The following is a 72089-nucleotide window of genomic DNA, read 5'->3' on the forward strand; positions in this document are numbered from 1 at the left end:
CACGCACCACAAAAACAGCATAGTTCGGGAAATTTAATTAAATTTTCATGTACATTGTTAAAAAAAATAAAGTTATGAGGTAGCTAACAACCTCTGACTGCAACTTTGTTGAATTGTGTTAAACCTCAAATTTGGCGTGTGCAACCTTCGATGCAGATCTCCTGCCGCGCTGCACCGCGCTAACAGGAATCGCACTGTGTATGGCTGTATGCGGTCTCGAGATTCATGCATTGTCTTTGAAGTTTTTACAAAATATCTTCATACAAAGTCATTAAGGCGTGCAACCCTTGTTACGAGTTCAGATCCAGTAAAGTACCTCAATCTTTGGATCGGGACTGTCCAATTCAAATTCGTGATAATCTATTCAAAGTGGAGTATACACATCTCGAGAGATGAATTTAAATCGCAAAACAATTTCAAGCGACAGATTCGAATCGGACGGTCTCAATCCACAACCCAAAAACAGGTTACAACGCTAACTTGCTATATAGAATCAATCATTCATGGAACCGTGCGAAGAAAGTCGAATACATTTATGTGGGCTTTAATTTCTCAAATAATTGCAACCTTCCAGGTTGACATTTCTCAGCCGCCATCGCAATAGTAGATTAAATTCACTTTTTTTTTTTTAATGTTAGTACCATTGTTACTGCTTTTTATTGAATATTGGAGCTGATTTGAGAAAAGGGTTATGATTTTCTTAACACGCGCGCATGAGGTTGTACTAAAAAATAACATAACTGAATAACATAGGGGAGGAGATATTCCCCCCAAAATAAATAGAATGCTATCACACCAATGGATAGGAGTTTTATTTTTATTTATTTTTCAATCTGTTTTGGTATTTTTTTTTCTACCTACACATATACTCATGTAGCCAACAAATTAATAAAGATACTGGAGCAAAATAACAAGTGCAAGAATGGTTCTCTTTGCTTTAAAATTTGTCTGCCATGGAGGGCACTGAAGAAGAGAGAAAAGCGATTGGGGAGGGGAAAAAAGGCGAACAAGAAGACCTCAAAAATCTCTAGCGTGTTAATGCAGAAGAGATACCTCAACAACCAATAAATCCCTTGTAAGTTAATATAGAGGAGACACTTCAATAAGGAGATGGCCCAATACCAAATCTCCGTACAACTGCAGAGAGGAAGTAGGACTTTGCCATTAATACCGACATAAATGAAAGAGGCGAATGGCATAGGTGGTTTACAGAAAGGAGAAGTTCAAGCGACAATACTCAAAACCACCCTATGGTACATTCTCAGAAAAGGTCAGGCGTTAATAAATGACGTATGGGGAAAGGAACAAATCTACCTTTCAAGAGATTTGTTTCAGAAGAAGTCCAAAAGACATTTAGTATAACAATAAAAGAATGGAGATGTCTCAGGTGTTTATCCAAAGGGCATAAGAAAATCCAGTGCAGAGTACCGGTGAGATGTTTTAAATGCAAGGCATTGGGGCACCAATTGGGTAGGTGCAGAAGTTTTAAGGAATGAGGGGGGGGGGTATAAAGAGAGATTAAAGGCCGCCAATATTAGTGCAAAACCTCATAACAGACAAGCAATCATTTGCTCAGGCACTAAACAAAGAGAAACATCCTTTCTTGCTTTCCACCACAAATCAAAAACGAGAAGAAAATCCTAACAAAAAAATGGAGCTTGAGGAAGAACCCTTTCTTAAAGAAAGGCTAGAGGAGAGGCATGTCTTCCTACCAGCCAGAGGGACCCTACGCCCGCAAAATGAATTTTTTGACAGAACTGGCATAATAATCATGTTGTAAGGAGCACCGACTCCAGACCTATCCAGAGACATTGCACAAACCTTTGCTATAAGACATGACTGGCAGTGGCAGGATTATGAAGTCATGTCAGCTAGAGACACTCCGTTTCTGGTTATATGGTCAAACTTTAAGAGACAAATTGATTCTTAGGAGGTCTACAGGATCAAACCAAGGGTGGTCGTAAAAGTTATGGAGTAGAGAGTTGATCTAACCATGGCGTATAACCCCCTCCATGTGAGGCCTGGATCTGGCTGGTGCACCTACCGCTACAAGCATAGAATCATCAGAAAAACAGAAAGGTGACAACGGAGGTGGGCCATATCATGGGGATCATGCCATATGAGAGAGCGATAGGACATTTCAGACACATCACACTTCGTGTGTCCTGTGAAGATCCGGCAGAGGTAACAAAGCACTTGATGTACCATGAAGGATATCTCACCACCAAAGTAAGGGTGGTTCTACTGAGATGGTAGTTCTTTGAAAACACACCACTCCCACTGCAGCCAGAGCGTTGGGGAGGGCATGACAACTCCAGAAACATTCCTCCAAACCGTAATGTCCCGCATCCACAATACCAGGAGCGCAGGCAAGGGTCAGGTACAACTACTCTAGATGTCAGTATAAACAATTACAGCTCTGGATCGAACAATGCAAATGGTCCAAGAGGGAGGAATATAAGGAAAGAAACCCAAAACAAGTCAGCAAACTAGGTTACTGGTAAATATTATGGTAAAAAGGGTGCCTCAAAAGGAAATAAAAAAGAAAAACAAGAAGAAGCCAAACTCCATCGAGCAACAGGAATGACCACACACACAGAGAGCCAAACTGAGAAGGAAATCACTATAGGAAGTTACATGGTCAGAATTAGAGATACACTTATGCGGGTTATGGTGAAGATGTCAGAAGTACCAAAAGGCAGTCAGGGGATAGACCAATGGCTACAAATTGTGCAGCATATGGGGGGGGGAGGCGAAAAAAGACAGTGTGCAGGGAATTATCATTGAAAAAGTGCAGTGTTCAGAGAAGAAAGGGATGATGGAAGTGACAGCGAAAGTACAGGATTTCAATTCTCTTGTACGTACCAAGGATAGAGCATTTAAGGAGGGGTCAGACCAAATGGAGGCATATGTTGAGGCAGAAAGGTAAAGCAACTCCTCTTCAAATTTAAACCTAAGTGTGGGCCCAAAAGAAAAAAAAAAGATCAGGATGAGGCTTGAGAAGGAGAAGACAAGGCCCAAGAAGGAGAATGGAAGGTAAAGGTCCACTCAGTTGTCACTTCAGAAAATAACGACATCAGTGGACAGGACAATGAAACGGATCTGGTCCAGTGGCTGGGACCCTTTAGCCCTGTTCCAAAAGAAAAGGGGATCTGGACTGAAAGCAACAACAACAACAAGAAAGAAATGGCAGGAGAAGTAAAGGGCAAAAAATGGGGAGGGTAGGGAAGAAGGGGAAAGGAAAAGAAAAAGGGGCGAAGAAACTCAGAGGAGAAGGCGATCAATTATCGGTGAGGAGGAGTGCAAGGGTAGAGGAAAAGATCAGTACGGAGCAGGTGTACTACAAAGAAATGAAAAAGGGAACTCAGAAGCCAAGAGTGAGGGAGCGAGACAGGTTGAGGATTGATTTTGCGTCTAAGAATGATAACATAGATCATCAGCTGACAATCTCTATTGTTACTGGCACAGGACTGAAAGACACTCAAGAGATTAGAGAGGCTTGAAAGGAGGCAATGGACAAGGATGAGGTGGCAACAGGGGAGGATGATGGGGACAACAAAGGAAAATGAGATAAAAATAATGGAGGAGGGAGGAGCAACAGTGGAGAAGGAGGTGGTGGCAACAATGGAGAACCTGCAGTCTCTGCTAGGTCAACGGGGCAATGTTTGAATCAAGAAAGAGGAGACAGGGCTGGGGAATTGACTCAGTACTAGAGAAGTGTGTGACTTTATGTAGTTTTAATTATTTAATATGTGTTTTAGGACTTTTGGCTGTAGGAGAGGGGAATGCTTGTTGTTGTCTTTGTTTTTGGAAATGCATATGGTCATTTCAAGATGTGTTTGTTCATTTTTGGTGCTCGGGGGGAGCCCTTTGTGACTTGTTAGAGCTGACAAGGGTCAGGATTTTAAGATATTTGTGTGTAGAGGCATGTGGATGTAAGGGGATTAGAGATACAAGGTCCGGAGATGATGTGTATTATAAGTTTTATTAATGATTGCAAAAAATATCAAATTCATGACTTGGAATGTCAAAGGATTCAATTACAAAAAGAAAAGAGACATCATTAAGAAAATAATAATGAAAAAACCCCTCACATCATATGCTTACAAGAGACGAAATGGAAATATGAAAATAACCAGTTTGTCAGACAAACAGTTGGACTGAGATTAGATCAATTCTTATTTATCAATGCCCATGGAACAGCAGAGGGAGTGTTATTGGCATGGAATTTAGGTCTTCTCACCAAGTTGGACCAAATTGATAATTACTGTTTATCGGTAGATTTAGCATTCAACATGGATGACACTGTGTTTCGAATCACTATAATATATGGCCCATCAACACAGAGGGAAAAACCAGCCTTTTATAGAGAACTTCAGGCAGCTGTTCACACAAAAGTATGCACAAAGTTTTAGTACTGCAAGCTGTACCTTTTAACCTTGATTATACTTTCGACTCAGATTGCAAGTGTACAATCCTAATCGCATAGTATTATCAGGTATCGATCCACAGGGACGGTTGAAACTTAACTGGACTTTACTTAAATTAAATAAACTCTAGAAGTTGCAAATGTGATTTTGGTATTTTTAAAAAGATAAATAATAATATTCAAAACAATAAATATTTTTGGAGTTTTGTTTAATAAGAATAAAAAGGCGTTTCCATGATTTTAGACTCATCTAAGTTTTGCCTCTCAGTCCCTGACACGGGTCGTACAGCTTCCTGTACGGGTCGTATCAGGTAATATGGATCGTACAGCTTCCTGTCCGACCCGTACTGACTTCGAGTTAATGCACCAGTTACTGTTTCTTTGTGCTGTTCCTTTGTGTAGGGTTCAACTGACCAGACCTAATGTTTCTAAACCTCAACTGTCGTATATTGGTTTATTGACTTGGTATGAAATTGCAATATTTACCCTCTTAGGATTCTAGACTTCGACTTTCGTGTTGGTCCGAATTACCTAGTTGCTTGTTTGGTATACTAAAGGTAACCTCTTATCTGTCGATAAGAGGAAATGTTCACCTTTCGGCTACTATTTGGTTTTACCTTTCGGATCACTAAACCTACCTCATGTACTTAGCTTTGGTTGAGAGATTTTAAAGGGGAGAATGCGCTTTAGATGTGATCATGCATCTAGTGACAAACCAATAAAAATCAAACAACTTAATCTAAGCAATTAAAATCAAACACAATCAAACAAACACAAATTCTAACACAAGAATCAAATAACTATCATGAAAAACAAAACATTCGATTATATCTTAACCCTAGAAGCTAAAAGAAAAGAAAACAAATAAAACAAGTAAAGATAATGATAAAGGAGCTCATGGCAAAACTCGAGGAACGAAGAAGATCCGTCGCAAAACTCTCGTTTTTTGCCTTTCTACTTGTTCTCCAAGCCAAGCCCTCGCTCCCAAACATTAGGTTGATCCAGCATGCCCAGATACCCTCCCTGGTGTAGGGAATCACGTTTTTAAAGACCCAAGACTGACTTTCCTTCATTCAGACTTCTTTCCCAATTTCCAGATTTCCTGCCAGATTTGTCTGACAAGACCCGTGTCAAAACTTGTCCGACCTGTGTCAGAACTTGTCCGACCCATATCAAAACTTGTCTGACCCATGTAGAAAAGTCAGAAAATAGATGTCTGACAAGGGCCGTGTCAAGGCTTGTCCGACCCGTGTAGAAAAGTCAGAAAACATATTTGTCTGACAATGACCGTGTCAAGGCTTGTCCGACTCGTGTAGAAAAGTCAGAAAACATATTTGTCTTCCCATTTTCGCCCGTTTCCTGCAAGATAAGAATAAAAGCGTAGCAGTACCATATTCTATAGATATTTAATGGAATAAACATGGTTTTACTGTTTTGGGCACAGGTTTTGGTACAGAATTCGGTCGGAAATATAGATATAATAGCGTGATATCAGCAGCCCAACCTTAGCATAATCTACCATGAATTGTGTGTGGAGATCTTAATGTCACTCTACTACCTCAAGACAAACCAGACAACTTATAACTACATCCTCCAAAACCCACACACAACCTTACACCTACTTAATGATTCTCACATCATTCTCATTCCAAAGAAAAAAAGGGGCATCACAAGTGGCAGACTTCAGGCCCATCAGTCTTATCAATTATATGCAAAAGATCCTGTCAAAAATCATGGCAACAAGACTCCAACCAGTCATGGCTGAACTGCTAAGGGAGGAGCAAACATGATTCATAAAGGGAAGACACATTAATTAGGGATTCTTATACACTAAGGAGATAGTATCTATGGCAACCAGATAAAAACATCAAATTGCACTCTTCAAAGCATATGTTTTCAAGGCATTCGACACTTTGTCCTGGGATTTCTTAAAAAATGTGCTAATGACAAAGGGGTTCTCTGAGCAATGGATCCAGTTCATCCAGGACACAACACTGAATGGGACAACCAAGCTGGTGCTCAATTCTGTAGCTGGGAGAATCATAATCCTAAGGAGAAGAGTCAGGCAAGGAATCCACTAGCACCATACTTGTTTATCCTGGTAATGGATTTTCTACCAATATGGTTTCAAAAGTTGGTTCATGGAGGACTATTCAAGTAGCATTTCAGTGATTGTAGACAATGCTTGCTGTATGTTGATGATACATTATTTCTTATGGAGCCAGAAACTCAGCAGCTACAGTTCCTTAGGGGCATACTCAAGATATTTGGGGACCCATCATGATTGTAAATAAACCTACAAAAATTTGAACTCTTGATCACTGCAGTAACATGATGACTCTAAATGAGTACTACTAACTTTTAGTATATATAAATATATACTTAGTTACCCTAATTCTACTCTGTCGGATTACAAGTGCATAACCGTGTAGTAGTGTCAGGTGTCGATTCACAGTGATAGATCTTAAGTTATTTAACAACAATAGCACTAGTCTAGGTTTTTTGGGTTTGTTTGTAGTGTGTATACTTTTAAAATAAATAATAATGATGTAAGTACAGGATAATTTTACAGTTTACTCTGGCAAGGGTATAGGTGGAGATGCTAATTGCTGTAAACCAAAAATAGGGAGCCTTTAAGATTTTAGATGAAATCCTTCTAATTATCTCAATACATATTTATGGCACTCATGTCTACCCGTATACAGCCTTCTGTCACTGCTGCATACAGACCCATATACGGTATTGTCACTATCGCATGCGGTATAGACTACCTCACAGATAGAGCCGCATACTGGTACTATTATTCCTATTGGCTTTGGGAGCCCTCGACTTATCTGTTTAACTGGATTTGCAAAACATACATAATTGTATTTTATAGTTTTCCTTCTTGAGAATCTGCGAAGGTTCATAACAACTGAAGGATCAGTAATTACATATCAATGGTGCATTAATGAACTGCAATACAACATCAATGATGTAGTCATGAAGCACAAGACATTGGATAGCAAAAGCATCAACTCAAGATTAAGGATAATTAATCTGTAAAATTGGTAAAATAAGCTTAAGATTGACCTAAGTGAGGGCTATTGTTGCAATGGTCCAGAACCGTTGCAACGAAATAAATACATCCTCTGAAAACCTCGTGACGCATAAAATAGGTTTTAGCATCACCGAACGCTAACCTTTCCAAAGGATTTTCGTTGTGGGAACCTTTGCAACGGTCATGGACCGTTGTCAACAGTATCCACCGTTACACTTCAAACCGCTCAGATTAACCTACCGTTGTAATGTGTTGGGGTTTCGGGGTGCTAATCCAAAACTCCTTTTAGGCTTAAGGTGCGGAATGACCGTAGAACAAAAATTTCTACAGCCAACTTAAGCTCAGGATTAAACGGGGTATGTCAGGAAACTTTCCAAGGCGGTCCACCTTCAGTATTCCTTTGGCATCAAAACCCAATTTAATCCTTTTACAGATCTACTCCATGGTTGATTTCTAAAACTTTAATCTACTTACCAATTAAATAGATTAATATAACATATTTATACCTTGTTTCCAAATCACAGTTGGAATGCAGACCGAGCGAGTAGAGCCTCACCAGGGAAGAAATCGACTCGGAGTATCACACGTGTGATACCTCTATCGGTTATCCACCAGGACTAACCACAGAGCGGTTTGTTTCTTCTGCCAGAAATACCGTAAACCGCGGAATTATGCAAAAACACTATTCACGGGGAAAAGACGAAAACCCGTAAACACGAATTTTCGGTTGCTCGGTTTCATCAATATGCAAAACTGACATACCGCTAAATTCGGTAAAACACTATTCATTGATCCCGTAAATATACTCCACAACAACCCGCAAGATTATACGTCAACTATGTATAACTTTCTTTTCTCAACCGAAACACTATTTGGGAGAGAAACCGAGAAAGAGAGAAAATACCGATCCGTTTCGACACGAAACCGGTACGAATGAATTAGTTAATTTCTCTCTACCCCTCCACCCTTATTTATAGTGTTTAGGGTTGGTTGCAAAAGACCAAAATGCCCTCCAAGTTCGGCCTATTTACAAGGTATGCCATTGACACCTCATCCTTTTATATGTGAAATGACCAAAATACCCCTTCCACACCCAATTTATAACCATCTTACTATTGATCATAACCAATTTATAATCAATCACAATAAGATTCTCCGATTAACTCCTATATGGTGTGACCCAATAGGATCTGTGTTATGTTGGTAAATAGAGTTAAAACTGTTTTAACTTCTATAATCATGGGTGGCATCTGGCAACACATCATGACCATCCAATTACACAGATGATGCTGTACTGTACAATATCACGATCTAGTAAACAATTTACTTGTGTCTGTTCTTCTGTCTCATAGCTATCAGATCAGTTTCAAGGTAGATGTGTGTCATCCTTGCTAACTGAAATCTTTTCTTGATCTTGAGCAAATTATCAAATATAATTACTCTTGTAATTATACCGCTAGCAGATAATCTAACTCTATCAAGGGGCCCAGTGATGCTATAACTCGTATAGAGATACGAGGGACAAATAGTATTCTTGGTAAACTATCACTTCCTCAGCTAAGCTATACATATGGAAAAGCTACCGTTATGACTGCTTTTTACGGACAGCGGTGGATAACAATCACACATACATATTTCTCAGTGGGAACGATAAATACCTCATACTGTAGAACGTGACACTGAATGAAAACATAAATGACACGAACACAATTCTATTTAATGTTTCATTCGGGGTCTGTCAAATACCATGTTTCTAAAACATGTATCTATGTGATTAAAATGACATCTCGTGTCAGGTGGTTTGTAAAACTTAACCATCTTTTAATCCACATACTAACCTTATTGCGGTAATTAGTGTTCCTGCTAATTACCTTGGTCAGTGACCTTTTAAGAGTATATATCATCTATATTATGGAGTTTCACAATTTCAGTCATGAACTCGAAATGATCCATAAATTCAATAATACTCAAGGCAACAAAATGCTATATAAATAAACATTCAATTCATGAACAAAGCTTTATGATAATTTATCGTATTATTGACTTCTAGATTATTACAAACTAACATAATGGTCCCCTGTATCGTTGCAATGGTCAGCACTACTTACTTCCTTTTTATTAGCTCTCTATAAAGGGAGCAAATCACCTGCCCCCCGGGGTGCAGGATTTTCCTGCCCCCTCAGTCACTGTGGGGTGGGGTCGGGTTAAGGGTGGGTGGGGCCGGGTTTAGGGTTTAGGGTGGGTGGGGCCCATTAACAGTGACTCTGGGGGCAGGAGATTCGATCCCCTCTATAAATAGAAGCTATACCAAGGTCTGGAGTATCACTCTAGCCACCCCCAACTTCAATATTTCATATTTATAGATCTAGAGAAAGCAATTGTTGCTTGTGCACTTGAACTTCAATACTCACAATCAATCTCAAGCTTATTAAATCAATTCAACAACTCCTAGAGTGATACCGCGTGATCAAATCATTTACTACTTCAAGCCTTGTGCTCACCTAGCAATCCTTGAATCCTCGCAAATCAGATTGTCTTCCTTTGAGCCTTTAGTGCTCCTATTAGGACCATGTGAGTTCCCAGAAGATTATAAGGGCTTACTGGTTCCACCTTGTAATCCTTTCTCATTGGGTAAAGAAAGGTGAGCCATCTTGAAGGTCGTGAGCCCTACAGACGTAGGCGTTAGTGTCGAACTCCGTAAACAACTCTCGTGTCAAGTGTCTCTAAACTCTACTATTTACTTTATTTACTTCTTTTAGTTTAGGACAAAGTTATTCTAGTTTTTGCCAATAATAACTTATAGACACGTTATAACTTTATTAATTAGACAAAAATCTAAAAAGACCCTATTCACCCCCCCCCCCCTCTTAGTGTCTTTGGGACTAACAATTCCCTACAAATGCCAGGGTTTGGTTCTATGCGTATTTGAAAGGTTTCGACTCTAAGGTCAGCTTGTGGGGGGACAATTCAGATTAACACGGGATGTAATGTAATTAAACCACTCACACTAATCTAATTAATCACATTCCCCTATTTGTGAGTCATGCATAATTGTATTTTGGTAACCGGACCTTGTGGAGGTAGTGACAGTACTGTTAGATATGTGTTCTAAAAGTTATCTTATGTTGATCACTTTTTACATGTTATGTTTATGAATTGGATGCTACATGCATTTTGTTCCATGAAATTTATGTTTATCTATAGAAGTGTTCAAGAAGATGCTCTTGGTCTTGAACCATAGAACTCTATATGATGACAAACATAAATCTCTAAAATGTTCACAAACTTGGTTATTAGCATGGAACACTAATATACCATGATAAGTTTGTCATGTTGATTAAAGTACATTGTAGTTCTATAAATATTGATAAAGGCTTATCGTTTAATAACACGAGTATATGAAAGGTTTCATATATTGAACAGACCTAACGAATGAAAATATTATATGGGTTATGTTAGTGTCATTAATATTTTCACTGTGTCTCAGAATTCTAAGATATGAGATGTATTTCTTTTTCACATGAGAAATATATAATGTAATTAGTATTAAAAGTTGTTTATCATAAGTGGTGATAAAAATATTAGTTCCTTGTATATAACTTGTGCGGGAGAAAGTTATATGTCAATAGTATCATTGCCCCTCATTTATAATGAGTGATAATATTTTATGGGCCCCTTGGTAAAGTAGAATTATAATGCATGCAATATAACTGAAGTGCAGTTATATATTTATAATTTACTTAAGAGACCAAGAAACGAATATAATACAAAGATGACACAGTCTGACTTTGTATATTATTCATAATATAATGTAGTAAGGAATGGACACAAGTAATGTTATTTATAACGTTACTTTAAAGGATCATGTATTGTAAAAAGGATACTTTACATCTATGTTATTTGGGTAACTATAATGTATAGCTAGAATACCGCTTATAGTTTATGGTAATAAAATGTTTTATGCCATTGCCAACATAACACAGATCCTCCATATAGGTCACACCAACTGAACGAGAAACAAGAATGATATTTTATTTATATGATGTATATTGTTTCATATGACATGAAATAATATATATGTGATAAATAAATATCATGACTGCTTAGAACGAAGATAAATTTATGAGAAGTGTGCATGTATATTATTTGGTATAATATGGTACATATTATATAATATAATATACATGACACATAATTAATAATGTGCAAAACATTATTATAACATAAGTTTATTAAAACCCAAAATGAATATGAGTTGAGGCAGTTACTGTAGCGCACATTGTAGCAGCGGCTAGGGTTGTCTCTTTTAATAAAGAGAATTATAGTATGAAGGTTACACAATGGAAACCCTAGTATATTTGTATATAAGGAGAGGTAGAGAAGGTATTCAATAAGAGAGTAGCAAGACATTTTCTGAAAATTTATTTCCTTCTCTTCCTCTCCCTCCTAGCCGCCATCCCTCTTCCTCTCATATTATTGGTTTCTCTAATGAGAAATTATTAGAAGAACAAGAAGGGTTATTAACTAGGTTCTAAGCTTAGATTAGATTAAGACCTCTAGCAAGGTCTTTCTAATTCTTGTTTAGTTCAAGGTGAACACTAGGAGGCCGTTTCGACAAACGAAGATATTCAAGAGATCTAGAAGAGAATTCGACTTCTCTATATTTACCAAATTAACATTTGGTATAGGTATATCCAAATCACCTTTAGTAGATAGATTTGTGATGAATGAATGAGTAGATATCCATTTGCATACATTTGAATTGCTTTAATAGAATTAGCATAATAAAATAGATCCGTAGATGCTTGTAAGAGGGTCAAATTTTTTGAATTTATTGCCTTGCTGCATCATAAAATCCTTCAAGTACCTCCTATCTCTATGGTTGTGATGGTATAGAAGAAACCCTTTCATTGTACACAAATCACCTTAAAGATAATATGTTAGATGGACCAAATCTAGTCTACCCCGGTCTCATAGAATCAAAGGTTCGGTATGAAAAGTTGTGAGAAACCAAATGTACGAGTACTTTGCTATCGGGAGTTTACCAAATACAGTACCTAGTAGTAGGAGTAGATGCCTTCAATTAAATAACCCAATTAGATGGTGACAGCCCTAATTAAGAGGTACATTAACATGAAGTCATGAATTACGAAAGGTAGATGTTAGGAGGTAGATATAAGCCAACTTAGTTGGAATCCCCATCAAGACAATAACATGAATTTAGATAACTCCAAAAGTAAATAGAATGACCAAGTGATTATAGACCAAAAGCCCTTAGACCTTGTTACCTTGATAACAAAACCGTTTTTATTTGTATTTAATTTAGTTCTTGTTACAACCAACTAGGACTGGCAAAAAAGCTCGTGGCTCGTGGCTCGCTTGGTATTCGCTCGTGACTCGATCAGTAACAACTTATTCAGTGGATCAAGTTAAAGTTAGCTCGCTCGCTACATACTCGAGCCATAATTAATGAGTTTGAGTTTGGCCTGGCTCGGCACGAGCCAGCTCGGTCGTTAACAAGCTATTTAATATACATAGTTTAATAGTTTAATCGTATCCGTTCACTTCAGATTGGGGATATTATGGTCTATAGATGTTATAGCCAATGTTATGGCAATTGCACTTTGGACTGTGTTTAAGTTGATTGGTAATTTTGTATGGAATATATGTGAATTAATTATAAGCAATTAAGTTAATCTGTATGAATTTGTTTGATTTGGTATGCATGAATTTATTATGTGGATATGTTTGTATGAATTTAGAATTTTTGATATATTTGTATGTATGAATTTAGCTGTAAAGTTAATTTATAGTAGTTGATTTACTTAATTAAAATTGAATTAAGAGTATTCCTCAGTAATTAGTTATATAAATATTATTTTATTTTAGTCATAATTGATAAGATGTGTTATGAAAATTTAAGATATATCAGGAAAGAAAATATACAAATTTATAAATCTGCCAAGCTAGTAACGAGGTAGCTCGGCTTGCTCGGACAAGCCACGAGTCGGTCTTGAGCAATAATTTTAGCTCGAAACCTAAAATCCAAACTCGCTCGCTCAGCTTGATACACCAACAAGCCGAGTACGAGTGTGACCTAGCTCGCTCTTTAACAGCTCGTTGCCACCCCTACAACCAACTATTTCGGGTATTGAATCCAAAATTAGTTTACTTTGCAACAAACCCCCCTCCCATTTACTTATTTGCACTAGTTTAGATTTAATTTAGTTAAAATAGAAAATACAATTGTCTTAGTCTTTGGATTGATAACTTATTTACTACAAAGATAGATTATGCGCTTGTAATTCAATCTACTTTGCGTATTTAGGTTTTATAAATTTAAAGCGAAAAATTGTATTGATTTGACCCAAAATAATCATACCTAAAATACACATCAGGGTACTTTGCATACGCTTTTTCACAATTTTTTGTACTAAAAAGTAGTGATTTTCACCAGTGTTGTAAAATGCGGTATGCGGAAGGTATGCGGAAGACCACCGCATACCGCATATACGGTATACGGCCGCATATGCGGATTTTTATGCGGACTTATATATGCGGATTTTAAAAGAAACGATCAAATAAAATAAGATATAATACTCACAATATAATAAAACAAAGAAAACATACAGCCCAAAATCAAATAATAAATAAGCTGGACTTAACAAAGGGCTTTTATTTTTAATTAATGCAAATATATATGAGTCTGTATCTCAAAGTAAATTTCGGCCCAAAATCTCATGTACTGACCCATGATCAAAGCTACGCATGCATCTCATTAAATGAAATAAAGTGAGTTTGCACAGCGAGCCAACGACAGCTCAAAAGCGTCCGGACTTGTTTTTCTTTAGTCCCACAGCATCAAATTAAATATATGAAGACGCTTAGGACTCTATAAAATAAGCTGGGAGGTTCCTTTCGCAGATCACTAAACTGGATGTCTCCATCCGGATGAGTCTTTGTAATTTGATTGGATCCGTTTTATCAATGGATATCAGATCATTTTTTTATAAATAAAATTATTTGAATTAAGAAATTTTAGAATCTGGTAACCGGTTTTAATATTTTTTAGTATGTTTTCAATGTGGACCGCATATGCAGTCCGCATAATTAGTTTTTATGCGGTTCTTCACCGCATACGCATATGCGGCTGCATATGCGCTGCATAGAACCGCATTTTACAACACTGATTTTCACTATATAAATTGGTGTTATCACAATACTACAACAAACACAGGACAAAGCTAAGATCATAGGATGTAAAGCCTGTCTTCCTACTAAAATACTTGGGAATGCCTCTCTGACAAAAAACTGACAAGGGACCATTACCAACCACTCATCAACAAAATAAAAAAAAATTTCTTCTTGAAAGGTAAGCATGTTGTCAATAGGAGGAATGGTGACCCTCATAAATGCCACACTATCTGCCATGCCAATATATTTCATGTCCAATTTTCTTTTATTAAAATGGGTTATAAAAAAAATGGACAAAATTAGAATAAAGATTCCTATGGCATGGTCACAAGGAGACCCTGCATCAAGGAAAATACATGAGCCTGATTGCTTAGGAGATTGTCATATCCTCAAGGAAGAAGGGAGGCTTGGCCATCAAAAACTTGAAAACAATGAATATGGCCCTCATGACAAGCTAATCTTGATAAAGTCAAGTAACCTAGTGAAAGGTATTAGTGTCCTAGAGCAAACTTAATGTTGCTTTTTGATATGGATCATAGATTGATTGACGGGAGTCAATTTGTTGCCTAGAAATTGCATTACTTATGGTTTATCTACAAGTTTAGATTGAGTGGCAGCCACACTATAAAAGTAATGCATTTTAAAGTATCCCTAGCCAAAGTATTTAGCAAGGAACACTAATTACACTCGAGGCTAGTGTGATGATTGAATGTTGTGATTTAAGCTTATGGATTGACTCGGATTTGCTGCCCGTTCAATGTCACAGATGAATATAGTGTTTATATGACATCAGATTTGACCACACGTGAACATCACTATGGATTATGTATTCTTGTCATTGATGGTTCACGGTGTTGTTGTCTTACTCTGAGAATATGGTGTGCCTGCTTAAGGAATGTGCATTAGTGGTTTATGTCCAACGCTCTCTGTAAAAAAGGGTCATTCAGACATATTCTCTGTGTACAATACTTAGGTTGGGTATGACGCATATGTCAACAGGATTAAATATCCCTTGCCTACATCCTGGTGTATGCGGTAAGGTATGATATTCCTGAGCCCCTTGATAGAGATTATATTATATGTGCACAACCTGATTGACTAGCTGCAATCAGGTATTATAATATGATACCCACGTGTCAAGAAACATAATCGATGATATAGCGGGAATGACAAACATCCTGTCTCACGTTCATCATTGGATAATCATGAGATATTGAAAACAACACAGGCAGTGTTATGCACTGTCTATATTGGATCTACAATACTGTCTGGATACATATCTTCTGTATAATTGGATAGTCAAGGCGTGTTGCTAGATGCTAATCTTGATCAACTGGAAACTAGCTGTTCCAGATTGCCAACATAATATAGATCAAACCGGTCACACCTACAAGGTCACTAGTCGAGATGTCATACAGGATTATGATACCGTGCAGATATGTTGGAAAAAATATGCACAGCGAATTATATAATATGAGTTATTAGACTATTCAATACTATGAGAGATATGAGGATATGATCAAAGCAAATTTGTAATTGGATGTACAAATTGTGTTTTGATTATATGAGGTGTACTAATCCTACTATTTTGGTAAATTAAAGTGTGCCAAATAATAGAGTATTAATAGACGAGCGCGTGGATATATGGAATGCGTGAAACTGACTTGTAGATCAAAAGATCTGGCTAAAAGAAGGAAGGTTGACAAAAGTTAGACTTGGTCAACTTCGGGATTGACCAAAGGATGAGTGTTTTGTTGACCTGGCCAACATTATGAAGAGACGAGAGTTTGCTTGGAGGGCAAGTCACTAGTAGGGGCCATGAGGGAAGCACTAGATTATATTTGAATTAGATTTAAATAGACTCATGGTCCATACACTACTTTTGAATGATATTATTTTTGTACCCCTTTAATTAATGCACCCTTCTAATTAATTAGAAGGGTATGATCGTAATCTTTCATGTCTATTTAAACACATGATCCCTTCATCCAAGTCATGCCAATTCATTCTAGCAAGATCTACTTTCTCTCTCTTCAATTAGATCACTTGTTTGGATCTAATTCTCTCTTCTTCTTCTCTTTGATTCCTCTTTCTTGCAAAAGAGAAGAACTGCTACAGTAACGGATCGAGATACAATACCAGGTGCTGTAGTACTCAAATCTGCTACGGTTCAGGTTACTACAGTAATCCGTGAACAGTGATTCCTGTGTTGCTACAGTAATTCCAGCCAAGTAAAGAGATTCAATTCTCTTTTGATCGCCGTTTCGACACCACGTTATTGATTGCCTTGAAGTCGAGCCACATCAAGTCCGGATCAGATCTGATCCGTGTATGCCTCTATTCGATCCATGCTTGATCAGATGAGAGAAGAAATGAGCCGCCTCGACTTGATTCAAGCTGATCCTCCACTCCACATGCTGACCGCCTCTAAGCGCCTACACCGATCCGGATTGGCTTGATCCGATTGAATTTGAGCTCGTAGCCGAGCTGCACCAACTTGCCTTGGCCGAGCTCCTTGGGCCGAGCCTCCACTCGAGGCGCCTAGGCCGTGTGCCACCATCTGCCGTTGTGTAAGCCTTGTCTCCGACCGGCCGAGCCTCGAATAGCCGTTCCATGTAGAGTACGAGCTTGATCTCTCTCCTTCTCTTCTTGTATTCTAGTTAAGATCGATCTAGATTTTTTGGATCTTGATCTTTTATATCTTGTTCTTCTCATCTCATTTTGCGATCTGTTCGCTTGATTTGAGATTCGAGTTTAGAATTGAGTTGAAGATTATGAGATTGTGTTGATAGCCTTTCAAGATCAATTCAAAGTGTTTTGAAGTTGTGAGATTGATGATGAGCTTGCGCGAGACGATTCAACTTGCTGTGAAGTCGTGAGACAAGCTTGATAATTCGTAAGGGAAGATGACTGTAGAACTAGCATTTGACCTCCTCTTTTCTCGACTAAACCTTGGTGTGCGAAGTTTGAGGTTTTATGTTTTGAAAACTAGCTAGGTGACTAATCAAGGGTGACTATGGAGCTGACAATGTGTCTCCCTCCAATGGAGAGGTATGTATTATAACACTTTGCTAGATCGTGCGTGTAGCACAATCCATAAACTGCGTGGGATTGATTGCATGTTCTATCGTAAGATCGTCTCTAGAGGCTATAAAATTTTAAAATGTACTTGTTAACCTAGAGAATACCGTAACACCTAGAACAAACTATTGTTTGTATTTCTTGTTCATATGATTGATTGATGATAGTCAATTTGTTGTCTAAAGTTGCATTGCTTATGGTTTATCTAAATGCTTAGATTGTGTAGCAACTAAATAATAAAAGTAATGAACTTTAAAGAATCCATAGCCAAGGTAATCAGCAAGGAACACTGATTGCATGTGAGGCTAGTGTGACGATTAAATGTTGTGATCTAAGCTAACACAGATCAACTCAGACTAGCTGTCGGTTCAATATCACATATGCATGTCATTGGATTTGACCACACGTGAACATCACTATGAATTTTGTGTTTTGTCATTGATGGTTCACAGTGTTGTTGTCTTATATCTAAGACTATAAAATGCCTGCTTAGGGAATGTGCATCAGTGGTTGGTGTTTAACGTGTTTTACCCTAAAATGTGACGCTTAAATAACCTAACATCATACAACTCTAGTGTTACATGACATGTCTGAAATGACACCCATCATACAAAAAAAAAGATTTAGTACAATGCATCAAAAAAAAAATATCATAGAAAAAAAAAGAAATATGTGAGACCGATGGTTACATATGAAAAAAAGCTGCCTCTTGATTAACCTTGACTTACCATTGCAATTATCATAAATATAAAAATAAAGAGAGCAACAAGTTCCTGCTGGATCAAAATCTATGAATTCAATTTCTTTACTCGGTCAAATTTTACTGATGTGGTGATAATCCAATTTCTTATTAAAGGGCCCCAGATAACATTTTTAGTATAGATCATATATAAGCCTTTCATGCATTACGGACCATCTCATAATTTGATTTGAGCCGCTTTCTTAGCCCATCATTGAAAATTATGAAATTATTAAAATGGTGAAAATATTATATTAATCTACACTACGGTGATACTTAATAACAGGCCATCAGCGCAGATCTCTTTTATCGGCTGACACAAATTGCTCTTATAACATAAAGGCTATATGAACACCTCAGCGACATTTATCACCATTATAACGACTTTTCAATATACTAAAGTCACAGTTAACACATTGTAGTCAAAAATGTGATTCAAATGAAAATATACATGTGCCATTGTGATAAAAAAAACAATAATAATAATAGTGCAATAAAATTAAGACCCCTATTTGTCTACTAAGCATGATCAATAAAATGAAAGGAGCTGCATCAGAAATAATATATATGTTAGGTGCTAAAAAATATTATATATGTCATAATGGGCATAATAGAGTCGAAACTGCTATGATATTAAAATAAATTAATGACCTTATATCCTCACTACAATGTGTTATATATGTCATAATGGGCGTGATAAAGTCGAAACCGCTATGATATAAGATCATTAATTTATTTTAAACAAAGAAAGTAACCTTGATTACCTTAATAAAAGCTCTATCTTCATAGAAATTTGAAGGTAAAGTCAAGATTTGACTTGAAGAAGCCTGAAGTAGCAAATAAATTAGTTTATTATATGTTTAACCAAGCAATACAATTTGGTAAAAGATTGGATATGGTATGCCATAAAATGTCACTTACCATCAATAGTTTGATAAAAGTTGTATGAGACAGTTCCTTTTGATTCAAATATTCTGTTGAATTGCCAACTGAATTTGATGCCTTAACATAATTTTTTTTTTGTGTCAGTACATAAATTATGAGGATGTAATTTGTAAATAAAGTATTTAACATGTATTTGATGAGATGGTTGATACGTTCAAAGGGTATGGTACAAAGCTTCAATACAATCAAGATGTACCTTTTATCTCTAAATACACTTTTGGTTCAGATTGCAAGTATACAATCCTACCGTGTAGTATATTGTCGGGTATTGATCCACAGAGAATATGTTTAATTACTATGCTTAAACTTTAGTAATAAATTTCAGAAAATAAAATAAAGTAAAGTGCAATAAAAGTAAATTGGGGGGGGGGTTTGTTCTAACAACTTCTAGATTTGGGTTCAATACCTGAGAGAGAGAAATTTTAAAACAATTAAAGTAAATAGAGGAAATAAATATTGGTTTGCTTTCTAGTTTGAGAAGATCTAGGGGCATTCGGTCTACAATCCCTTGCTAACTCTATCTATTCGGTATTTGTTCGAGTTCATGTATGATTTGATGAGGTTTCTAACCTAATGTATCATTAAGAGTCACTTTCGTGAATTAATGACGTGTCTAAGTAATTTGGACTTCACGATTAGGTCCTTCACCCTAGCTACCTAGACCCTTTGAGCTCTTGTTAGTCTCTCTTCTCCTCAAATATTGGTACTTCACGATTAAGTCCATCATACCAATACCCGATTCGATTTGAGATGTCCTAATTAGGGTTTAGCTTCACGGTTAGGTCATTCACCAAGTTCCTAACCTTAATTTCTGTAGTTCCGACTTAGATTACAAATTGGTTAGATCCTAATCCAAACCTAGGGTATTTGCATTCATAATTTGGTACTATCCTATTGATCACAGTCAATTTTGGGTCTTTCGAATCCAAAACGGGATACTACAATTCAAGTACTAATTATGTAATTAACACAAATGATAAATCACAAAAATTAACATAAAATCCCATAAAACAATCATAACAAAAATAAATAACCGAATAAGATACAATTAAACAAGTTCATGCATTGACCTAAACCCCTAGAGAGAGATCTACTCCCTCATGGAGAGATCCATTACAAAAATTGGCAAAAATAAGAAGAAATGAAATAAAGAAATGATTACACCCTTTATTTGATCAAAGCCCTCAATCTTGCTGACTTCTTGCTCGAATCTCCTTCTTCCCCTTCCTAGAAAAGCTTTCCTTAGCTGCAGAATTTTACGCTAAGTGTGTATTCCTTGAAAATGGATATGCACCAAGGGGTGAGAGAGAGATGAGAATGGATGATGATGTGTGTTGTATGAAAATGAACCTCCTCTTTTATAGCCAATGACCATGCCTAATTAAGAGGCTAGGAAGTGGAGTTAATGGGTGCTATATTTGGATTGTTTCCCCAAGATGCCTTGTCCAAGTTTAGCTGTAAAAACGTATCCTTGGTGCGCCAAAAATAGAAACCGTGTTGAAAACGTGTAATTTTGGATTTCTGCAATTTTAGTGCATCCGACTGACTCCAAATTTTCTTCTTTTAGTTTCTCATGTTGTAGATCTTCTTTCTAGCTTTCCAAAAAGTGGTCGTATGTCCAAAACGGAGTTACGAGTCAAAAGTTATGGCTATTTTAAGTTTAGGCTGCAGTTATGCGTTCTGCTACAGTGCGGCCAGGCCACCCGCACTGAGCTCGGATTTTTCCTGTGCGTCCAGATTTCATCCTTATCGATATCCGTGCGTCCACATGGATTTTGACGAACAGCTTATTATACCTTTTTAAAATTGGCGCGCATCCAGAAATTCATCTAAGTACTTAGTGCAGCCATATCGTAAAGCCTGCATCCGCACTGAGCATTTTTCTTTGTTTTTCATCATTTTTCTTCATTTTTTGCAAATTAAAACCAAACAAACGCAGTAACTTGATCCTAGGTGCATTCTATTCACTTTATATTCAAAATACAAGATATTTGATATTATTTCATAATAAAAATCAGATCGAATATGTATATAATTTAGGCCTATCAATGGTGGACACTGCACTACCAGAATTGTTTTCCAATCTGGATTGCTCATCATTTTCCCCTCCTTTCACCATATTTTTTTTTTCAGCCTTACTGTCTTTTGAGGAAGGTTACCCATGTAATATGGTTTTGGAGAGATATCAAAATTTCCAGCATTTGTGTTTGGAACAGTTAGCACCCTTCTATCAACTTGCATCTCGAGATTGTTCAAAGCACTATCTACAAAAGCATACAATTCTTCATAACCCGCTGCTTTCGCATATATCTTAGTAAACTTTTGGCAAAGTTCTCGGTTTCGTCTAGTCTCCTCCAACTTGGGATTAGAAACTGCCCTTCCATTTCTATTATAAATCACACCATCTCTTACTTCACGGGTCCACCTCTTGAGCACATACTTTTCCGACAATAACTTTATATTCATTGTATCAAGAACCTTTAGTGCGTGTTTACACAACACACCCCACCTCTCAAACTTTTTGCAACTACAAAAAACAGTTTGATCCATTGGATTCTAAAAAACTCTCCCACACCTTCTACTATCTTCTTCAACACTAATCATATCGGAAATTGTGACAATATACTTGTCAGTCACTAAACTTTCAACTGGAGCTGCCAGAGCCAATTCATATTCAGTTTGAAATATTTCCAAAAATGTTAGTGTATAATACCTCTCGCTTACTTGGAGAAGAATAAGAACTTTCACCTTGATCCTTGGTATTTTCTTTCTATATTCATACTCTGATGCAACTTCTTTTTCACATTCGTCAGCTAGCACTTTCTCAAATTGCTTAAAAAATCAATCGATATTCATGTCCGACTTCAAATAATCTTTTAAAAATTATTCATACTTTTCACTCAATTGTGTACTTCAGATTCCCAAACTAAAGATATTTTTTGTATAACAATATGCCCATTTTTCCTTCGGCTTTGGTTTGTATATAAAAGGTGACCAAGTCCCTTCCACCTTGCTTTCGAGATCACTAAAAGCTTTTTCAAACTCAGCTTCTTCTTCCAACCTAAATAGACAAATCTTAAACTCTTCCACAATATCCCTGCCATAACACATTAAGTTCTTCGTATCATTTTCAGAAATGTGCCAACTACCAAGTACACAATCCATGTGTTGTTTCTGACATTACATTAGCTATGGTTATTTCCATTGCCGCATCTTGATCGGTAACAATAGTTTTGGGATTTTTATTGTTATAGGCTTTTAGAAATGATTTGAATACCCATTCAAAAGACTCAATCGTTTGGTCGTATAAAAGCACATATCCAAAAATCACACTTTTCCTAAAATGATTTAAACCTAGAAATACACCAGAGGGTCTATGCTCCTTATTGATACCATGGGTTGTGTCAAATATAACTACATCACCAAATTGGACATAATCAATAACCATCTGTGCATCAGCCCAAAAAATATTACTAATCTCTTGTTGGTTATCTATTTGCTCTTCATGCTGGAAAGAAGGGTTATCTAAAGCTTGTTGACAAAAGTTCATCAGAATACAAACAACTTCACCATGAATTAGAGCACGTTTTCGCTTATTTCATAAATAATTATTCTGATCTCTGAGAGTATGACCAAGACTTTAAAGTCCATCAACTTGCTGACCCATGAGCACGTAGGTTTCTTTTGGCCGAATTCCAGAATCATCGGCCAAATCAATATCACAAGCTGCAACCTCAGTTACCTACAAATTTAGTTGTCCAACTTTTATTTAGAATTTATCAATTCAATATGCACATACTTTTTAATGTAATGCTATGGACAATAAACTTACTTTGCACTGGCAAGGCAATAGATAGCACGCTTGTGGCATTTGAAAGATGTGATTATGCTCATCGATGAACTCTCGAACCTCATATTTATCAGTTTTTCTATTTATATGTCGTACCAATTTAACCATACAACCACTACGTGTCTCCTGTCGAGGTTGTATTGTTCGATCATCTCGTTTATCCATTTTGCGATAACCCTTATTTGCACAAACAAATGCCCTTGAAGTAATTTTACCATCAATGGGACTACGATTGAGATAGTTCTTTCTAACGTGAAAATCCATTTTTCCATAATACTTAACCCAAAACTCCCATCCTTCTTATGTTGATTCGAATTCCATACTTTTTCAAGGAATCCACTCTGGTCCGCTGTTAGCTTTCATGCTTAACAACAAATAAAAGGTGAAATGAGGACAACAAAAAAACGAGGGTTCTCTTGGACGAGAGTACGGACCCAGGTTGTGATGAGGCAACGGTGATCGATATTCAAGGAGTCACGAAAGCGGGGTGAAGATGGTGTCCTCTCTCCAATAGAGAGGTTCTTGGTGGAGAAAAGAAAAAATTGGACGAAAAAAAATACGAAAATGAGAAGTCGCCATGTATTTTATTGGAAGGAAAGAGGAAATCAGTCCCTTTATTTATTTGAAATCCTAATTATTGAAATGTTGAATCACAATATCATAACTATTGAATTAAGTGAACGATTTAGATTTTTCAATTCTCTTGAGTAAGGTACCTGGGAGGATACAGATTCCCTCGACAACAGCTGGAGTTCGCATCGTCTGCATTAACTCAAAAGAATATCTTTTGAGTTAATACATATGGACCGTCCGATTGTAAACTGAGTTCATCTGGCTTCTGCCTAAAACATAGGAGGTCTTCAATATTAATACAGATTTAATTCGCACGAATTTTAAAGCTGATCGGACGGTGCAGATGTATTAACTCAAAAGATTCCTTTTTGAGTTAATGCAGAGGATACGAATTCCAACTGCTGCCGAATCAAACACAAGTTTCGCCTCTAGTAGTTGTAGACTTTGCACTTCATTGTTTCGGCCGAGAGAACGAGCGAGACAAGGCGACAAAACCTAACGCGCGTCACCTCCGTTGCTCTGCTTGTTCTATCCCCTTCCTCTCTCCTGCGCTACCACTCAACCACTAAATGGAAGGAGTTTTTGGCAAGAGTGCGGGTCCACGAGGAATTTTGTCTGGACCCTTACCCGTTTTTGGGAGTTCAGACTCTCATCCTTCGCACAAGTAAGATCTACCTGTTTCATTCTCTTGAATCAAATTGGTTTAATTTTGTACTTCCGTATATCTGTTTGTTTTTTATTTTTTGGTTTTTCGTTTGATCAGTGAGCCAATTTTCGGAAATAATACCTCAGTTAGTCCTGAGCGGATTAATCCTGGGAAGTCTGATTTGGTCTTTGAAAAAAATGTTTCTCCTGCTAAAAGGTGACTAACAACTTTACTTTTTCTTCTATTTAAGTTGTACTTTATATAAGAGGCAATTTATACATAGTATTCAGAACCCTCAATTTAAACTCGTTTAGAAGGTTTAGATTACAATGATACTGTTTTTTTTTAAGAATCAATTTTAAAATCAAAATGTCACCCTTATGAGGGATCATTCCCAGAGTTGACATATATAATTATAAAATTCATGGGTTTTTAGTGGTATCAGCAATACAAGTCCATTTTGCCAAAATTGTATATCTGTTTGCTTTCATATATTTGTTTGTTTTTCATTTTTTTTTGGCTTTCATTTTATCAGTGAGCCAATTTTCGGAAACGATACCTCATTTAATTCTCAGCGGACTAATCCCGGGAAGTCAGATTTGGCCTTTGGAAATAATGTTCCTTCTGCTAAGCTTGAAAGGTGGCTAAAAACTTTTTTCACTGATTAAGTTACACTTTATATAAGATGCGATTCATACATATTATTCAGAAGCCTCAATCTTTAAACTTTGCTTGGAAGGTTCAGATTACAGTGATACTGCCTTTATTTTTTGTAAAAGAATCCATTTTAAAACCAAAATGTCACTTTATAAGAGATCGTTTCTAGGAATCCAGATGTTAACATTTATAATTATAAGATCCATGGTTTTGTAGTGGTATCAGCTGTATATGATCTATTTTTGCCAAAATAGTGTTGTAAAATGATTATTTTTCCCTTGAGCTTTAAATTGTCAAGGATGCTCCAAAAAAATATAGTATGGAGTAGAGCAACTTTGGTTTATAAATTATAGGAGCATTATAAGTTAAAGAGATAAAGTCTTTTGCAAAAATAAAGTTAGCGTAACCCCTGTAGGAATTTTCTTCTTGGTAGGGTTGTTCTGGTAGGAGCCACAACACACAGGCCCATCTATATCGAAGTTTTATTTTTTCTAGTGTTTTTTAATTTTGTGTCTATCCAGGCCAGACACTCAATTTCCAACCAAGAACTCGTACTTACAAACTGCTCCTAGGCAAAACTTGTCGCCTCCATCACGACCAGACATCCATTCTCGTCTAACATACCTTGGAACCAACACCGAAAAGGTGGCTACTGATCCTGGCTTCTATGACATCAGTATGTCTAAGCTTTCCGAGCAAACGAGATCTCCAGCTCAAATTTTCCCAAGGTGGGTTTGATATCCTGCTTTCTTTCAAGGATAGTGTGCTAATTGCAAACTCTACCATACCAAGTGCCATATACCTATATAGTATTAGATTGTGCTCAAATTACAAATAGGAATTTATAGGTTTTCAAGTTCGTTTCTATTGATCAGGTTTATGGTTGTACTGGAATTTTGGAATAAATTAAAATTTTGTTGATGCATTGAACATTTAAGTTGTTGCTAGGGAAGTAATCTAAAAACACAATAGAGACTACCGTATCATACTTGTAATGCAAAGGAGACTGAAACTATACAAGTTCTTGAAATGGTCCTATTACCTGTACTATGTTACTCGTACTTGAATATGGATGTACTGCTACCCTTTGTTGTTTAAATATCCCTTTTATCATTTTTTTATGCATTGCTAATTTTGCCATGTGCATAATACAGTTTTCGTGAATGGATTGATGTTCAGCACATGACTATTTCTAACTTCTTTAATTCTTTTTAGGCCTGTCAGCACATCTGAAACCCAGACCTCTTACTCACATGCCACTGCTGCTAAGAGGAATAGATCGCATGATTTGGGTTCTCAGTCTGCATTTCAGGCCCCTGCTGGGGAGCTTTCAAAAGAGATGCGATTACCAATTCATGAAGTTTCGAGGTAGTTTCTTTTTTGAAGAAGTGTCGCGATACAAGGTCTTGATATCATTTCTGTTTTGTAATGAGCTCATGCTGCTGTTTGTTATTAAACCTTGCAAATGTGGTATTACTTCAGGCTAATTGCAAAATTTATGGTTTTTTAAAGTTGTTGGACATTTTCGAGGTAATATGGGTCGGCAGTTCTGCTTCATTTAATTGTTTATTTTCTGCTTTGTTGTTGTACAGTTTGGAGCCAATTGAGGCCAGTTTTGTGAAATTAAGTAAAGGCACATCTTTTTTAGGGTTATTTGCAGATTGTATATCTTTTTTTAGTTTTTTTCTCCCCATTCTTTGCAGGTCTGACAAACCATACCAAACTGATCCTGGGAAGAGTATGCCACCCACATTGGAACCAGATTTCATTCCTGGGTCGCAGATTCAGATTCAAAGTGGTAGAAGGCCAATTGCCTATACAGATTCGATTTTTTATGGGAACAGTGATGAACCCCCAAGAAGTCAAATTCCACCACCTGAAAATATTAGGTTAGTTATTTTTTGTAAGAATCAGTTTTAAGTGTTATCTTCTTTGAAATGTAAGAATGTTGTATAACAGTGCAATACATGTCATTATGTCAAATTATGTTGCCCATATATCGGTCTTGCAATTTCTGAATTGATGCCCATAGTACACTACTGCTTTGACTTCCCTATAGACAAGCATTGAGAAAGGAAAATGATGTTGGTTTGGGTATCATATTTTTTGCTATACAGGGGCATGCATAGTATTACCTGGGTTTAAGAGAGAATTTATGATAGTTGGTTGTGTTTTAAGGGCATGCGAATTTTTTTATAGTCGTGCTGTACTATGAGACCCACATCTCCCTGCTGTGGTACTTTTCAGTCTTTAGATTTAAAAAGCTTTATTTTCTGTACTGTTCTGGTCTGCTTTACATGTACTTCCTGAAATGACATGACCTGCCCTTTTTTTCTTTTGTATTTTCCTGATGCAAATTTCATCGTGTTTGATGTGACTGGATTTAAGTTCCTATGTGCTAGGACTCTATTGTAGTATTTGCTTTTGCTTTTCTCTAGGCCTGTTCGATCCATATATTATTGAAAATTCATACGAAGATATCCCTGCCCGTAACAGGAAGAGATTGCCTGGGCAAAATGAAAATTTGGGTTCTCGGTCAGCATATCTGGCCCCTAAAAGATCGGTTGCCAACTCAGACTTGCTTTCTGATGGTGCTGGGGAGTCCTCTAAACGAATTCGACCTGTTCATGAAATTCCAAGGTAATTTCTGTTTTTTATGTCTAGGACAATGAGTCAGATTAAAACTGGAGGAAAAACACTGGCATATACACTGATTTTATTTTTGTTGATACCAGTGTGGAACCTTCTAAAGGAAATCAACTTTCCAAAGATAATCAATCTCCGTGTCAGATTAGCACCGGAAGAAAACTAGTCGCTTACACTGATTCTATTTTTGATGATACCAGTGTGGAACCTTCTAGAGGAAATCAATTTTCCAAAGATAATCAATTTCCTCCTGTTGTGCAGCCGAGGTATGATATCTTGTATAATTTTTCGAACAATTTCGATATATATGAATTACTAAATACTGTTAATACTTAATATGGTATCATTTCAAGTTCTTTGAAGATTTCTACACAAGGGTTTTGGGTATTCTCTTGTATTCCTAATTTTTTTGACGAGCATGCATGATATTACAGTTTTGGAGATGTTGACCTGACTAATTCTAAGTTTTATTTTCTCCTATACTTCAAACCTCACAACTCTTTTGTGTGGTATTTTTTTTAAGGTTAAAACTTATTTTGTGTAGTATTTGGTTTGTAGGTTTTATTGTCTTACAGTATTACTAATTACTAATTACCATAATAACATTACTCGCAATTAATTTGCGTATAAATCGCGATTAATTCGTTTTTTTGACGTTTCCGAACCAAACACCGAATAAAACGCAAGAATCACAAATTATTCGCGAATAAAACACAAATTTAATCGCGAGTTATGTTACTATGGTAATTAGTAATACTGTAAGGCCGTAAAACCTACAAACCAAATACTACACAAAAATCAGAAAAACGAATTATACCCGAATTATTCGTGAGTTATGTTACATTTGTTTTTTTTGGTTTTTTTTTTTTTTTTTTTTGCTTCCTTGTGGTAATTACTTATACCCGAATCACAAATTTTTAATCCCGCCGAACCGAACCTGAGCTATTCATTTGTCACTATGCTAATTACTAGTGTATACCATGAATATAATGCTTTTATTCTCTTTGTATCAATTTCAGGAGAAATGTATTGCCTCAAACTTCACACAAGAAAAACATGGCTACACAAAAGTCTGGTAAACTTAGTGACCTTAAAGCGATGCCATCTCCTCTACATGCTGTTGACAATTCTGGGACTCCATCTCTACAGCTCCTGGCAGAGAGGTACCCTTTTACTGTTCGTTACTTGTGTATTAAGGATTATAGGACGGATTTGTATATCTGCTACCAAACTGAACTGAGTCTTTTGTTGGAGATGCCTAACTTCAAACATTTTCCAAACCGAGCTAAACCATGCTAAATTTCTGTCATGTGCGTGCGTGCTCATGCATGTTCAAATTAACACTTTCCTGTTAATAACCAAAAGTTGTCACAAATATACAGAGAAGAGGAAGCAAAGAAAAGGCGGCTGGCTCGGTTTGGGCCTGAACTGAGCCAACCAGTTGTTGAACTGGTTGAACCACCAGTTAGCTATGCTGAATCAAGCAAGCAGCAAGCTGACATTGATTTTTCAGAGGCAACTGCTATAGTTGGTCTTTGCCCTGACATGTGTCCAGGTAATCTGTTAACTTGTATCTCTTTTCTTTATCTTTTTACTCACTTTTTTTTTCGGAGGAAAGATGATGGATAAGGTAAAAAGTGACTGCATACTGTGTTGAATTGTCATTCCATGTGTTTTTGGTTTCTTTTATTGTTAATACAGGTATCTGATTACTTTAATCTGAGGATGGAGCATCAATTTCTTACCAAATGTCCACTTACATATACCTTATGGTGCTTATGCCAATTGTTGTCGTTGCCTGTATCTCTATACTGATATATGCTAGGCAAAATTGCTATCCTTGGTAATGTAGGTTATCCAAAAAAAAAAATGGTTATTTGCGGCATATTCATGTATGGATTAGAAGATAAGTCTCTATATTTCTTCCTTCGTGAAATGTTGACCTGATGCTTTTGTATTGGCTAGCACCTGAAAGAGGTGAGCGGGAGAGAAAAGGAGATCTTGATAAGCAGGAGCGGCTGGATGGAGATAGAAACCAAACCACTAAATTTCTTGCTGTTAAAAAGGTAACATACATGCTTCTTTTTATTCCTTCTATCATCATACTCAAAGGTAAACGTCATGTGCATCCCCTGCAAAAGTTCAGACAATGACATGTACCCCTGCAAAAAACTAATATCTATCTGCCCCCATTAAGTATCAGAAATAACGCTTTCATGCCTATCATCTTACATGACTCTATTTACAATGAAAATTAGTGAGGTAAGGAGTAATTTGACTAAATTTGGAGTAGATGGTGAACCCAGTGATACAGGATATTGAATTAATATATTTTTTACAGTTTGCAAGGTAATATGTCAATTTACCTATCTTTTGTGGGTAAATCCAGGGTATTTCAGATTCTTGGTTTTTTCCAGAGATGTTGTTTGCTTGGGTACACATGAAGTTGCTTTCAAAAACTCTTATTTAGCAGCAAGAAAAGGTGAAAAATTAGATTGGAAGTTTGAAAACTCGTGGATTGTTTTTCTTGTGTATGCAGTATACCAGGACAGCAGAGAGAGATCCTGATCTGATAAGGCCTCTTCCTGTTTTAATGAAAACCATGGATTATCTCCTTGAATTACTGAATAAGCCTTATGGCAATGATTTTCTGGGCTTGTACAATTTCTTGTGGGACCGTATGAGAGCAGTTCGAATGGATCTCAGGATGCAACACATATTCAATCTAGAGGCCATCTCTATGCTTGAGCAGATGGTACCATCTTATCCCTGAACTCTAATTAGAAATTTGTACCAATTTTTGGCTCTATGCTGGTCAGTTCCAGTACTGGTATGATATTCCACCTACCAAAAAGAATGGTGCTAGTTAATTTTTATTTCTCATTTTTTTGTTTTTCATGGTCAGTTGAGTTATAAGGTTTGGCCTTTTTTTTATTTTTTTAGTTTTTTACTTCTTGTTTTGCTTGTCAATTTAGCTGGCCTGTATCAGTGTTTAATTGCTTATTAAGGGTAGTCGAAGCTAAATTCAGTTAAATGGAAGTTTAAATTTGCAGTTGGGACGATCGGATGCTATATATGGTTGAATTGAAAAATCGGTTGATTTACATAACTTAATTTGAGGGCTACCTGCAAATGAACAGTAAAAATTAAATGGCGATGGAGTTTCTTTTATGTCAAAACTAGTAATTTGGGTCGAGTTGGTTATCTTACAATTTGAGGGTAAATTGGGTTGAAGTTTTGGCTCATTGCATATTTAAGATAACTCGTAGCAAGCATGTCCTGGCTGAAATAAATCTTACAGTTGAGGTTTTTGGGTGAAGGTTTGCCTTGTTGCATATTGAAGCTATTTCAAGCTGTCATATGACATTGACCTCCTTTTTTTTCTGTTGTTACCAGATAAGGCTACACATCATTGCTATGCACGAGCTGTGCGAGTACAACAAAGGACAGGGCTTTTCTGAGGGCTTTGATGCACACCTGAACATAGAACAGATGAACAAGGCATTGGTTGAGCTCTTCCAAATGTATGAAGACCACAGGAGAAAGGGAATTTCTGTCCCTACCGAAAGGGAGTTTCGTGGCTATTATGCGCTTCTCAAGCTGGACAAGCATCCTGGTTACAAGGCAAGTGCATTTTTTTTGTTTTCTTTTCTTTTGCTTTTGTTGTTGTAAAATAATGTGTGCCTCATGGACAAGGAGCATTTGCGATTCCCATACACGTATGACTAATGTGAGATGTCACCTGATCTCCTAATTTTTACTAAGGCAGAGAATCATCTGCTCTTGTAAATTGTGTTAATATCACATTCACCCCATATACAATGTCTTGAGAAGCACTAAAGCCCCTTTTTTTCTTCTTTGTTATGCTTGGAGAAAGGACAACCAAATTTAATTGGGACACAGTTTGCTACAAATGCAGAGGGAGATCTGTTGAGATTATTCATGTGTTCTAGGGATGCACTTACAGTTCTCGATATCCCATCTTCTGGGATTCAGAATGAAGTTAGCAGCATTAAGTCAAATTGCTATTGTTTGATCATTTTCTGCCCCTACTTTATTATAGGTAGAGCCTGCAGAGTTGTCGCTAGATCTTGCTAAGATGTCTCCTGATGTTCGGCGTAGCCCAGAGGTTGCATTTGCGAGGGATGTAGCAAAGTAAGTTGGTCTCATTTAAGGATTTGATTTTGGCTAGTCCATGCTAGCATGAGACAGGATGGTGATGCTTTTCCCAAATAATGTGGAAGCAAACCACATCTAGGCATGTAGCTAATTTCTGATGCAACCCAAATGTGAACTTTATCATAATTTAACCCCGATTATCTTTGTTATTTATGCAATTAGGGGTAATCTTGTTACTGTAGTTTTGCTAGGCAAGGAATTATACGTCATGTACCCTGAAGTTTTTAAGGCCTGAAAATTGTACCATATTCAACCTCATTGTACTCCCAGTATTTTGCAGCAAATTGGAAGAAGAAAGGGTTAAGGAAGTGCTAGTTAAATCATAGTAGATTTAATTACTTTTCCTAGTCTTAACTATATGTTTGATATTCCTTGAGTTCTCATGATGTACCTTGTTACAATTTTAGGGCTTCTAGAGCAGGAAATTACATTTCTTTCTTCAGACTCGCAAGGAAAGCTACTTATCTGCAAGCATGTTTGATGCATGCTCACTTCTTAAAGGTATGACACCACTGTTATTGCAACAAATGCTTCATGCAAACATAGATTGTTGAAAAGTATATTTTACTGCATCAGAAAGGGGATGTTCCTGTGGTCCCTTGCTAAATTTGAGAAATATGCATCTAATATTCTAGTACATTATGAAAAATATCCTTAAGCATGCTATGACTTCTTCAGTGACACTTGGAGTTTATGTTACAAGTTAGAATACCAAATATTGCTTATAAAACAGTACTTTACAGTAAGGTAGACATTGAAGTATAATTGAGATGTAGATCTAGGAAATTGCCACATTTTTCCTTAAAACCACAAGTATGTTAATTTCAAATTTACCAAGTGAAAACTAAAATGTATACAAAACTAAAAGATGTTATCTTAGTGTCTGACTTATGGGCCTAGATACAAATTTACAAACGCCTTATTTGTTCTGTTACTTCAGTTTCTAATCTGAATGGATGCTTAGTATCTTTTATAAGTGTTATGACTTAATTTCTTTTTTATTGTTTGTTTACAGTTAAGAACTGAGGCCCTTGCTTCCTTGCACAGCAGCTTCCCAAGCAATCAAGGGATACCTCTTGCTCGACTTGTAGACATGCTTGCTATGGAGGTATGACTTTTTATATGATCTCTCTTTTTTTGTACCGTATGCAGCTTTCAGATATGTTATTCTATACTTGAATATCTACCATTTCCATCATGTACCTTCTGTGCATAAAATTAGATTTTTCTTTGTGATGCCAATTTCATTACAAAATACATCTTTTGTTAATGGGATTCCAAGAAATTTTTTGTTGTGCAGGAACTGACATTTCCATCATCTACTAGTACTGGTTCAGTAGGAATTTTGACCAAGATTTTTTCTCTGATATAAGTTTCTTTTTGCTATTTAGGGGGAGGATGTTGAGAGCTTTGTAGAGAATTATGGCCTTGTGCTGAAAAGTTTTAATGAGATGTACATTGTGAAAGATGGTCCATTTCTCAGACAAGAAGGAGACCCTTTAAGCAAATGGTCCACACTTGTTGGCAACAAAAGGTCTCACATGATAAAATTAGATGTTTGTTTCACTCCTGGCTCAAGTACAACAAAAGAAGAGGTTTCTGATTCATTGAAGGTTGCTGAAACCAAAAGGGTCTCACCAAAGAAACCTGACATGGCTATATCTGATTCTCCAAGGCCAGTTAAGGTTTTAGATCAAACACAACGGGTACTGCTTCCTGCAAGAGGACCTCAGGAAGTGAACAAGCAAGCAGCCTTCATTCCAGAGAGGCTGATTGATGTGCAAGCTGTTCCACTTCTTCCTCTTCCATCGCCTCCAGTTTGTACTGGTTCTGTACCAGTAATGCAGGCAGCCAATGCTCATAGAGTTGTGATGCCAAAGTTATCTGCTCCTGTGAGTCTACCTCCTTCAAGCAACAGTGCAGTACATGCGACTTCCAATGTGAATGCATCCAGTGATGAAAAGGTTGCTTCTATAAAGGAATGTGAGATGGAGATGGCTCTAGCGGAGAAGAAGTCACGCGAAAAGATGGAGCTAATCAAAGAAAGACTAAAGCTAAAGCCAATAATCAGGTTGGTTATCTTTTGCGTACCTATGAAGAAATGTTATCAGCTAATGAATTTGTAATTGTGAGCTTTTCAGTGCTTGTGTAGCTTGCACAAGATCTATTTGTAGAAAGAATCATGGTTAAGTGGGGAAATAACTGTTTTTAATAGTCACTTTTTTGCATCGATGTGATGGATTCCGACAATTTGTACTGAATGTTGACTACCCAAACAGGGGTGGAACTAGAAAATTTAGATTTTTTTGTGTGGGTGGGTTGGGTTTCGGGGAGGGGGGGGGGTTCTAATATTTAAAATATATATTGCATGGCCGGGACCTGCACCCAAGTCTCCACAATAACAAATTGGAATTCTAACCACTAGGCTACAAGCACACAAGTGATCATTTATGAGGGGGGCTGGACTTTATAAAAACTTTTAAGAAAAATGAAATTCAATTAATATTCAATATATATGATTAAATTTTTTGAAATCAAGGGGTGGCTAAGCACCCCCTGGACTATACGTAGATCCACCCCTGTACTCAAATAGCAAATAAGCTGAAAGATAGGTTAACAAATTTGTTAGTTTCCAAGGATGTATTTTTTTACGGCAAAAACTCGAGAAATTTCCTAATAGTTACATTTAGGAACCAAATGAATATGGGCTGAAAAATTAAATGCACAGGAAATGGAGGAAGAGAGCCAAGGAGATGAGGTTACTTAGGGAGAAGAAAGAGAGGAAAAGGGCTTTGGTTCGAGAAGCCATGGAATCCCTCTCGGTTGGCCCACTTCTTCGATCCTCGGTGATTGAGGTGAGATTTTTTTTTTCCTTTTTTTTAATCTTTCTGTGTGGTGATGTGTGACTGAATTTTTTTAAAAATAAGCTTCAATTTCACCCAATGAGACACCTATCAACACTAAAAACTTGCAATTAAGCGTTGTTTAACATAATTTGTCTCGTTGAGTAAACACGCTTCAATGATACCTTAAGTTAGCTTTGGTTTAGAACAATCAGGATTGATAATCTCTCAATTGCCTAGTATAAAGAACCAATAAAGAGACTAACATGTTAAAGATTTTGTTACTCAGTACTGGACTGATAAGAACCATACCAAAATTCCCTTATATAATTATGTCAATAATTGTCTGCTCATAATCTATGTTTCTTCATATATTTGTTTTTCTGAAGGCACCAAGGAAAGAAACAGAATTGCTTAATATTGAACGCGCCATACGAACAAGATTGAGAAAGCAAGAGAAATCATGGTCTTTGCTAAATATGTCTGAATTGGTCACCCCTATCTTAGCAGAGCAAAATCCTGAAGCCAGGTGCCTCTGCTGGAAACTGTTTCTTTCTCTGCCTGCCGGCCCATCAGATATGTTCCCTACAAAGTGGCTACTTACCAAGTTCAATTTAAAAGAAGCGTCCTCATTCGTCTCTATATGTAAAACATGGAGTGGCCCCCACTTAAGCTTGTCTTTTGTACGGGCCGATATAACTGGGTCTGCTGAAAAGAACTCTGTTGCTGGTGCAAGTAGCATTCTGTTTCTGCTATCTGGAGATACCGCTTTGGAAGCACACAAGGCACGGCTTCATAATTTATTCAACCAGATACCTGCTAGGTCGAACCTACCCCTTCTAATAGTGATCGGGGATGGCTTCTACGGAGAGGAGGAGACTGCAATTATTGCTAAGTTAGGCATTGCCTATGTAGACCAAACAAAATTGAGGGGCATTTCGGTAATTTTCCTCAATCAGGACCCACAAAGTGAATCAGCTTCGAATGGATTGTTTGATGATGGAACGTTGAGAGGAGGAGTGAGGTGGCTTGCCGAGCACTCTCCTCTGCAAAGTGAGGTCTGTTTAGTAAATACGCGCACTATTCTGTTGTCATATTTAAAACCTAAACTTGAGGTCCTCGATGATGCATATGAAATGGGGCCTGACCAGTGTATTGCAGCAATTAACGAAAGCATAGACTGGTTAATTAGTGCGATTCTTGGCGCAGCCTCAGCAAACCCTAATTTTTGGCCATGTCCTGAGACAGACTTCCTCGAGAAGTCTTCCAGCGAGAAAAACTATGCAGAGATGACTTTACCAAGAGCTACCTGGAGTGATCCACAGAAAATTCAAGCACAGATAGATGCTTTAAATGGGTGCAAGTTACCGTGCTTTGGTTTTCACCTGTCTTGGCTAAGCCAGGGATCTAATTGTGCGGATAAGAAAAAGGTTCAAGATCAGAGAACACGCCTCGAAGAATGCCTCTTCAATTACCTAAAATTTGCTGGATCTCATCGAGCAATGGATGAGGCCCAGAACTTGGTGCGAAGGTGCACCTCGCTTGTGCTTCGAAATTCGTGCTTCTACGTTGCCCCTAGGTGGACAGCAATCTTTCGTCGACTTCTCAATCTGAGGCTTCTTGAAATTGTAAAAGACGCATCAGATGTCTATATCAATGAGGATATTGCAAATGTGCAATATTTTAATGCTCAATGGAGGGATCTTTTGGTAACTAATGAGCTTCCATTCAAAACTCTCGATGAGATGATTGAGAGTTGCTTCATTGTTGATGCTGATACCGCTGTACATACCATACCGGCCATGTCAGATGTGCACATTGAGGTTCATGAAGAGATGAGAGCTGATAAAGAGTATGGTGTGGTGCACAATGTTTATGAGGTTCCTGACAATGCGGGCATACCAGAGAAGGATAAGAAACGGAGTATGTTGCTAGGGGGTAAATTTGCTGCCTTGCTTGATCAGTGCACCACGGTACAAGATGACATAGACAAGAAGCTTTATATTTATTTTTGACTTCAGTAAAAACTAATTTAGTATATTCTTCAATTTTGTAATTATATTCTCATTAGTTTATAATCTCTAGTATTTTTGTAAATTTGTGCTTGGAGTGTAAACAATGTTCGCTTGTATTCATATATTATGGATGATCTTATATTCTTCTTTGATGACATGTCAAAATTACTTTTAGCTTATCTATTTCATTAAATACATTTTCTATATAGAAAGAACGTATGGTTCTATATAGAAAGAACGTATGGTAGTATATATTTCTGGTTGGCAGATGTTGAAATAATTTCTTATTTTAAGTCAAATCCCAGATGGAGCAAAGAAACATACAATTTTAAATTAAGAGCCTTCTAGATATATTTCCTATTAGTTTCATCTACAAGATTACTTATGTGACATACAGTCTATTTGTCATATAGATTTGTAATTAATAGTGATGAATAGATGTGACTAGTGACTACTATTGGTACCAAAAGCCTGTCTACCTGAATGATATTCAACAAGTTGCTTTCATTCTGCAAATGAAACAAAAATTACACTAATGAGTTGTACGTAGCTCTCTATGTACGCAGCAAGAAGAAAGGGGAAGAGATAGTAGTTAATTATGTTTTGTGAGTTTGGTTCTTATCTCTTTTCTTTGGTTTATTTACTACATTGGGAGATAATGTAAGATCTAAGTTTGAGGGAGAGATGCAACTTTGTATCTTACATTTATAGCATACATAGGAATTAGGTAGAGTAATAGTTAGAACTTACACACTCAAGAGAGATAACATAAATCTGTATAGAGAACATCAACAATTAGGCATTATAAGTCTAAAAAAATTCAAACAATCATTATGCTAAGGATTCAGCAGAGACTGGTTCTTTGAAATTTCTCTCGCACTTTCGTGCGGTTTGGAGCCAAATCACATGCTACTGAGAGCTGCACCAAAATCTATATCTCCCAACTTTAAATTGATAGCCTCCACTCGCACATGATTGACCCAATCCGCATGCGAATGATGCCTTGGAGAATCCCATATGATCAATGAAAACATACAATGTCTTTCAACCGTGCGGATCACCTGAGAACCGCATGCAACTGAACATGCCTATGTCAGTTGTTAAAAATTAGAAAAATTGCTAAGTGCATACGTTTCTCCTCAATCGCAAGCTAGCTCTCAAGAAGGTAAAACTAGTCGCACACGAACCCACCACAAACGCATGCTGGCTCTGAATAAGGTAAATCCAGTAGCATGCGGTTCAGCCCTAAATCGCATGCAATTCTAATATATGTGTGGATTGAAGAAGAAATCAAGGAGGAGATATTCTAAGTTATTAGTTCACATACTCATCTATATACATTTGTAGGGAACTACTAACAATAGTTTATTTTAGAAGTTTTTTATTTCTAGGATCTTCTAAGAAGGGAGCTTCATTTCTAGAAGTAACAACCTATTACTTCAAGCCCCACATGCCATCTCCGCTCATAAATTGAAGTTCATCACTCATTCATCCTCCTAACATAGCAATACAACACTCCTCGCTATGGCTTTTTTTACAAACTATCGCCACTATTGAAGAAGCAACCTTTTATGGCGCACCTCATCCCTTCTAAAGTATGTAAGTTCAATGGTTCTAACATTTCTCCTTTAAGTTTCTGAATTGATTAACATCACTATTGATGTAAAGGTTCAAGCTTGGGGGAGAAGGTGTAAACCTTGTATCTTTGCATTGCATGTTTACTTTTTGTACTTGTGAAAACTAGGATTTTACCTAACCATGAATAGGGTCTCTTGTTAGACTTGTTATGATGTTTATCTAGTCTTTGCGAATTGCATTTAGTTTTAAGGAGTCTATACTTGTTGAATTGTGGAAGAGAAAGATTTGAATGAAAATTGCCAAGTCAAATTTGAAATATCTATATCCTCCAAGACACTTGAATGATCTTTTTAGAATAAGAAAGACTATGGCTAACAACATGTTTTAGATTGAAAAGAAAATTTCAGAAATGAATTTATTAGAATTGTCACATATGAGGATTTTATAAAGTTGAAAAATATTCAATTTACACTCTTTTTAAGTTTTGACCCCGATAATTTGATGAAGTCTAAGGATAATTTCTAGATATGCATATTTAGGAATTGTGTGTATTCATAGTGAACATGACTCATACTTTGCATTTGTATATATTTTATTTACTTTTCCAAAAATGCAAGAAAAACACAAAAAAATCAGAAAAAAAATACAAAAAAAAAAAAATCAGAAAATACAAAAAATACAAAAATACAAATAAAGGGTGGCGATAGAAAAATGAGTACGGGCCCCTACGCAATGGTTGTCAATAGGCTCGAAAGATCTCCCATCCACTTGGCTTGATCTAGGGCTTGATGAAATCCTTAGGTGCATTCGGAACGCATAACCTCTCGTTTGTATCTATGCATTAGAAGGATGAAATCGGATCAATTGAGAAGGTGGATTTTATTTTACTTTTACTTTTTGCATTTAAAATTTTTACCCCTCTTTAAAATTTTTAGAATTTTTGCATTTGCATAAGTCATACTAACACACTTTGTCACTTAGCTTTATCCCAAATCCAAGGGTATGGTCGAAGAAGGGATCAAATCATAAAAGAAATTGTGAAATGAACATTTATCTTCTTTATAGGTATTCTCATAGTAATGGTTTTAGATTTCTGTTTTTAAAAGATTCTGATTAAATTCAAAAATGGTGTTGTAAATGCAAAGGTTTCTATTCTTAAAAGATATACATTCAAGTACAAAATTAGAGTTTGAGCAAGCAATTTCATGGCAAATCTAGATCTGAAATAATTTGACAAGTCTTGTAATTCGGTTTAGAGCAATGATTAGAGGTTTGAACCAAGGTAATATGACCCGGGAATGAATTATTTAGATTTTCTTGGGGACAATCAAATCTATCACATTCGTAAATCTTCGCATTTTATTCGGGGACGAACAAAATTCTCAGATTGTTTGTTCGGAACGAACAAAGGTTTAAGCTTGGTGATAGTGGTCAAATAAGTCGTTATTTTCCTTATCACTTAGCCTACATTATTGCCATTTATCTTATTACAATTACTCATTTTCTATAGAATTATATTACTTTTGTCATTTTACCCTAATTCTGGAGAAATGCAGATTTCTATTACTTTTAGGTCTAAAACAGGGGTAAAACGGCGTATTCTGGACAACAAGTATTTGCCGTATGATTTGAATGCAAATCGCATGCAAGTAAAGCAAGGAACTAGAGCAAGAATCCAAAGATTCTAGGTAGCACACGGATGAGCCGAACCGCACGCCCAACCGCATGCTACTAATGAAGCCATCTGCACAGAAATGACATAGTACACTGACTTTGGTTGCTTCCTGAGACCTGTACATTCCGAATCTGAACTCGAAACCTTCATGAAAGTTGTAGATCTCATTGTCTAGTTTCCAACCCAACTTGAATCAACTCAATTGGAGATCAGATGACGATTATGCAGCCATCCGTGTGTGTACCAGTATCCAGTAGCATTCGTTTTAGCATGCAATCGCATGTGGTTCAGCCAGATCCGCACGGAATGCAGTTTCCAGAAGGAATAGAACAACTTGAACTCTAAGTTACTTGCTCTCCAAGTACCAATAACTCAAGAAGATGTCCCCCTATGCTCTAATACGTCCAGGAAGCCTATAAATACCAATCCATTTGTATCAATCTCTCAGCTTTCAATTTAGCAAGTTAAGGTTAGTTATAAGGCATATTGGAGCGGCACGATTCTGCCTAAGGGTATAATTCGGCCAAGGACAGAGGCAAGGCAGCAGTAAGAAGGCAGATGAGACTCTTAAGGTGTACTCCTTCCATCTCTCTTTCTTCTCTTTTGTTGTATCATGTCTCTACTATCTATTTTCATTGTGTATTTACCTATAAGAGGCTAGATAGAACCTTTCTAGGGATTCTTATGAGTTTAATCTAGTTGTTTATTTATAATTATCTTTGCACTATGATCTGGATTATTGTCGAGCTTTTATGCCTTATGTTCTTGCTTATTGTGTGATTAAAGTGACCTCGTATGTGTGGAGTACGTAATCCATTCATACCATTAACTGGGAGGACTACCAATACTCTAAGAATATAAGTATCGTAGATACATCTTAGATACAAGTAGAATAGACCGAAAGAGTGCCCACTTGTATTCGAATTGCAGTAAGGAACCTATTAGGATATAGTTTAGCAGACGAATGTCGCATTCTATGACTAATAGTGGACTAATCTTGATTATTGGTATTGCAAAATATTAGTAATTAGGACTTATCATAAATCTTCATGCAACTGAACTAAGTACACCAGCAGGGGCTTACTCAGTTAGGGTGTTGGTTAGACTAACGGGCTGTCAACACTAGAACATGATTAGCAGCTCTCATATTGTATTGATACCAGTGCAGGGCATGTACGGTTCTGATCAAATTGTGTGCGATTTCGACTGGAGTTGAAACCAAACTTTGTACGATTTACCCAAACGTGTGCGAATGGTGATAGAGCAGCATGCTACTGAGTAACTTTACATTGACAGGTATTAGCAGTAGCATGCGGTTGGTGACAGACCGTATGCAATTGTTATGATATCTAGAACCTAGATTAGATGAATAAGAATGATTCTGATCCCTAGAATCATTTATTACCTTCAATCCTTTACTTTACTACTTTGATCGATCACCTTAAACACAACATAACTCAACCAAACAACCCTAGAATTAGTGAACAACTTAACCTTAATACACTATCCTTGTGGATCGACACCCCAATCTATACAATACGATATATTCATACACTTCTGAATCGACAGTAGATTAAATATTATTAGCGTTGATTTCCACCCTATCACACTACTCGAGTGCTCCAGACATATTCAACTGGAGTGTTGTATTACTGTTGTAAATGTCATATTATCTTGCTATATAGAAACACAACTCGAGAGCTCCAAACACCTTCAATTGGAGTGTTGTATTAGGGTTGTAAATACTTTATTATCTCGCAATATAGTTGTTATACTTAATGCACCTCTACTTGAACAAAAACTGAAAATAAATTGCAATTGAAAGTAAAAGAGATGAGTTTAGAGAAATTGACACGCGGGATGATAACGGAGTTCGGCAAAACAATGGCCTACGTCTCCGGGGCGTCGCAACCTCTTTCTAGGTGCGCCTTTCTATTACCCAATATGAAAGGATTACAATTGTGAACCGTGAGCCCTTACAAAACGGGAAGTCACGGCCAACGAGAGATGAGCGCCGGCGAGCCCTTACAACCAAGGGAAGTCACACGAGCTACTCAAGAACAAGAGAAACACTCAATAGATCACTCTAACCTAATCTAATTAGAGATTAGTGAAGTGGATTTGAGGTTGTTTGAGATTGATTGAGAGATATTGAAGTTTTAAGCTCAATCAACAATGGTGGAACCAAGCTCTCAGAAAATCGCCTCTTTTGAAGTTTAGGGACGGCTAGGTTAAGTGGGAAGAGAACCCCGCTGCTCTATTTATAGAGACAGCTCAAAACTGAGCAAATTGAGCTAAAACGTTACAACGTTTTCCAGAAACGTTGGTAACGTTTTACTAAACTTCAAAAGTCCGAGAGCTGCACCAAAACGTTACACAAACGTTTCAAAAACGTTACAACGTTTTAGCTTATAATGCGATTTTAGGTTTACACTTTTCTGACAGCTCAGCTAACTCATCCAAAACGTTACAACGTTTATAAACCGTTACATAACGTTTTGTTCTGTAAAATCTTGATCAAAAACAGGAATTGTTTGAAGGCTGAATTTAATTAAAACATTACATAACGTTTTAAAACGTTACAGAAAACGTTATAACTTTTTAAAACGTTACAGAAAACGTTGTAACTTTTTAAAATGTTACAGCATATTTTTTTGATTTCTTTGCCTTTGATCAAGTTGTTTCACAGCGTTTTCTTAAGGTATAATCGTTATAACGTTTTACAAACGTTACCAACGTTTTTATCCTGTTGAAACAACATCAAAAACACTTTACCAAGTTTAGATTTTACAATTTACATTCTTGATAAGTCTTCATGATTTCTTCAGTTCAAGTATTCCATATTGCAATTCCATTTGACTTAAACCTGCATAATTCTAAAATAGAAGAAATCGTAAAATTCAATAGTTGTATGTTTTTGCAAATTAGTCAAATAGACTAAAAAGATTATTGCTAGAACAACAATCTCCCCCTTTTGACGATTTGCAAAAACATACAATGCGAGTAAGTGCATAAATGAAATTTTTTTCTCAATTTGGTTTACCCAATTGTTATTTTGCACGTTTAGCAATTTCTCCCCCTTTTGGAAATCGACGAAAGAGAGAAAAATTAGCACAAATTAAAAGTGCTCTCCCTCAAAATATGCACTCCCCCTCAATTTAGTAATATGATACCGATAATTCACAAATGAGATAAAATTGAGGGATTACTCTAATACTTCATGTCAAACATTTTACAAATCCACTTAAATGTCGCAATTTTAAAGCAATGATTATTAATCAACAAATCAATTCAATGCATATCAATTCATATAAAATAATTCAATTCATGCATTTCAATATATCACACAACTTGTCAAGATTCTAAGATACACAATTTTACTCATTCAACAATTTTGCAATTTAACCCTTGACAAGTTATCAATTCACACAATTCAAATAATTCATACATCTCATACATATCAACAATAAATACCAAATTAACTAAGATGTAGCAATTCAAGCAATTAACATTTTTGCATTTAAACCATTAACAAGTTCACAATTCATGAGAACTCAACAATTCAAGGGTTTCGTGAGACTATTGACAATTTGGTTTTTGGTGTAGATATATATGAGTTCTTAGTTCTAGAGTGAAGAACCACATTTAAAAAAAAATCATTTTAGCACTAGTGTTGTCACACATAATTGGTGCGTTGCGGAAGCGTATTTCATAATTATGTAGAGTTTGGAATATCCATAATATTTGTGTGCAACAACTATCAATGATCCAAGTATTTTCTTTATAAGTTGCAATCAAACACATCTCGAAGAGTATATATTAATTATTTTTGGGTTAATAACTAACATATACCTTGTTTAATCTCCCCCTTTGTTTTTGGCAATTTGAATAAATTAGGGGAGATTTTGTATGAACTCAAGCTAGTTTAGATTTAGGAACCCAAACAACATTTGGATTGTTGTCTCCATTCCTAAACCTACACTCTAATGAGGTATGACCAATTTTGCAACAATAATTACAAAATGTAATTGATGACTTTTGAGCAATAGAACCTTGCTTGAAAGTGGATCGGTATTGATATTTCACTTCATGCAAATTACTCTTATGATTACCAATCGACTTATTTGCAACTCTAGATGAGACACTTTTGGTGTTGTTAGACTCGATTCTATTGTGATGTTGGGGAACATACTTTGTTAAATCATTTCTTTGAGTTTGATTTTGTAAAACATTTTTATTTTTGAGTTCATAAAACCATCCATCCGGTCCTTTGAAATAAGTTTTGTTTGACCCTTTTGGATTAAATGTGTTCCTATCACTATTTTGAAAATTTTTGTTCTTATAATTTTTATGATTATACTTATACCTAAATGCATGATTTGGTTTAGCATTTGAGGTTTGATAGGTATTCCCTTTGTTGGACTCTTTTTGCAAGGAAGTATTACCCTTTTTGGTAAAAAATTGATAAGTAGAATACTTATCACAATTAAAATTAAGTTTAAAATTTTTGTTGTTTGAAGTTTGAGTATGTTCCCCTTTTCCTTTCGGGCCTTGTATGTGGTTAGATTCAAATGAGGATTGACCATTCTCGAATCCAAGACCAATTTTATCCATTTTGCGATAAGATTGACCATTGATCAAACTATCCACATAGTAAGGATCTAGACTAGTGACATTTGAAAATTCACTAGGAGACCTTAATGCCCTATTTTCGGTCTCTAAGGTTTGAACTTTAACCTTTAATATGCCTATTTCACCTATGTGCAATGTTTTTAAATTCCTAACTTCACATTCTAACATGTCATTTTTAGCAATCAATTTTTGAATAATACCTTCCTTTTCAACCAAGATTCTATTGGACTCATCAATGAGAGATTGCCACCTAGGTTCATCATCATACCGTGTTAGAATCTCATTTGTGAAATTGCTTGTATCATTGGTTTCTAACCGATTGGCACACAAGTCATGTTTGGTCTCATCAATTGAATCATTATATTCTTCACCACTTTCTTCCTCATCGGTCAATTCATCTTCGGTATCAAGATCATTAAGACCAAAATTTAAATGTACCTCATTAGCGGAGCTAGTTGAGGCTTCAATTTCATCACCTTCCTTGTTGATATTTCTTGATTTGACAAGGTCTTTAAGGAATTCTATGGTGGTCTCATCGGTGATATTCTTGCTTGCAATAATCGAGTCGACATCTATTGCCGAGAGACCTTCATCTACACTTGCCATCAATGCAAGTTTTGTCTCTTGTTCATTTTCCGACTCCGTGTCGGATTGCTCCGCCTCGCTCTAATCCGAGAGTAAGGCTTGCAAGGCTTTAGCCTTTTTCTTGGCCTTGTACCCATCCAATTGGAAGCAAGTTTGAGTGGTGTGCCCTTTTCTATGACATGCGAAGCATGTCACTCTTTTGTTCTTCTCTTCTCGTTCCTTGTTGTAATTTATTTCGAGATCAAGCATGTCTTGAAACATTTTGGATAGGAGAATGGTATTTTTGGAGGTCTTATGATCAATTTTGTTTATAAATTGATCATTTGAGAGACAAGTGTTTGAGGAGCTAGAAGGTTTTCGGTTTTGAGCCGGAAATGCCATGGTTTTGAATTTTGAACTTTGCTTTGGGTTTCCGGATTGCCGAAGTTTCTCTTCGAAGCTTCGTAAGTGTGCATAGAGGTCATCCGGTGTGAGTGAGTCATGTGTGCCTTGAATTGCTTCTAGCACACTCACTAAGCCGGACCATTTGTCTCTCATGAGCATGATCCTCAATAGCTTCCCTACAATTTTATTGTTAGAAAGCGGTTCTCCCAACTCGGTAAATTCATTTTGGATATGCATAAGTCTATTATACATATCCTCAATGCTTTCGCCATCTTCAACCTTAAAGGTTTCAAATTTGGCTTCTAAACCGATTAATTTGGTTCGTTTAATTTGGGTATTTCCCTCATACCGGTTTACAAGAGCATCCCACATTTCTTTTGCGGTTGAAGAGCTACCAAAGATTAAGGCAACCGATTCACTAACCAAGTTAATTATGGCATTAATTGCAAGATCATTGTCTTTCTTGGTTTGTTTGGATTCGGGAGTCTCGATTTTAATGTCGGTGGTAGTGGTAGTGAATATTGGTGTATACCCCTTGTTAACCACATCCCATAACTCAAGAATGTTTAAATAATTGATCATGGTTTTCTTCCAATGCATAAAATTTTTGGTCGAATTGCCAAAAATTAGGGGTTCCTTCACGGGTCTATAGGGTGCCATTTGACAAGTTGATCTAACTCTAATTAAGTGTGTCTTAATTTGAGTAACTTGCTCTGATACCACTTTGTTATACTTAATGCACCTCTAATTGAACAAAAACTGAAAATAAATTGCAATTGAAAGTAAAAGAGATGAGTTTAGAGAAATTGACACGCGGGATGATAACGGAGTTCGGCAAAACAATGGCCTACGTCTCCGGGGCGTCGCAACCTCTTTCTAGGTGCGCCTTTCTATTACCCAATATGAAAGGATTACAATTGTGAACCGTGAGCCCTTACAAAACGGGAAGTCACGGCCAACGAGAGATGAGCGCCGGCGAGCCCTTACAACCAAGGGAAGTCACACGAGCTACTCAAGAACAAGAGAAACACTCAATAGATCACTCTAACCTAATCTAATTAGAGATTAGTGAAGTGGATTTGAGGTTGTTTGAGATTGATTGAGAGATATTGAAGTTTTAAGCTCAATCAACAATGGTGGAACCAAGCTCTCAGAAAATCGCCTCTTTTGAAGTTTAGGGACGGCTAGGTTAAGTGGGAAGAGAACCCCGCTGCTCTATTTATAGAGACAGCTCAAAACTGAGCAAATTGAGCTAAAACGTTACAACGTTTTTCAGAAACGTTGGTAACGTTTTGTTAGTTTGTAATAATCTAGAAGTCAATAATACGATAAATTAATCATAAAGCTTTGTTCATGAATTGAATGTTTATTTATATATCATTTTGTTGCCTTGAGTATTATTGCATTTGTGGATCATTTCGAGTTCATGACTGAAATTGTGAAACTCCATAATATAGATAATATATACTCTTAAAAAGTCACTGACCAGGGTAATTAGCAGGAACACTAATTACCGCGATAAGGTTAGCATGTGGATTAAAAGATGGTTAAGTTTTACAAACCACCTGACACGAGATGTCATTTTAATCACATGGATACATGTTCTAGGAACATGGTATTTGACAGACCCCGAATGAAACATTAAATAGAATTGTGTTCGTGTCATTAATGTTTTCATTCAGTGTCAAAGTTCTACAGTATGAGGTATTTATCGTTCCCACTAAGAAATATATATGAGTAAGTGTTATCTAACGCTGTCCGTAAAAAGCAGCCATAACGGTAGCATTTCCATATATATAACTTAGCTGAGGAAGTGATAGTCTGCCAAGAATACTACTTGTCCCTCGTATCTCTATACGAGCTATAGCATCACTGGGCCCCTTGATAGAGTTAGATTATCTGCATGCGGTATAATTACAAGAGTAATTATATTTGATAATCTACTCAATATCAAGAAAAGATACAGTTAACAAGGATGACACATATCTACCTTAAAACTGATCTGATAGCTATGAGACAGAAGAACTGACACAAGTAAATTGTTTACTGGATCGTGATATTGTGCAGTACAGCATCATCTGTGTAATTGGATGGTCATGATGTGTTGCCAAATGCCACCCATGACTAACAGAAGTTAAAACAGTTTTAACTCTGTTTACCAACATAACACAGATCCTATTGGGTCACACCATATAGGAGCTACTCGGAGAATCTTACTGATTAATTATAAATTGATTATAATTAATATTAAGATGGTTATAATTAATTATATGTGATATAATTAAATTATAAATGTCATTTAGAATGACAAGCAGAAACAACGGTTAATTTATAAACGTACACGTTACGTTGTATAAAAGTTACCGAACAATAACCGAAAAGAAATATAATTGTACATGACAATTATATATATATGATTTGGAATTTTAATTGTTAATTATGGATTTGAATTATGGGTTTAAAAGCCCAAAATAATCAAAGCCTTAATTAAAATTAAAGGCCCAAAGTCAAAGCCCAAAATCAAAGTCTTTTACTATTCATGCCTTAATGGGCCAAGGGCAAAATGGTCATTTCACACCTATGCCACCTTGCATGACACCTTAGGGGTGTAGAAACATGGAGAAGAGTGTGGAAAGGGTATTTTGGTCTTTTCACATATTAAAGGATGAGGTGTCAAGGGCTTTTGGTAAATAGATTTGTTTTGAGGGGTATTTTGGTCTTTTGCGAACCTCCTCAAAACACTATAAATAGAGGGGTGAGGGTAGAGAGAAAATTTGCTAATTCACATGTTAATCTGATTACTTTGTTAATCGGTTTTTCTCTCTTCCCTGATTTCGGTTATTACGAGATTCGGAAAAATATATTTTTGCAAACTCTGCGGTATTTCGTGTTTTGCTTTTTAAGTGAAACTGAATAACTTGGAGTCTTAAATATATTTAATCTGTCCCTATTTCGGTGAATAGTGTTTCTACAGAATTCCGCAGTTTACGGTATTTCTGGCAGAAGAAGTAAATCGCTCTCCGGTTAGTCCTGGTGGATAACCAATAGAGGTATCACACGTGTGATACTGCGAGTCGATTCCATCCCTGGTGAGGCTCTACTCGCTCGGTCTGCATTCCAACTGAGATTTGGAATCAAGGTATAAATTGTTATATTAATCTATTTAATTTGTAAATAGATTTAATGCTTTAGGAAATCAATTATGGAGTAGATCTGTAAATAGGATTAAACGAATCTTCTTGATTCATTTAATCCGTAGCTTAAGTTAGATGTAAAATTTTTTGTTTTACTCTTTCCGCAGCTTAAGCTAATTAAATGGGTTTGAACCGTTCCTCGAAACCCAACACGTTTTACTAAACTTCAAAAGTCCGAGAGCTGCACCAAAACGTTACACAAAAGTTTCAAAAACGTTACAACGTTTTAGTTTATAATGCGATTTTAGGTTTACACTTTTCTGACAGCTCAGCTAACTCATCCAAAACGTTACAACGTTTATAAACCGTTACATAACGTTTTGTTCTGTAAAATCTTGATCAAAAACAGGAATTGTTTGAAGGCTGAATTTAATTAAAACGTTACATAACGTTTTAAAACGTTACAGAAAACATTATAACTTTTTAAAACGTTACAGCACAATTTCTAAAACGTTACAGAAAACGTTGTAACTTTTTAAAACGTTACAGCATATTTTTTTGATTTCTTTGCCTTTGATCAAGTTGTTTCACAGCGTTTTCTTAAGGTATAATCGTTATAACGTTTTACAAACGTTACCAACGTTTTTATCCTGTTGAAACAACATCAAAAACACTTTACCAAGTTTAGATTTTACAATTTACATTCTTGATAAGTCTTAATGATTTCTTCAGTTCAAGTATTCCGTATTGCAATTCCATTTGACTTAAACCTGCATAATTCTAAAATAGAAGAAATCGTAAAATTCAATAGTTGTATGTTTTTGCAAATTAGTCAAATAGACTAAAAAGATTATTGCTAGAACAACAATAGTCACTACTAGAGTGCTCCAAACACCTTCAATTGGAGTATTGTATTAGGATTGTAAATGCCCTATTATACTGCTATCTGGAGACACTACTCGGGAGCTCCAAACACATTCAATTGGAGTGTTATATTAGGGTTGTAAATGCCCTATTATCTTGTCATCTTGAGACATTACTAGAGTGGTCCAAACATTATCAATTGGAGTGTTGTATTAGGATTGTAAATGCCCCATTATGTTGCTATACAGAGTTACTAATAAAGTGCTCCACACACCTTCAATTGGAGTTTTGTATTAGGGTTGTAAATGCCTTATTATCTTGCCATATGGATATACTAGTAGGGTGCTCCAAACACCTTTAATTGGAGTGTTGTATTAGGGTTGTAAATGCCCTATTATCTTGCTATATAATGTCTCTACTAGAGTGCTCCAAACACCTTCAATTGTAGTGTTGTATTTGGGCTATTAATGCCCAATTATCTAGCCATCTGGAGACACTACTCGAGTGATCAAAATACCTTCAATTGGAGTGTTGTATTAGAGTTGTATTTGGCATATTATCTTACCATTTAGAGACACAACTAGGGTGCTTCAAACATTGAAGTGTTGTATTAGGGTTGTAAATGCCCTATACCTTGCCATATCGAGATACTACTAGAGTGCTCCAAAGACCTTCAATGGGAGTGTTGTATTAGGATTGTAAATGCCCTATTATCTTGCTATATAGAGTCACTACTAGAGTGCTCCAAAAACCTTCAACTGGAGTATGGTATTAAGGTTGTAAATGCTCTATTATCTTGCCATCTGGAGACACAACAAGGGTGCACCAAACACCTTCAATTGGAGTGTTACATAAGGGTTGTAAACCCCCTTTTATCTGTTCATATAGAGACACTACTAGAGTGCTCCACACACCTTCAATTGGAGTCTTGTATAAGGGTTGCAAACACTCTTTTATCCGGACTTATAGAGAAACGACGAGAGTGCTCTAAACACCATCAATTGAAGTGTATTAGGGTTGTAAACACCCTTGTATCTTGCCATATAGAGACACGACTAGAGTGCTCCAAACTCCTTCAATTAGAATGTTTTATTAGGGTTGCAAATGCCCTATTATCTTGTCATTTGGAGACAATACTAGAGTGCTCCAAACAACTTTGAATGGAGTGTTGTATTAGGGTTGTAAATACCATATTATCTGGTCATCTGGAGACACTAATAGAGTGTTTCAAACACCTTAGATTGGAGTGTTGTTTTATGATTGCAAATGCCCTATTATCTTGCCATCTGGAGATATTACTAGAGTCCTTCAAACACCTTCAATTGGAGTATTGTATTAAGGTTGTAAATGCCCTATTATCTTGCCATATGGAGACACTACTAGAGTGCTCCAAACACCTTCAATTGGAGAGTTGTTTTAGGGTTGTAAATGCCCAATTATCTTGTTATCTAGAGACATTACTTTAGTGCTCCAAACATCCTTAATTGGGGTATTGTTAGGGTTGTAAATGCCCTATTATCTTGTCATCTAGACATACTTCTTGAGTGCTCCAAACACCTTCAATTAGAGTATTTTTTTGGGTTGTAAACGCCCTTTATCTGGTCATATAGAGACAAGACTAGAGTGCTCCAAACACCATCAATTGGAGTGTTGTATTAGGGTTGTAAACACCCTTTCACCTTGACACCATCAATTGGAGTGTTGTATTAGGGTTGTAAACACCCTTTTACCTTTTCATGTAGAGACACGACTAGAGTGCTCCCAACACCTTCAATTGGAGTGTTTTATTAGGGTTGTAAATGCTATATTATCTTGTCATCTGGAGATAATACTAGAGTGCTCCAAAAAACTTCGAATGGAGTGTTGTATTAGGGTTGTAAATGCCATATTATCTGGTCATCTAGAGACAATGTTTCAAACACCTTAGATTGGAGTGTTATTTATGATTGCAAATGCCCTATTATCTTGCCATCTTGAGTTATTACTAGAGTCCTCCAAACACCTTCAATTGGAGTATTGTATTAAGGTTGTAAATGCCCTATTATCTTGCCATATGGAGACACTACTAGAGTGCTCCAAACACCTTCAATTGGAGAGTTGTTTTAGAGTTGTAAATGCCATATTATCTTGTTATCTTTAGACATTACTTTAGTGCTCCAAACATCCTTAATTGGGGTATTGTTAGGGTTGTAAATGTCCTATTATCTTGCCATCTAGACATACTTCTTGAGTGCTCCAAACATCTTCAATTGGAGTGTTTTTTTGGGTTGTAAACGCCCTTTATCTGGTCATATAGAGACAAGACTAGAGTGCTCCAAACACCATTAATTGGAGTGTTGTATTAGGGTTGTAAACACCCTTTTACCTTGCCATGTAGAGACACGACTAGAGTGCTCCCAACACCTTCAATTGGAGTGTTTTAGTAGGGTTGTAAATGTCATATTATCTTGTCATCTGGAGACAATACTTGAGTGCTTCAAACACCTTAAATTGGAGTGTTGTTTTAGGGTTGCAAATGCCCTATTATCTTTCCATCTCGAGACATTACTAGAGTGCTTCAAACACCTTCAATTGAAGTGTTGTATTAGGTTTGTAAAAGCCATATTATTTTGCCATCTAGAGACACTACTAGAGTGATCGAAACACCTTCAATTGGAGTATTGTTTTAGAGTTGTATATGGCTTATTATCTTACCATCTAGAGACACAACTAAAGTGCTCCAAACATCTTCAATTGAAGTGTTGTATTAGGGTTGTAAATGTCCTATTACCTTGCCATAACGAGACAATACTAGAGTGCTCCAAACAACTTCAATTGGAGTGTTGTATTAATGTTGTAAATGCCCTATTATCTTGCCATCTAGAGACCCTACTTGATACCTCCAAACACCTTCAATTGGAGTGTTTTATTTGGGTTGTAAATACCATATTATCTTGCTATATAGAGTCGCTACTATTGTGCTCCAAACATCTTCAATTGGAGTGTTGTATTAGGGTTGTAAATGCCCTTTTATCTGGTCATATAGAGACACTACTAGAGTCCTCCACACATCTTCAATTGGAGTGTTGAATTAGGGTTATAAATACTCTATTATCTCGCTATATAGTTACTACTAGAGTGCTCCAAACACCTTCAATTGGAGTGTTGTATTAGGGTTGTAGATGCCCTATTATGTTTCCATCTGAAGACACTACTTGAGAGTTCCAAACACCTTCAATTGGAGTGTTGTATTAGGGTTGTAAATGCCCTATTATCTTGCTATATAGAGTCACTACTATTGTGCTCCAAACACCTTCAATTAGAGTGTTGTATTAGGGTTGTAAATGCCCTATTATAGGGCACGTTTGGAGATGCTAGTAGAATGCTTCAAACACCATAAATTGGAGTGTTGTTTTAGTGTTGTAAATGCCCTATTATTTTGCCATATGGAGACATTACTAGATTGCTCCAAACACCTTCAATTGGAGTGTTGTATTTCGATTGCAAATACCATATTACCTTGCCATATCGAGACACTACTAGAGTGCTCCAAAGACCTTCAATTGGAGTGTTGTATTAGGGTTGTAAATGCCCTATTATCATGCTATATAGTGTCACTACTAGAGTGCTCCAAAAACCTTCAATTAGAGTGTTGTATTAAGGTTGTAAATGCCATATTATCTTGTCATCTGGAGACACTACAATGGTGCACCAAACTCCTTCAATTGGAGTGCTATATAAGGGTTGTAAACGCCCTTTTATCTGGTCATATAGAGACACTACTAGAGTGCTCCACACACCTTCAATTGGAGTGTTGCATAAGGGTTGCAAACGCCCTTTTATTCGGACTTATAGAGACACAACGAGAGTGCTCCAAACACCATCAATTGGAGTGTTGTATTAGAGTTGTAAACACCATTTTATGTTGCCATATAGAGACACGACTAGAGTGCTCCAAACACCTTCAATTAGAATGTTTAATTAGGGTTGTAAATGCCTTATTATCTTGTCATTTGGAGTCACTACTATTGTGCTCCAAACAATATCGAATAAAGTTTTGTACTAGGGTTGTAAATGTCATTTTATCTTGTCATCTGGAGACACAAATAGAGTGCTTCAAACACCTTAGATTGGAGTCTTGTTTATGGTTTCAAATGCCCTATTATCTTGCCATCTAGAGACATTACTAGAGTCCTCCAAACACCTTCAATGAGAGTCTTGTATTAAGGTTGTATACGGCTTATTATCTTGCCATCTGGAGACACTACTAGAGTGCTCCAAACACCTTCAATTGGAGTGTTTTTTTAGGATTGTAAATGCCCTATTATCTTGTCATCTAGAGACATTACTTGAGTGCTCCAAACACCTATAATTGGAGTGTTGTTAGGGTTGTAAATGCCCTATTATCTTGCAATCTGGACACACTACTCAAGTGCTCCAAACACCTTCAATTGGAGTGTTGTTTTTGGGTTGTAAACGCCCTATTGTCTTGCCATATAAAGACAAGACTAGAGGGCTCCAAACACATTCAATTGGAGTGTTGTATTAGGGTTGTAAACGCCCTTTTATCTGGTCATATAGACACAAGACTAGAGTGCTCCATACACCATCAATTGTAGTGTTGTATTAGGGTTTTAAACACCATTTTACCTTGCCATGTGGAGACACGACTAAAGTGCTCCCAACACCTTTAATTGGAGTATTTTCTTAGGGTTGTAAATGCCATATTATCATGTCATCTGGAGACACTACTAGAGTGCTTCAAACACCTTAAATGGGAGTGTTGTTTTAGCGTTGAAAATGCCATATTATCTTGCCATCTCGAGACATTACTAGAGTGCTCCAAACACCTTCAATTGGAGTGTTGCATTAGGTTTGTAAATACCCAATTATCTTGCCATCTGGTGACACTACTAGAGTGATCGAAACACATTCAGTTGGAGTGTTGTATTAGGGTTGTAAATGCCCTATTATCTTATCTTCTGGAGACACTACTAGAGTGCTCCAAATACTTTCAATTGGAGTGTTTTATGAGGGTTGTAGATGTTATTATCTTGCCATCTGAAGACACTACTGGAGTGCTGCAAACACCTTCAATTGGAGTGTTGTTTTAGGGTTGTAAATGCCCTATTTTGTTGTCATATGGAGACATTACTAGCGTGCTCCAAGCACTTTCAATTAGAGTATTGTATTGGGTTGTAAATGTCCTATTATCTTGCCATCTGGAGACACTACTAGAGTGCTCCAAACACCTTCAATTGGAGTGTTGTATTAGGGTTGTAAATGCCTTATTATTTTGCCATCTAGAGACACGACTAGAGTGCTCAAAACACCTTCAATTAGAGTGTTTTATTAGGATTGTAAATGCCCTATTATCTTGTTTTATAGAGTCACTACTAGGGTCCTCCAATCACCTTCAATTGGAATATTTTTCAAAGTGTTGTAAATGATCTATTATCTTACAATCTAGAGACACAACTGGAGTGCTCCGACCACCTTTAATTGGAGTGTTGTATTAGGGTTGTAAACTCTTTTTTATCTGGCCTTATAGAGACACGACTAGAGTGCTCCAAACACCATCAATTGGTCTGTTTTATTAGGGTTGTAAACACCCTTTTATCTTGCCATATAGAGACTCGACCAGAGTGCTCCAAACACTTTCAATTGCGTTATTTTATTGGGGTTGTAAAGACCCTATTGTCTTGTCATCTAGAGCCAATATTAGAGTGCTCCAAACACCTTTAATTGGAGTGTTGTATTAATGTTGTAAATGACCTATTATCTTGTCATCTAGAGACACAACTAGAGTGCTCCAAACATCTTCAATGGGAGTGTTGTATTAGGGTTGTAATTGCCCTATTATTGTGCCATCTGGAGACACTACTAGAGTGCTCCAAACACATTCAATTGGAGTGTTGTATTTGGGTTGTAGATGCCCTATTATCTTGCTATATAGAGTCACTCCTATTGTGCTCCAAACAGCATCAATTAGAGTGTTGTATTAAGGTTATAAATGCCCTGTTGTCTTCTCGTCTGGAGAAACTACTATTGTCATTCAAACACCATATATTGGAGTGTTGCTTTACGGTTGTAAATGCCCTATTATATTGCCATCTGGAGACATTACTAGAGTGCTCCCAACACCTTCAATTGGAGTGTTGCATTTGGGTTGTAAATGCCGTATTATTTTGTCATCTAGAGACACAAGTAGAGTCTCCAAATACATTCAATTGAAGTGTTCTGCTAAGGTTGTAAATGCCCCATTATCTTGCTATATATATTCACTACTAGGGTGCTCCAAACACCTTCAATTGGAGTTTTGTATTACAGTTGTAAATGCCCTATTATCTTACCAATTTGAGACAATACTAGAGTGCTCCAAACACCTTCAATTGGAATGTTTTCATAGTGTTGTAAATGCCCTATTATCTTGCAATTTAGAGACACAACTAGAGTGCTTCAAACACCATTAATTGGAGACGTTACTAGAGTACTTCAAACGCCATAAATTGGAGTGTTGTTTTAGGGTTGTAAATGCCCTATTATCTTGCCAAATGGAGACATTGGTAGAGTGCTCTAAACACCTTCAATTGGAGTGTTGTATTTGGGTTGTAAATGCCCTATTATCTTGCCATCTAGAGACACTACTAGAGTGCTCCAAACACCTTCAATTGGAGTGTTGTATTTGGGTGGAAAATGCCCTATTATCTTGTCATCTAGAGACCCAACTAGAGTGCTCCAAATACCTTCAATTGAAGTGTTGTATTAAGGCTGTAAATGCCCTATTATCTTGCTATATAGAGTTACTACTAGGGTGCTCCAAACATCTTCAATTGGAGTGTTGTATTAGGGTTGTAATTGCCCTATTATCGTGCCATCTGGAGACACTACTAGAGTGCTCCAAACACCTTCAATTGGAGTGTTGTATTTTGGTTGTAAATGCCCTATTATCTTGCTATATGGAGTCACTCCTATTGTGCTCCAAACACCATCAATTAGAGTGTTGTATTAAGATTATAAATGCCCTATTATCTTCCCGTCTGGAGACAGTACTATTGTGCTTCAAACACCATAAATTGGAGTGTTGCTTTAGGGTTATAAATGCCCTATTATGTTGCCATCTGGAAACATTACTAGAGTCTTCCAAACACCTTCAATTGGAGTATTATATTTGGGTTGTAAATGCCCTATTATTTTGTCATCTAGAGACACAACTAGAGTGCTCCAAATACATTCAATTGAAGTGTTGTGCTAAGGTTGTAAATGCCCCATTATCTTGCTATATATAGTCACTACTAGGGTGCTCCAAACACATTCAATTGGAGTTTTGTATTATGGTTGTAAATGCCCTATTATCTTGCCAACTTGAGACACTACTAGAGTGCTCCAAACACCTTCAATTGGAATGTTTTCATAGGGTTGTAAATGCCCTATTATCTTGCAATCTAGAGACACAACTAGAAACACCATCAATTGGAGACGCTACTAGAGTGTTCTTCAAACGCCATAAATTGAAGTGTTGTTTTAGGGTTGTAAATGCCCTATTATCTTGCTATATAGAGTCACTACTAGGGTGGTCCAAACATGTTCAATTGGAGTGTTGTATTAGGATTGTAATTGCCCTATTATCTTGCCATCTAGAGACACTACTAGAGTGCTCCAAACACCTTCAATTGGAGTGATATATTTGGGTTCTAAATGCCCTATTATCTTGCTATATAGAGTCACTCCTATTGTGCTCCAAACACCATCAATTAGAGTGTTGTATTAAGGTTATAAATGCCCTATTATCTTCCCGTCTGGAGATACTACTATTGTAATTAAAACACCGTAAATTAGAGTGTTGCTTTAGGGTTGTAAATGCCCTATTATGTTGCCATCTGGAGACATTACTAGAGTGCTCCACACACCATCAATTGGAGTGTTGTATAACGGTTGTAACCGCGTTTTATCTGGTCTTATAGAGACACGACGAGAGTGCTCCAAACACCATCAATTAGAGTGTTGTATTAGGGCTGTAAACACCCTTTTATCTTGCCATATAAAGACACGAGTAGAGTGCTCGAAACACCTCTAATTAGAGTGTTTTATTAGGACTGTAAATGCCCTATTATCTTGCTCACTACTAGGGTCCTCCAATCACCTTCAATTGGAATATTTTTCAAAGGCTTGTAAATGATCTATTATCTTACAATCTAGAGACACGATTGGAGTGCTCCGAACACCTTTAATTGGAGTGTTGTATTAGGGTTGTAAACTTTTTTTTATCTGGCCTTATAGAGACACGACTAGAGTGCTTCAAACGCCATAAATTTGAGTGTTGTTTTAGGGTTGTAAATGCCCTATTATCTTGCCATAGGAAGACATTACTAGAGTTTTCCAAACACCGTCAATTGGAGTGTTGTATTTAGGTTGTAAATGCCCTGTTATCTTGCTATATAGAGTCACTCCTATAGTGCTCCATACACCATCAATTAGAGTGTTGTATTAAGGTTAGAAATGCCCAATTATCTTCCCGTTTGGAGACACTACTATTGTGCTCCAGACACCATAAATTAGAGCGTTTCTTTAAGGTTATAAATGCCCTATTATGTTGCCATCTGGAGACATTACTAGAGTGTTCCAAACAGGTTCAATTGGAGTGTTGTATTTGCGTTGTAAATACCCTGTTATCTTGTCATCTAGAGACACAACTAGAGTGCTCCAAATACCTTCAATTGAAGTGTTGTGTTAAGGTTGTAAATGCCACATTATCTTGCTATATATAGTCACTACTAGGGTGCTCCAAACACCTTCAATTGGAGTTTTGTATTATGATTGTAAATGCCTTATTATCTTGCCAACTTGAGACACTACTAGAGTGCTCCAAACACCTTCAATTGGAATGTTTTCATAGGGTTGTAAATGCCCTATTATCTTGCAATCTAGAGACACAACTAGAGTGCTTCAAACACCATCAATTGGAGACGCTACTAGAGTCCTTAAAACACCATAAATTGGAGTGTTGTTTTAGGGTTGTAAATGCCCTATTATCTTGCCATATGGAAACACTACTAGAGTGCTCTAAACATCTTCAATTGGAGTGTTGTATTTGGGTTGTAAATGCCCTGGTATCTTGCCATCTGGAGACACTACTAGAGTGCTCTAAACACCTTCAATTGGAGTGTTGTATTTGGGTTGTAAATGCCCTATTATTTTGCCAACTACAGACACTACTAGAGTGTTCCAAACACCTTCAATTGGAGTGTTGTATAACGGTTGTAAACGCGTTTTATCTGGTCTTATAGAGACACGACGAGAGTGCTCCAAACACCATCAATTGGAGTGTTGTATTAGGGATGTAAACACCCTTTTATCTTGTCATATAGAGACATGACTAGAGTGCTCGAAACACCTCCAATTAGAGTGTTTTATTAGGATTGTAAATGCCCTATTATTTTGCTCACTATTAGGGTCCTCCAATCACCTTCAATTGGAGTGTTGTATTAGGGCTGTAAACACTCTTTTATGTTGCCGTATAGAGAAACGACTAGAGTGCTCGAAACACCTCCAATTAGAATGTTTAATTAGGATTGTAAATGCCCTATTATCTTGCTCACTACTAGGGTCCTCCAATCACCTTCAATTAGAATATTTTTCAAAGGATTGTAAATGATCTATTATCTTACAATCTAGAGACACAATTGGAGTGCTCCGAACACCTTTAATTGGAGTGTTGTATTAGGGTTGTAAACTCTTTTTTATCTGGCCTTATAGAGACACGACTAGAGTGCTCCAAACACCATCAATTGGTTTGTTTTATTTGGGTGGTAAACACCATTTTATCTTGTCATATAGAGAATCGACCAGAGTGCTCAAAACACCTTCAATTGGAGTGTTTTATTGGGGTTGTAAACACCCAATTGTCTTGTCATTTACAAATACCTTCAATTGAAGTGTTGTATTAAGGTTGTAAATGCCCTATTATCTTGCTATATGGAGACATTACTAGGGTACTCCATACACCATAAATTGGAGTGTTGTATTTGGGTTGTAAATGCCCTATTATCTTGTTATGTAGAGTCACTCCTGTTGTGCTCCAAACACCATTAATTACAGTGTTGTATTAAGGTTATAAATGCCCTATTATCTTCCCGTCTGGAGACAGTACTATTGTGCTTCAAACACCATAAATTGGAGTGTTGCTTTAGGGTTGTAAATGCCCTATTATATTGCCATTTGGAGACATTACTAGAGTGCTCTAAACACCTTCAATTGGAGTGTTGTATTTGGGTTGTAAATGCCATATTATCTTGTCATCTAGAGACACAACTAGAATGCTCCAAATACCTTCAATTGAAGTGTTGTATTAAGGTTGTAAATGCCCTATTATCTTGCTATATGGAGACATTACTAGGGTACTCTATACACCATAAATTGGAGTGTTGCTTTAGGGTTGTAAATGCCCTATTATGTTGCCATCTGGAAACATTACTAGAGTGTTCCAAACATCTTCAATTGGAGTGTTGTATTTGGGTTGTAAATGCCCTATTATCTTGTTATGTAGAGTCACTCTTGTTGTGCTCCAAACACCATTAATTACAGTGTTGTATTAAGGTTATAAATGCCCTATTATCTTCCCGTCTGGAGACAGTACTATTGTGCTTCAAACACCATAAATTGGAGTGTTGCTTTAGGGTTGTAAATGCCCTATTATATTGCCATTTGGAGACATTACTAGTGTGTTCCAAACACCTTCAATTGGAGTGTTGTATTTGGGTTGTAAATGCCCTATTATCTTGTCATCTAAAGACACAACTAGAGTGCTCTAAATACCTTCAATTGAAGTGTTGTATTAAGGTTGTAAATACCCCATTATCTTGCTATATGGACTCACTACTAGGGTGCTCCAAACATGTTCAATTGGAGTGTTGTATTAGGATTGTAATTGCCCTATTATCTTGCCATCTAGAGACACTACTAGAGTGCTCCCAACACCTTCAATTGAATGTTATATTTGGGTTGTAAATGCCCTATTATCTTGCTATATAGAGTCACTCCTATTGTGCTCCAAACAGCATCAATTAGAGTGTTGCATTAAGGTTATAAATGCCCTGTTGTCTTCCCGTCTGGAGAAACTACTATTGTCATTCAAACACCATATATTGGAGTGTTGCTTTACGGTTGTAAATGCCCTATTATATTGCCATCTGGAGACATTACTAGAGTGTTCCAAACACATTCAATTAGAGTGTTGTATTTGGGTTGTAAATGTTCTGTTATCTTGTCATCTAGAGATACAACTAGAGTGCTCCAAATACATTCAATTGAAGTGTTGTGTTAAGGTTTTAAATGCCCCATTATCTTGCTATATATAGTTACTACTAGGGTGCTCCAAACACCTGCAATTGGAGTTTTTTATTATGGTTGTAAATGCCCTATTATCTTGCCAACTTGAGACACTACTTGAGTGCTCCAAACACCTTCAATTGGAAGGTTTCCATAGGGTTGTAAATGCCCTATTATCTTGCAATCTAGAGACACAACTATAGTGCTTCAAACACCAACAATTGGAGATGCTACTACAGTCCTTCAAACGCCATAAATTGGAGTGTTGTTTTAGGGTTGTAAATGCCCTATTATCTTTCCATATGGAGACGCTACTAGAGTGTGCTTCAAACACCATAAATTGGAGTGTTGCTTTAGGGTTGTAAATACCCTATTATGTTGCCATCTGGAGACATTACTAGAGTGCTCCCAACACCTTCAATTGGAGTGTTGTATTTAGGTTGTAAATGCCATGTTATCTTGCTATATAGAGTCACTCCTATTGTGCTCCAAACACCATCAATTAGAGTGTTGTATTAAGCTTAGAAATGCCATATTTTCTTCCCGTCTGGAGACACTACTATTGTGCTTCAAACACCATAAATTGGAGTGTTGCTTTAGGGTTGTAAATACCCTATTATGTTGCCATCTGGAGACATTACTAGAGTGCTCCCAACACCTTCAATTGGAGTGTTGTATTAGGATTGTAATTGCCCTATTATCTTGCCATCTAGAGACACTACTAGAGTGCTCCAAACACCTTCAATTGGAGTGTTATATTTGGGATGTAAACGCCCTATTATCTTGCTATATAGAGTCACTCCTATTGTGCTCCAAACAGTATCAATTAGAGTGTTGTATTAAGGTTATAAATGCCTTGTTGTCTTCCCGTCTGGAGACACTACTATTGTCATTCAAACACCATATATTGGAGTGTTGCTTTACAGTTGTAAATGCCCTATTATGTTGCCATCTGGAGACATTACTAGAGTGTTCCAAACACCTTCAATTGGAGTGTTGTATTTGGGTTGTAAATGTCCTGTTATCTTGTCATCCAGAGATACAACTAGAGTGCTCCAAATACATTCAATTAAAGTGTTGTGTAAGGTTTTAAATGCCCCATTATCTTGCCAACTTGAGACACTACTAGAGTGCTCCAAACACCTTCAATTGGAATGTTTCCATAGGGTTGTAAATGTCCTATTATCTTGCAATCTAGAGACACAACTAGAGTGCTTCAGACACCATCAATTGGAGATGCTACTAGAGTCCTTCAAACGCCATAAATTGGAGTGCTGTTTTAGGGTTGTAAATGCCCTATTATCTTGCCATATGGAGACATTACTAGAGTGCTCTAAACATCTTCAATTGGAGTGTTGTATTTGGGTTATAAATGCCCTGGTATATTGCCATCTAGAGACACTACTAGAGTGCTCCAAACACCTTCAATTGGAGTGTTGTATTTGGGTTGTAAATGCCCTATTATCTTGCTATATAGAGTCACTCATATTGTGCTCCAAACACCATCAATTAGAGTGTTGTATTAAGGTTAGAAATGCCATATTTTCTTCCCGTCTGGAGACACTACTATTGTGCTTCAAACACCATAAATTGGAGTGTTGCTTGAGGGTTGTAAATACCCTATTATGTTGCCATCTGGAGACATTACTAGAGTGCTCCCAACACCTTCAATTGGAGTGTTGTATTTGGGTTGTAAATGCCATATTATCTTGCTATATAGAGTCACTCCTATTGTGCTCCAAACACCATCAATTAGAGTGTTGTATTAAGGTTATAAATGCCCTATTATCTTCCCGTCTGGAGACAGTACTATTGTGCTTCAAACACCATAAATTGGAGTGTTGCTTTAGGGTTGTAAATGCCCTATTATGTTGCCATCTGGAAACATTACTAGAGTCTTCCAAACACCTTCAATTGGAGTATTATATTTGGGTTGTAAATGCCCTATTATTTTGTCATCTAGAGACACAAGTAGAGTCTCCAAATACATTCAATTGAAGTGTTGTGCTAGGTTGTAAATGCCCCATTATCTTGCTATATATAGTCACTACTAGGGTGCTCCAAACACCTTCAGTTGGAGTTTTGTTTTATGGTTGTAAATGCCATATTATCTTGCCAACTTGAGACACTACTAGAGTGCTCGAAACACCTTCAATTGGAATGTTTTCATAGGGTTGTAAATGCCCTATTATCTTGCAATCTAGAGACACAACTAGAGTGCTTCAAACACCATCAATTGGAGACGCTACTAGAGTGTGCTTCAAACACCATAAATTGGAGTGTTGCTTTAGGGTTGTAAATACCCTATTATGTTGCCATCTGGAGACATTACTAGAGTGCTCCCAACACCTTCAATTGGAGTGTTGTATTTAGGTTGTAAATGCCATGTTATCTTGCTATATAGAGTCACTCCTATTGTGCTCCAAACACCATCAATTAGAGTGTTGTATTAAGCTTAGAAATGCCATATTTTCTTCCCGTCTGGAGACACTACTATTGTGCTTCAAACACCATAAATTGGAGTGTTGCTTTACGGTTGTAAATACCCTATTATGTTGCCATCTGGAGACATTACTAGAGTGCTCCCAACACCTTCAATTGGAGTGTTGTATTTGGGTTGTAAATGCCATATTATTTTGTCATCTAGAGACACAAGTAGAGTCTCCAAATACATTCAATTGAAGTGTTGTGCTAAGGTTGTAAATGCCCCCATTATCTTGCTATATATAGTCACTACTAGGGTGCTCCAAACACCTTCAGTTGGAGTTTTGTATTATGGTTGTAAATGCCCTATTATCTTGCCAACTTGAGACACTACTAGAGTGCTCGAAACACCTTCAATTGGAATGTTTTCATAGGGTTGTAAATGCCCTATTATCTTGCAATCTAGAGACACAACTAGAGTGCTTCAAACACCATCAATTGGAGACGCTACTAGAGTGTGCTTCAAACACCATAAATTGGAGTGTTGCTTTAGGGTTGTAAATACCCTATTATGTTGCCATCTGGAGACATTACTAGAGTGCTCCCAACACCTTCAATTGGAGTGTTGTATTTAGGTTGTAAATGCCATGTTATCTTGCTATATAGAGTCACTCCTATTGTGCTCCAAACACCATCAATTAGAGTGTTGTATTAAGCTTAGAAATGCCATATTTTCTTCCCGTCTGGAGACACTACTATTGTGTTTCAAACACCATAAATTGGAGTGTTGCTTTACGGTTGTAAATACCCTATTATGTTGCCATCTGGAGACATTACTAGAGTGCTCCCAACACCTTCAATTGGAGTGTTGTATTTGGGTTGTAAATGCCATATTATTTTGTCATCTAGAGACACAAGTAGAGTCTCCAAATACATTCAATTGAAGTGTTGTGCTAAGGTTGTAAATGCCCCCATTATCTTGCTATATATAGTCACTACTAGGGTGCTCCAAACACCTTCAGTTGGAGTTTTGTATTATGGTTGTAAATGCCCTATTATCTTGCCAACTTGAGACACTACTAGAGTGCTCGAAACACCTTCAATTGGAATGTTTTCATAGGGTTGTAAATGCCCTATTATCTTGCAATCTAGAGACACAACTAGAGTGCTTCAAACACCATCAATTGGAGACGCTACTAGAGTGTGCTTCAAACACCATAAATTGGAGTGTTGCTTTAGGGTTGTAAATACCCTATTATGTTGCCATCTGGAGACATTACTAGAGTGCTCCCAACACCTTCAATTGGAGTGTTGTATTTAGGTTGTAAATGCCATGTTATCTTGCTATATAGAGTCACTCCTATTGTGCTCCAAACACCATCAATTAGAGTGTTGTATTAAGCTTAGAAATGCCATATTTTCTTCCCGTCTGGAGACACTACTATTGTGCTTCAAACACCATAAATTGGAGTGTTGCTTTACGGTTGTAAATACCCTATTATGTTGCCATCTGGAGACATTACTAGAGTGCTCCCAACACCTTCAATTGGAGTGTTGTATTTGGGTTGTAAATGCCATATTATTTTGTCATCTAGAGACACAAGTAGAGTCTCCAAATACATTCAATTGAAGTGTTGTGCTAAGGTTGTAAATGCCCCCATTATCTTGCTATATATAGTCACTACTAGGGTGCTCCAAACACCTTCAGTTGGAGTTTTGTATTATGGTTGTAAATGCCCTATTATCTTGCCAACTTGAGACACTACTAGAGTGCTCGAAACACCTTCAATTGGAATGTTTTCATAGGGTTGTAAATGCCCTATTATCTTGCAATCTAGAGACACAACTAGAGTGCTTCAAACACCATCAATTGGAGACGCTACTAGAGTGTGCTTCAAACGCCATAAATTGGAGTGTTGTTTTAGGGTTGTAAATGCCCTATTATCTTGCTACATAGAGTCACTACTAAAGTGCTCCAAACATGTTCAATTAGAGTGTTGTATTTGGGTTGTAAATGCCCTATTATCTTGCCATCTAGAGACACTACTAGAGTGCTCCAAACACCTTCAATTGGAGTGTTATATTTGGGTTGTAAATGCCCTATTATCTTGCTATATAGAGTCACTCCTATTGTGCTCCAAGCAACATCAATTAAAGTGTTGTATTAAGGTTAGAAATGCCCTATTATCTTCCCGTCTAGAGACACTACTATTGTTTTCCAAACACCATAAATTGGAGTGTTGCTTTAAGGTTATAAATGTCCTATTATGTTGCCATCTGGAGACATTACTAGAGTGCTCCAAACACCTTCAATTGGAGTGTTGTATTTGAGTTGTAAATGTCCTGTTATCTTGTCATCTAGAGACACAACTAGAGTGCTCCAAATACCTTCAATTGAAGTGTTGCATTAAGGTTGTAAATGCCCTATTATCTTGCTATATGGGGACATTAATAGGGTGCTCCAAATATCTTGAATTGGAGTGTTGTATTAGGGTTGTAATTGCCCTATTATCGTGCCATCTAGAGACACTACCAGAGTGCTCCAAACAACTTCAATTGGAGTGTTGTATTTGGGTTGTAAATGCCCTATTATCATGTTATATAGAGTCACTCCTATTGTGCTCCAAACACCATCAATTAGAGTGTTGTATTAAGATTATAAATGCCCTATTATCTTCCCATCTGGAGACACTACTTTTGTGCTTCAAACACCATAAATTGGAGTGTTGCTTTAGGGTTGTTAATGCCCTATTATGTTGCTATCTGGAGACATTACTAGAGTGTTCGAAAAACCTTCAATTGGAGTGTTGTATTTGGGTTGTAAATGCCCTATTATCTTGTCATCTAGAGACACAACTAGAGTGCTCCAAATACCTTGAATTGAAGTGTTGTATTAAGGTTGTAAATGCCCTATTATCTTGCTATATATAGTCACTACTAGGGTGCTCCAAACACCTTCAATTGGAGTTTTGTATTAGGGTTGTAAATGCCCTATTATCTTGCCAACTTGAGATACTACTAGAATGCTCCAAACACCATCAATTGGAGTGTTGTTTTAGGGTTGTAAACACCCTTTTATCTGGCCATATAGAGACACGACTAGAGTTCTCGAAACACCTTTAATTAGAGTGTTTTATTAGGGTTGTAAATGCCCTATTATCTTTCCATCTGGAGACACTACGCTCCAAATACTTTGAATTGGAGTGTTGTTTTAGGGTTGTAAATGCCCTATTTTCTTGTCATCTGGAGACATAACTAAAGTGCTTCAAGCACCTTCAATTGGAGTGTTGTATTAAAGTTGTAAATGACCTATTATCTTGTCATCTGGTGACACTACTAGAGTGCTCCAAAGACATTCAATTGGAGTGTTGTATGAAGGTTGTAAATGCACTATTATCTTGCCATATAGAGACACTACTAGAGTGCTCCAAACACCTTCAATTGGAGTGTTATATTATGGTTGTAAATGCCATATTATCGTGGACTCAGTTTCTGATTCCTTAATCCAGCCACTGTGATTTGGCAATATGGTTGAAGCTTGAAGTTCACCCAATCGCCTACCATGACTGCCTCTCACATCGATTTACATATGCATGTTGTTTCATTCTATTCTAAGCTTTGCTTAAATTCGCCTTCAATTGCTGCAGGGTTGTTTGTCTGTCTCGTAATAATCTACTGCTTCGACTTGGCTCCTGGGAGGATTGCCTAGTGGTAATTGAGAAGGGGGATAATCATGTAGAGCTTCGAAAGGTGGCATCTTTATGGCACCGTGATACGAAGAATTATATCACCATTGAGCTAATGTTAGGTAATTTGCCCAATTTTTCTGCTTGTCGAATGTCATACACCATAGATAGTTCTCTAAGCATTGGTTAACATGCTCGGTTTGTCCATCCGTCTGAGGGTGGTACATCGTGCTCATGTTAAGCTGAACTCCTATTTTTTGCATTAGTTCTTTCCAAAACTGGCTTGTGAATATGGGGTCTCGATCAGAGATAATGTTAATTAGTAATCCATGGTGCATTTAGACATTATCAAAGAAAGCTTGAGCTACAGTTGATGCTGTATAGGGATGAGATAATGCAATGAAATGAGCATATTTTGTAAAACGATCAACTAAAACCATTATCACATCTTTTCCTCCATATTTTGGTAATCTGGTAATAAAGTATAATCCAATACTAGTCCAAGCTTCAATTGGAATCGGAAGTGGTTGTAATAGTCCCAGTGGATGGTAGTGTTATGGTTTGTTTAGTTGACAAATTGCACAACTCCTCACAAATTCATGTACATCTTTCTTTAATTTTGGCCAATAAAAGGATCTTTTGATCCTGTGATAGGTAGCAGTTATTCCAAAATGTCCTATTTGGTTTGATGCATGCATTTCTCTAATTATAATCTTTCTCCAATCACCATTGCTTCCTACACATATACGTTGTTTGTATCTAATCAGCTGTTGGTGTTGTGTCAGGAGGTTTGTTTCAAATTCAACTTGATTCCACATCTTCTTTTTAGGTCTGTAATCCATGGATCTTCTTCATAGCTGCTTAGAATGTCAACTGTTCATTGAGGTATGATCTCACTCATCATATTTAAACCTACACATTCAACAAAATTCCTTTCTTGTCTGGATAGGGCATCAACAACAATATTTTCCACTCCTTTCTTATATTTTATGGAGTAATCTAGACCAAGTAATTTGCTAAGTCCTTTATGTTGGCTTGTTGTATTGATCATTTGCTCTAACAAGTACTTAAGGCTAATATGGTCAGTTTTGATTATAAACCTACTCCACATGAGGTAATGCTTCTATTTAGTTATGGCTATGAGAAGAGCCAAGAATTCTTTCTCATAAGTTGAGAGCAATTGATTCTTAACTCCCAAGTTTTTACTCAAAAATACAATAGGTCTTTTATTTTGAATTAGGACAACACCTATGCCATCTTTACTAGCATCAGTTTCGATTATAAATTGTTGGGTGAAATATGGTAAAGCTGGTATAGTAGCTCATGCCATGGCTGTTTTGAGTGTTTCAAAGGCTAATTGGGCTTCCTCATGTCATCTAAATGCGTCTTTCTTTAAAAGTTTAGTGAGTGGTTTAGAAATCAGTCCATATCCCTTAATAAATTTCCTATAGTAACATGTTACCCCTAAGAACCCTCTTAGAGCTTTAACATTTTTTAGTGTTGGCCATCCGTTCATAGCAGTAATTTTCTTGAGATATAATATGACCAAGGTATTCAATCTGGTTTAGAGCAAATTCACACTTGCTTTTCTTTAAAAAAAATTGATTTTCTCTAAGGATTTCAAGGGTTTTCTTCACATGGCTGATGTGTGAATTCATATCAGTGCTAAACACACGGATATCTTAAAAAATATATATAAAAAAATAAACTTCCTAAGATAGGGTTTAAAAATTGAATTCATAAGTGTTTGGAAAGTTACAGGTGCGTTAGTGAGGTCAAATGAGATCACTCTAAACTCATACAATCCTTCATGTGTGTGGAAGGCTATTTTGGGTATGTCCTCCTCACTCATCCTAATTTGATGGTATCTAGACCTCAGATCTAACTTTATGAAAACCCTAGCTTGTTTCAATTCATCCAATAAATCGTCTATGATTGGTATTGGGTACTTGTTTTTTTATTGTATTCTCATTTAGCTTTCTAAAATCAACACACATCCTCCAAGAGTTGTCTTTCTTTTTCACCAAGAACTTGAGCAGTTCCTCAATTATTTTATCGATCTCTAGCTTCTGGTAATGAGAGAACCTGTAAGGTATCAAGTTGACTTGTTTTGAGTTAGGTTTCAGTGGGATTTTGTGATCAATATCTCTTTTTGATGGTAAGACAGTTGGTTCAGCAAATAAATCAGAAAAATCATCTGAAATTAGTGATAAATAAGTACCTGTAAGCATCATAGGTTTCTTCACAAATTGAAGAAACCTCAATTTGTGATATCTGTGCTAGTAAAATTTGTCCTTCTTCATAGGTTTCTTTCATCATGCTTGAGGTTGTTCAGTGACTGTGAGCATCTTCAGTTCAGCCTGCACATCTTCGTCTTTCAGCTTAATAAACTTTTCATTCCTCTTCAATTTCATGCTTCCTTTGTTCTAGTCAACCAAAGTGAGTCCCAGATTGGTTAACCAGTTCATGCCTAGTAGCAAATCATGGCCTTGCACATCTAAAACTCTCAAGTCTGCATTAAATTCATTGCTAGTAATCCTTCTTTTGTAGGTCAATCTAGCTCTTGCTTGTAAAAAGTTGGTAATGTATACTTCCAATTGTCCATATTGATGCACCTTCTTAAATTTATTAACAGCATTCCCATCTTTTTGAGAGAAGAGACTGAGAACTTTCTTCTACCAGAATGGCCCACGGTGGAGAATTTGGATTTGCAATTTTAAAGCATCTGTACCAATCTTCAGCTGGCTTTGTGGAGTGCATAGTTGCCATCCTAGACTTATATTCCTCAGGAATTTAGTACATGTTGAAGTAGAAATTGCAACACTCTACCCAAGACATCAGTTTGATTCCTGAAAAGCTAGGGAAATCCATTCGAAGTAGATTTATTCTTTGTTCAGATTGCCTCCTTTCTTGATGGATTTCGCCCCTTCTTGGTTGCCTTGCTCCAAGATTACACCTTGGAGAGGAATCTCTTCTCTTCTCAGCTGTTCTGGAGGTATGACAGTGTAGTCCTGAATTGCTACTTTCAGGAGTCTCATGTGTAGCACCATTAAGTCTTTCCTTAAGCAATCGAGTGATCTCATTGAATTGCTGGGAATTAGCCTGAATCATCTCATTTAATTGCCTGGAGGTGGCATCTAACTATCGATCCATCGCAGCAATGGCATGAGTATTATTGCTGGTCGCTTGAGTGTTGGCATTGAGTTAATTGTTTATCGCTACTGCTTGATTCTCCAAGTGAATTAAACATTGCTCATTTCACACTGAACGATTTCTGAGTGCAACAGTCTACTCATCAGTGTTGCTAAGTCCAAATCTTCATCATTGTTTGAACTGTTACGAGTCTTCACCATTATTAGTTGTCTGATCTTCTTCATTTTCTTGCTTTTGTCTTTCCCAGATGCAATCTTAATGGCTCTGATACCACTCGGTCGTGTTCCCCTAATCAATTTGATAAAAGAAATGGAAGAACAAGAATTGAAACAATGAAACAGTCTAATTTTATTGATATCTCAGTAAGCTTCAAGAAACAATAAAGAGGAAGCTAAGTAAAATTTTACTAAATTGACAAATCATTTCATTTCATATCCCAACCCAGTATTCTAATCCTATATTTATAGGCAAACTCAATAGAGCTGGAGTTAATCCAAGACAACTCCCTTAACGATGGACTTCTCTTTTAAATAGTTGGACCCCAGTCGCAGTGACACAATATGTTATTTTTCCCTACCCGATACCTCTTTAGTTCTGACCATCTTGCCCTTATACCTTTTGTTGGGTTTCAGAGGTGCCAAAACCTGTTTAGGCTTAAGCTGTGGAAAGACCGTAAAACAAAAAAAATGTACTTCTAACTCAAGCCGTGGATTAAAGGGATATGACGAAAAGACCACCGAGAGTGTCCCTATCCAGTCTCTTATTGCAAAGACCATTTAATCCTTTACAGATATACTCCATGATTGATTTCTAAAAATTAAATCTATTTAACATTTAAATAAATTAATATAACATTTATACCTCGTTTCCAAATTCATATTGGAATGCAGATCAAGCGAGAAGAGCGACTCAGGGAATGACTCGTCTCAGAGCACCAGACGTCTGATGCCTCTATCGATTATCCACTAGGACTAACCTGAGAGCGGTTTATTTATTTTTCCAAAAATATCGTAAACCGCGAGATTTTGAGAAAACACTATTTACTAAGAAAAGACGAAAATACGTAAACACGAATCTGCAGTTATTCACATTCACTAATAAGCAAAATTGAAATACCGCAAAATTTAGGAAAACACTATTCACCAATACCGCAAATATACTTCTCAACAACCCGCAAGATTATACATGAATTACGTATAACTTCCTTTTCTAACCTGAAATACTATTTGGGAGAGAAACCGAGAAAAATAGAAAATACCGATTCGATTCGACACAAAATGATGCGAGTGAATTAACATGCCATAAGACTAGGGCTACAAACAAATCAAACAAAATCAAACTTACCCTAGTTTGAGTTTGAGTTTAAGATTCGAACCGAACTAACTTTATTTGTTTTGTTTCACAACAAACGTTTTTTTTTTTTAGAAAACAACAGGGGTCAAGCCCCTATTTCATTAACCGCAATTGGTTACATAAGTTGAGTTTCTGATTGGAAATCCTGATTCAAAAAAACAGAGAAATAAATAAAGAGAAAAAGTGCAGCAAAGAAAGAAAAAAGGAAAAAATCAAACAAAAAATTACAGAAGCCTACATAAAAAGTATAACTAATCAAAATTCTCTCAATCCATTATTTCGTCCATTGCTCTCGCTTCCTTGAGATAGCCTCCATTCTTCCCGAATTTCTTGTATCAGTACCTGAGAGTCTTTAGCTTGGCCTGCAAAGATCCTGCGGCGCCTCTCACGCCAAATTGCGAAGTGTGCTATTACCAGCATTGATCGAATGCTCTTTGGCACCTCTTTGTTTGTGATTGCATTGATTGCATTCTCCAT

General features: G+C 36.8%; 2 protein-coding genes across 6 annotated transcripts; one reads left to right on the forward strand and one right to left on the reverse strand.

Annotated features, from left to right (window-relative positions):
• Positions 1-21540: 21540 nt before the first annotated feature.
• LOC144565024 (protein FAR1-RELATED SEQUENCE 5-like) lies at positions 21541-23542 on the reverse strand. Its single transcript, XM_078314634.1, has 6 exons — positions 23261-23542; positions 23092-23170; positions 22608-22953; positions 22438-22525; positions 22055-22260; positions 21541-21955 (listed from the first exon to the last, which is right to left on the reverse strand). The coding sequence occupies exons 1-6, from the start codon at positions 23540-23542 to the stop codon at positions 21541-21543; spliced, it is 1416 nt and encodes a 471-aa protein (XP_078170760.1).
• Positions 23543-24246: 704 nt separating this feature from the next.
• Positions 24247-36989, forward strand: LOC144565109 (SAC3 family protein B-like). Of its 5 annotated transcripts, none has more exons than XM_078314753.1 (19): positions 24263-24515; positions 24615-24713; positions 25033-25137; positions 25676-25882; positions 26370-26522; positions 26858-27043; positions 27651-27794; positions 27890-28066; positions 28820-28963; positions 29183-29355; positions 29766-29866; positions 30340-30555; positions 31197-31428; positions 31868-31955; positions 32387-32480; positions 32995-33087; positions 33371-34050; positions 34708-34834; positions 35212-36989. In XM_078314753.1, exons 1-19 carry the CDS (start codon positions 24421-24423, stop codon positions 36835-36837), a joined length of 4740 nt encoding a protein of 1579 aa, XP_078170879.1. In that variant the 5' UTR covers positions 24263-24420; the 3' UTR covers positions 36838-36989. The 5 variants fall into 5 exon arrangements, with proteins under 5 accessions (XP_078170882.1, XP_078170879.1, XP_078170883.1 ...); XM_078314757.1 differs by having other exon boundaries at positions 28001-28066; XM_078314754.1 differs by having other exon boundaries at positions 26379-26522.
• The last annotated feature ends 35100 nt before the right edge of the window (positions 36990-72089 follow it).

This window comes from Carex rostrata, chromosome 14 (assembly GCF_964058835.1).
Source record: "Carex rostrata chromosome 14, lpCarRost1.2, whole genome shotgun sequence".
NCBI lineage: Eukaryota > Viridiplantae > Streptophyta > Magnoliopsida > Poales > Cyperaceae > Carex > Carex rostrata.

Coding starts and splice junctions, on each gene's coding strand:
- LOC144565024 (XM_078314634.1), bottom strand. CDS start 23,542: ATGGATTTTCACGTTAGAAAGAACTATCTCAATCGTAGTCCCATTGAT. Junction 23,171..23,260: donor TATTGCCTTGCCAGTGCAAA/GTAAGTTTATTG, acceptor CTAAATTTGTAG/GTAACTGAGGTTGCAGCTTG. Junction 22,526..22,607: donor ATAACCATAGCTAATGTAAT/GTCAGAAACAAC, acceptor GTGTTATGGCAG/GGATATTGTGGAAGAGTTTA.
- LOC144565109 (XM_078314753.1), top strand. CDS start 24,421: ATGGAAGGAGTTTTTGGCAAGAGTGCGGGTCCACGAGGAATTTTGTCT. Junction 25,138..25,675: donor CCTTCTGCTAAGCTTGAAAG/GTGGCTAAAAAC, acceptor GTGTCTATCCAG/GCCAGACACTCAATTTCCAA. Junction 29,867..30,339: donor AATTTCTTGCTGTTAAAAAG/GTAACATACATG, acceptor TTGTGTATGCAG/TATACCAGGACAGCAGAGAG.